The 61,032-nt window shown below is 39.4% G+C and overlaps 7 protein-coding genes across 7 annotated transcripts in view; 3 read left to right on the forward strand and 4 right to left on the reverse strand.

Annotated features, from left to right (window-relative positions):
- LOC140921230 (ubiquitin-protein ligase E3C-like) overlaps positions 1–19,732 on the reverse strand; it is a 25,855-nt gene extending 6,123 nt beyond the window's left edge. Inside the window, exons 1-20 of the mRNA XM_073371209.1 lie at positions 19,581–19,732; positions 16,409–16,462; positions 15,611–15,685; positions 15,062–15,202; positions 13,747–13,859; positions 13,279–13,433; positions 12,567–12,741; positions 11,945–12,183; positions 10,328–10,405; positions 9,634–9,698; positions 8,850–8,935; positions 8,389–8,487; positions 6,894–6,980; positions 6,352–6,503; positions 5,260–5,480; positions 4,336–4,440; positions 2,499–2,529; positions 2,154–2,260; positions 1,317–1,458; positions 333–420 (exon numbers count right to left, since the gene is read on the reverse strand). Coding sequence (XP_073227310.1) covers positions 333–420; positions 1,317–1,458; positions 2,154–2,260; positions 2,499–2,529; positions 4,336–4,440; positions 5,260–5,480; positions 6,352–6,503; positions 6,894–6,980; positions 8,389–8,487; positions 8,850–8,935; positions 9,634–9,698; positions 10,328–10,405; positions 11,945–12,183; positions 12,567–12,741; positions 13,279–13,433; positions 13,747–13,859; positions 15,062–15,202; positions 15,611–15,685; positions 16,409–16,462; positions 19,581–19,646 — 2,279 coding nt within the window. The 5' untranslated portion in view covers positions 19,647–19,732. The remainder of the gene's footprint in view (positions 1–332; positions 421–1,316; positions 1,459–2,153; positions 2,261–2,498; positions 2,530–4,335; positions 4,441–5,259; positions 5,481–6,351; positions 6,504–6,893; positions 6,981–8,388; positions 8,488–8,849; positions 8,936–9,633; positions 9,699–10,327; positions 10,406–11,944; positions 12,184–12,566; positions 12,742–13,278; positions 13,434–13,746; positions 13,860–15,061; positions 15,203–15,610; positions 15,686–16,408; positions 16,463–19,580) is intronic.
- A 104-nt stretch (positions 19,733–19,836) lies between these two features.
- LOC140921167 (glutathione S-transferase-like) lies at positions 19,837–24,746 on the forward strand. The gene is made up of 4 exons (XM_073371137.1): positions 19,837–20,156; positions 21,166–21,213; positions 23,240–23,326; positions 23,802–24,746. The coding sequence occupies exons 1-4, from the start codon at positions 19,844–19,846 to the stop codon at positions 24,173–24,175; spliced, it is 822 nt and encodes a 273-aa protein (XP_073227238.1). The 5' UTR covers positions 19,837–19,843; the 3' UTR covers positions 24,176–24,746.
- A 2,244-nt stretch (positions 24,747–26,990) lies between these two features.
- LOC140921766 (alpha-1A adrenergic receptor-like) lies at positions 26,991–27,905 on the forward strand. Its single transcript, XM_073371768.1, has 2 exons — positions 26,991–27,767; positions 27,807–27,905. The coding sequence occupies exons 1-2, from the start codon at positions 26,991–26,993 to the stop codon at positions 27,903–27,905; spliced, it is 876 nt and encodes a 291-aa protein (XP_073227869.1).
- Positions 27,906–29,807: 1,902 nt separating this feature from the next.
- On the reverse strand, positions 29,808–32,647 carry LOC140953999 (uncharacterized). The gene is made up of 3 exons (XM_073403386.1): positions 32,387–32,647; positions 30,521–30,661; positions 29,808–30,078 (listed from the first exon to the last, which is right to left on the reverse strand). The coding sequence occupies exons 1-3, from the start codon at positions 32,597–32,599 to the stop codon at positions 29,965–29,967; spliced, it is 468 nt and encodes a 155-aa protein (XP_073259487.1). The 5' UTR covers positions 32,600–32,647; the 3' UTR covers positions 29,808–29,964.
- A 5,733-nt stretch (positions 32,648–38,380) lies between these two features.
- On the reverse strand, positions 38,381–40,259 carry LOC140954000 (uncharacterized). The gene is made up of 3 exons (XM_073403387.1): positions 40,005–40,259; positions 39,210–39,350; positions 38,381–38,728 (listed from the first exon to the last, which is right to left on the reverse strand). The coding sequence occupies exons 1-3, from the start codon at positions 40,209–40,211 to the stop codon at positions 38,618–38,620; spliced, it is 459 nt and encodes a 152-aa protein (XP_073259488.1). The 5' UTR covers positions 40,212–40,259; the 3' UTR covers positions 38,381–38,617.
- A 3,879-nt stretch (positions 40,260–44,138) lies between these two features.
- LOC140921408 (uncharacterized) lies at positions 44,139–46,335 on the forward strand. The gene is made up of 3 exons (XM_073371404.1): positions 44,139–44,407; positions 45,324–45,461; positions 46,046–46,335. Exons 1-3 carry the CDS (start codon positions 44,186–44,188, stop codon positions 46,160–46,162), a joined length of 477 nt encoding a protein of 158 aa, XP_073227505.1. The 5' UTR covers positions 44,139–44,185; the 3' UTR covers positions 46,163–46,335.
- A 2,868-nt stretch (positions 46,336–49,203) lies between these two features.
- On the reverse strand, positions 49,204–58,636 carry LOC140922056 (uncharacterized). The gene is made up of 9 exons (XM_073372082.1): positions 55,318–58,636; positions 54,575–54,913; positions 53,768–54,030; positions 53,008–53,277; positions 52,768–52,813; positions 51,870–52,211; positions 50,943–51,649; positions 50,028–50,082; positions 49,204–49,316 (listed from the first exon to the last, which is right to left on the reverse strand). Exons 1-9 carry the CDS (start codon positions 58,561–58,563, stop codon positions 49,257–49,259), a joined length of 5,328 nt encoding a protein of 1,775 aa, XP_073228183.1. The 5' UTR covers positions 58,564–58,636; the 3' UTR covers positions 49,204–49,256.
- Positions 58,637–61,032: the final 2,396 nt, after the last annotated feature.

The raw sequence follows: 61,032 nt of genomic DNA on the forward strand, positions 1-61,032 counted from the left end.
GTTCTCTTCTTGATAACAAGTAGATGTTAAGCGAACGCCAACGAGGCGGGAGGGATTGGCAGAGCTCGCCGGTCAATTCGCCTCTTCCGAGTTTCAAAAAAAAAAGCTTGTCTATAATCTCCTACACAGCCGTTTTTAGTGTCGTCACGCAACGCTCCTCCCCAGAAACGTAGTTTTGACGACACTTAAAACGGCTGCGTAGCATACTAGCTTGTTTAGGGCTATAAAATGTGGTAATTTCATTCCTGTTTTAATGAGCAGTTCATAAACGTTTGAAAGTTCCCAGTACAATGACCTTCCGTAGTCATCATCATCCTAACGAGGCTGCCTACCTAAAAATCCCGCCACCGTCCACACCGGCCTCCTCCAGACCCTGGGCATTGATCATTCGCACTCGCAACTTTTGTCTTAGGTTAGGAGCTGAAGAGAAACATTACAACATAAAATGAAAGGCGCATACAATGCAGCAAAGGCCCCCGTTCGTATGGAGAAAACTTGACCCGGGTGAAGGGGTCACTCGAGTACCAGAGCCACTTACTTTTAATTCCTTGCCAAATTTGGCGAACCGTTTACGTTTACAAGTTGGCTCAGCTAGAAGGGTGACCCACCAGCCCGGGTTACCCTTTATAGATGGCAGGGCCATCCTCCTAGACGGGCCAGCATTTCTCCATATAAAAACTGGCTCGCCAGGCCGGGTTAACTCGGTCAAGGCGAGACAATTAGAGCATGCGCTACCGTTGTTGTCAGCTCTTGGTTCTGGCAAACTAGCCAACTTTTCTCGTTCGCTCAAGTGGTATCTTTCCTTCCAGGACAACTTATGTTCATGTAAAAGGGTCGTCGCCTACTTTAGATAGCACCAAGTGGCATCAAGGTTTAAAGGTGAAGAAAAAGACAAAGGATTGAAAACAAGCCTTTAGCCTTACAGTAAGCCCAGTGGCACGGTGCTCACCAAAAGCAACACCACAACTGGGATGAAAGAGATTGAAATAACTTAACTCTTACGCAGAAACAGTATTTCAAAACGCATTGCCACTATCAACATCGTTCACGTGAAAACAAATAGACAAACAGTGAAAAGAAAAAACACACAACATAAACAACAACAGACAAACAAATAAACAAAGAAAAAAAAAGGAATGCAAATAAATCAACATCAAGTATTAAAAAACAATTACTAAGGCTCAACAAGAAGCAGTAATGGTATCAAAAGGAAACAAAACATAACGAAACAAATAAAAAACAAAAAGACAAACATTGTTAACGGCTGAAATGAAGCAGAACACTTATTGTATTTAACAACGCGGAGTTCTTCTCACCCTTGTCTTCCGTTAGTTGATCGAACGCGTCCTGGTAAATGTAGTTCCTGTTTACAGTTACATCAATAGCTGGGCCCATCATAAAGTTATGAAGATCCCCCTGAGTGGCTGTGCGATTCTTTGCAATTATCCTCTGGAGTAACTATAGAAGAAATTTTGGGGTGATATAGTCAGCGGTATAAATTTATACTCTAACAAATGAGTTTCTGGGACATTTTAAAAGGGACAATGTCATGACACTTACACTGTAGGGCGCCTTCCAAAAGTCAGAACTGGCTGGCTGGATCATGGCTGGACCGGTCAGTTTGAAAATGAAGAGTTTTGAAGAGTAATTTTTAGGGAGTTATTATAACTCCAGAAAAGGAGTAAAAATTTTAGGTACAGGATAACCCCTGGACTAAAACTTTAACTCCTTATTTAACTCCACATATGGGGTCATTCTTACTCCTGAAAAAGAGTTCTTTTAACTCCCAGTCTGGAGTTAAAGTAACTCCAAAAATGGGGTTACTTTTTCCCCTTGCATGGGTTGTTTTTACTCTTTTTGGAGTTACTTTAACTCTGAAAGTGGAGTAAAAATTTTAGGTACAGGATAACTCCTTTTTGGTAGTTATTTTAACTCCTGAAAAAGAGTTCTTTAAAGTCCTTGTTGGAGTTAAAATCACTCCCCCAAAAAATAACTCCACTGTAAGGAGTTAAATTAACCCCACGGCACTAGAGGAGTTATTAGAACTCCTTGAAAATTACTGTGTGCTATTTAGGATTTGAAGCCCTGATCTGGCTGGATAGCTCCGGAGAGCTTCTATTCGCAGTTGGGGCGTAACAAAACGTTCACCTTACCTTGACTCTGTCTTTGAAAGGAACAACAAAAGGGATATGGTGCAAGATGGCCATATTACGAGCTGTTGCCGAAGACATCCCTGGTTTCGGGGCACCTTCCACTTCGCCTAAATATAAACAAACAAAACAGCAGCCTAAATATAAGAATAGAAAGCGTCAGCAGAAACGAGGCAGTACGAAGCTCTCATAAGAACTCGCAGGTAGCTGAGAGAATAAAAAGCAAACAACAGCAGCAACGGACCTATCCCTCAAACAATAGAGCTGCGTACTATGAAAGATTCGATCAAAATAGAGATTCTATTAAATATGGCACTGATTTCTCGGTAAATAAATGATTGCACGTACCTTCCTCGTTTAAAAATCCATCAATCTGCATCTGTTAGAAGTAGACGAAGAAAGAGTTGACCAAATAGACAACTGAATTAACCAATTTACACACTTACAGTAGCAAGCTCAGAGGCACCTTTGCCTCCGAAGCTCGACAACAAATTGGGCGATTTCTCACTTATTAACTCCCGCTGACACTCTTTTTTTTTTTTTTTTAAGGATAACAGACACCCCCGAGTCCATAGCCTGTTTACAGACCTTCTATTTTCCCTTCAGAGATCGTCGTGAGGAAGTATAAAAATAAAACCCGCGGGTGGCGCTCTCAAAATCCTCGGACAAAAAAAAGAAAGAAAAAGAAATTATATCCTGCACAACTCCTGTGAAGAGTAGCAAAAGTTTTTTAGAATTAAATAAGGCCCCATGATTATAAAGAGATGTGTGAAAGGGATAGCTAGTCTACCCTGTGTCCCAAAGGTTTTTCGGGCGCGCAGCGGGATGTTTCGGGATAGCCCTCAGGCAGATACATCTAGCGCTTCACACAGGTCACCATAGAGACTTGACCGAAACTCGAAACAAGGCATGGAAAGACTCTGGTACCAAGGGTAAAGCAGGTCTGACTGGTAGGTAATCGCAGCATGTTATCCAGACAGTTTGGATTCTGGATTTCACGCTGTGGATTCCGTAGCCTGCGTGCAAGCTCTCCGGGCGCTTTGGCGGCGGGGTTGGAAAAGGAAGGAGAGCTTGTAACTGCGTCATTGGAATTTGAATTCCACCTCCAATTCCGCTACGGCTCCCCTTCGACTGACCTGTCAGATTTCCGCCAATCAGCGCGAAGCGGACACGAGCGCAAATGTAAACAAATATTGAAAAACATGTGCTAAGGGCAATGACATCATTACTATTGTCATCTCCGCCAATCAGCATTTCGCTTCGACTTTTTCGATGCAGATATTCATCCGTATTCAGGTACCTTGATTCCGGATCATTTTTAAGTGGAACTCGGATTCCGGATTCCTAGAGCCGAATTTCGGATTCCAATGCCCAGGGTTCAGAATTCCTCAAGCAAAAATTCCCCGGATTCCGGAGACCGGAATTACAGTTGAACCCCGCTATTTCGAAGTCCAAAGGGAAATGGAAAAAAAAAAGTTCGAAATAGCGGGGTTTCGAAATAACCGGGGAAGCGTAAAATTCGTAACAATGAATCATTTTTTAATCAAAGGACGTTTTTAATCACCAAAGAAAATTCAGAACATTACTTAACAATGTCGAATAATCAAAATAGAGACAGCAGAGTTCATACATGAGTATTTCAGCCGGAAGAACAATTCACTTCGGGCCTGTTTACATGGAGTGGGGGACCCCGATCTAGTGGGGTTGGTTTCTTTTGTTTTCACGCTCTGGCAAAAGAAAATCCTACCCCACTAGACCGGGGTCCCCCACTCCATGTAAACAGGGTCTAACAGTGCGTTTGGTTTGTATTTGAATAGCAGAGCTGGAATTTCTTAACGGGACACTGTAAGTGGGTCAAGCATTGTTAAGTCATTAACTACGCAACACGAGTTCAAATAAAATGCAATATGTTTCCAGCTGTGCTCTTATGTACGTACTCTTTTGTTGACAAGTTCGAAATAACGGGGTTGATTTAAGGTGTAGGGAAAGAACGATGAGTTCGAAATAGCGAGGAATTCGAAATAACCGAGTTCCAAATAGCTGATGGTAAATGACTGAAAACATAAGGGTAAATCCAAGGGAATTCGATCTTCCTTCGAAATAGCGAGGACTTCGAATTAACCGACTTCGAAATAGCGGGGTTCGACTGTACTTTTAATGGGGCGGAGTTTATAAGTGGGTTTACCTGCGTTGGATCTATATGGATTTTACGTGACAGCCAGTGACCTTCAGCGCAGAACTGTCTTCTGGAGTCTCGCGAATGGAGCTGACGAACAAGACTTGTAACATCCTAGAAACATGAAAAAAAAAACCGGTTCTGGGTTGGAGGTAAAAATGGACGCTGACCCTTTAAATTTTACAGGTATATTCTCTACACAGTCCTTCATTTGCTTTTTATGGTAACGATGAAGGGAATGAATTTTGTTAATGATCGCGACAATTTCACTTGGTGATCGCTTCCTTTATTCTGACAATCGGTCTTAAATCACCGTAAATACTGTCTTCAGCCCATCGAGGAGCTTATTTATTTCAAGCAAGTTTGAGGCGATCAGTTCACCTGAAGTGTTACATTCGTGATTAATCAATACAGTCTATCTTTAAAGAATAACGGGGAGGGGAAGGGAGGGGGCTTACTAACTTTCTTGCCCTAATAAAGGCGGGGGCTTGTAAGAGAGGGGTGGGGGGAAGGCTTATCAGAAGATTTTTGGTGAGAGAAGATATTAAAAGAAGAAATAAGGTGATTGTCTTATAAGATAGAAGATAAACATAGTGGCTTACAAAGAGCGCAAGATCACCAGTATATAATTAACGGCTTGGTTTGCACTTAACTAGGACGAAATTTTCTGAATTCGTTTTGATGTGACGGTTTGGTCGCGTGCCAGAAATGTAATATATCCAAACCAAATGTAAAACATCTCGAAATATTCATAAATCCGTTAAAAATTCCGATAGCGCTAACCTTGTCCAAGAAGTCTTCTTTGGAATCGAGAGCACGCTACAACGCTATACCCCTGAAGAAATAAGGGAGGCTCCTATGAACCAACTCCTTCCAACGCTAATGGGCTTTGGTCTGAGTAATTTCTGTACATTGGAAAGGGAAGTAACTCACCTTTAAAAGCTTAATCCATTTTTGTTTGGGAAAAAATTCGTCACTTTTCAGGAGCGCAGATTTGGCTCCTACGCTTTTCATGGCAGCGAGATATTGCCCGGTAAACGTTGGACTGGTCTCTGGGAAAATAATCTCGATGATTCCTGTCGCCACACTGCAGAGTATGGAGGACATGCTCTCCATTTCCTTGAGAGAAAATGGCATGAATGAACTTCTCTGACCTGGAAAACACAGGAAAAAGAATTGTTGGCTTTCACTGTCATGCAATCGAAATTAAAAGCCTTTGAATAAAAGTAACTTATATGTAAAAAGACGGTTGATTTATTGATATCATAGGTGAAAATTTACTCCTTAATTTTGGCGCGAAAGTTCAGCCTTAATTTATCACTGTGAAAATACAAAATTGCTATGGCAACGTTCCGTACGTCTCAGTGCCAAGATGGCGTTAACGTTTAAAATGTTATGAATGAAGATGTCAGGGCATTAAAAGACGCTTTAAAAAACACAAGAAAGAGAGCACATCAAGAACGAATCTATCACTACAGGTATTTTGTCTAAAAATTCTGAAAAAAATATAAACTTAACTGAGCCAAAATTTAAACTCTAAACTTTTCAGTGCGTTTCAAAAACCCACGATTTCGAGCCATATTTGTCACCCATGATTATGCTAAATTTTAGTATGCAAAGAAAGTCGTGTCGGATAGCCCGGGGCTAGTGGATTTTGCTATCGGGCTAGTGATCTTCGTTCCTTGCCCTACGGGCAAGTGCTGTTTTTTGGGGAAATTCAAATTACAGAAGGATTGTAATCAATCCTGCTAATGAAAAAGGTTATTGGGGCTAACTGAAATGACTTGTGGGCTAGTATATGCTAGCTACAGCTTGCTCGAATGGCAGGCTGTAAAACTGACTTTCTTTGCACCCTGTAAAAGGAAATCATAGGTAATAGTCATCACATACAAACAGATTCGCAAATATTAATCGGTTAGGTTTTTCATGTCCTACATAATTCGTGTCCTTCGGATCGCGTGCAATATTATAACACATCTCTCCCCAAAAAGAAACAAACAAACAAAATGATAACCGCCATCTTACCGTCTTCTCCATAAAACTCGTTATCGTGAACAGAAAAGAGAGCATTGCTCAACAAAGACGACAACAGAGACAGCAATGGGGTAATGGCGCCAGCCTCTTGCATCGAAAGATTTGTTCCACGTGATAGCAGCTCTAACAAAGAAACTTCTTTTCTGAAATGCAACAGTATTTGTTTAATTCAGTTAAATACCTCTATGACGTTAAAATAAAGTACGGCAAAAGGAACAGAATAAGCTAGAATAGGTATGTCCCATGACTTGGGCGCGATAACAGCTCTAACAAAGAACCTCTTTTCTGAAATGAAACGGTAGTAGTTTACGTCAGGCAAAGACCTCGATAATGATACAACAAAGCATAGGAAAAGAACACAAAAGGTATGCCCATGACTTGAGCACGCTCGTAAAATAAAATAAAAAAAAATCACCTTCAGTATAAATCTATAAAGCACGAGCGTGATGAAGCGCAAGTGAAGTACAGCTTAATACACTGAACGCGCACTGTGCGCGCACTATATAACAGTTTTGTCACAAGAAAAAACTCACCCAGTACTTGTAAATACAGTTGCAGACTGTACATTGCGCCAGAGTTCTCTTACGAAGACGGGGTTTAACGCCAGTGTATAGAGAAGCCTAAAGAGAGACAAAAGTAGGTCAGACTACTTGGATCTGCAAAAGACGAATCTACGAGACAATAATGGCCAGGGGCACGATTCTCGAAAGTCCGGATGATTAGCAGGCCTGGAAAACCGTTGCTGTTTACATTCAAGGTAGAAGTTTCAATAGTTTTGCAGATAATATGATAAAAATATCAGTTCACAAAACAGATTGGACTGACTTGTTACCTTGGACACGTCAGTGCTGTTATTCTTTCGATTTTGATTTGAACATTTGACTTCGGGCCTGAAAAGTTACTAGAACCATCAAGAAACGGGCCCCAGAACATACACTAGGAAGGATTCAATATATACTGTGTGCACTAAATGGAAAACACTGAAACTCTGAAACATTTAGTTCCCAGTTTATCACGCACAGATTCAAAGCCAATGAATGTCAGCTTAAATTGTATTTTCAGCATGTTGGCCGGTATTATTTCCTGGGCTTAATAACCTACGATGCAATATATTGGGACTAAAAATCGCAGACTGTTTAGCGAGTGTACTGAAGCATTCGCCACCACGATCCTTGACGACCCAGTTGTCCAGGGGAAAAAATAATTCTTCTTGAGTGAATTTTTTAGACCAAAATGACCCGACCACAGTTGCAGAGCTGCAAATAATATAATATTTCTTGAAAGAACATATTTCCGGCTCAGTCGCCGTTTTGTCGGACAAAACAAAAATGTGGTCAGACTCAATCACGGGCGCATTATTTGTGTTTCACGAAAATTATGCATGGTGCCGTAGGCGCAATCGTAGGTGTGGGATTCCTAGGTTGACTGTTGCCTAGTCCCTAGGCTTCATTATTCCGCGCGGCTAAAGCGTTCCGGGCCACGTGGTCCAAGCGAAGAAGTGAATTGACCGAGAGGGACTGGGAAAACGCCGGACATGCACTAGGCAAGGTTGACTGATTACTGCCAACCATTCACTACAGAAAGTTTTATTTTTATTTTTATATTTATTATTATTATTATTATTACTATTATTATTATTATTATTAATTTTTTTTTTTTTTTTTTTTTTTTTTTTACGACCATTCATATGACCTCAAGTTATAGTATCAATCTTTTGCGAAATGATACTTTTTGGTATTCATTCCGTCCGAACATCGTGTCCGACCACAGTTAGACATCGTCGGGCATGGGCCAATTTTAATTGGGCATTGTTCGTTGGTCGACTCTAGTTCGCAACTCTGCAGTTGACTATCGTGTGTACGTAGATAAGTAACCACGTCACCAGTCAATCTTATCGTTCCAGACATGGACAAGCAGTAACTAAACGAAACGTCGCAATTTAATTTTAACAACTCAGATAACTACATCGCGAGAGAGACAAAAATTTTCTTTAGTGCGGTCACTCTGAGAAATGGGGTTACTACCAACCTTGTCTTATGGATGGGTAGCCTGTTCTCTGACATCAAGAAATGACATATGTTACAAAGTGCAGTTATGACTTCTGATTCATGTACCACTCCTGTGTGCCTAGAAATGATTTTAAAAATTACGTCAACTGCTTTACTCCTAGAGTGAGTTATACAGTCAACTCTCTCTTAACGGACACCTCTATAAGACGGACACCTCTGTAAAACTGACACCTAGAGTTGGTCCCTGCTTTTCTTTACTCCCCTTATTTGACTCTCTATAAGAAGGACATCTCTCTAAGATGGACACATAGTACCGGTCCCAAAGGTGTCAGTCTTACGGGGAGTTGACTGTAGTCAGATGGTTTGCCATTATATATTTCTTTTGCATTCGACCTTTTGCATCTCTATGGTGTTACCATTCAAATAAAACCTGGTAAAACGTTCGTCTACTGTTAAGTCAGTATACTAGTTGGTATGTACCTGGTCACAAGAGATTCCAAGGCCTTGACATGCTCCTTTGAATCAAGAACATCCAAACATTTTTCTCGAAGGATTTCAAGTGCAGGCTGTAGGCAAAGAAACGACAACAGTCGTTACCACATGCATCAATATAGGTAACGATATACCACAAGATATATGCAAGGATATCATTTATGATCATAACACATTTCTAAAGGGCAAATTATATCATTGCCAAGTACGATCATTGCAAAATATATGTGAAGGAGATTAACACCAAGAACGCGTTTAGGAGGTTCCAGTATTCTGATTTCAAATGTTGAAATGTTGAAGCTGCTCTCTTGTTTTAAAGCCGACACTAATGCATGAGCCTGCCAGAAAACTGCAGGATGGCAAAGAACTACCGACACCTTACGGTCTGGGCCTTGGCTTCCGTCATGTCTCAAGGAATTGACTCTCTAAATAATAAAACTTTCTTGGGTGAGCGAACAATTCTTCAGACCAGTTGGACTCCCTCCCCATTCCTCCCTTCATAATGTATGCCTTTGCAGTGTCTAAAGATCAAACGTTTGTTTGCTTTTGCAATAAAATCTTCATAAAACGATAAGCCGCTCGCTTCACAGAAAATATGGCAGGAAAAACGTGGGACTACATTGACGGTGGAGTCCGAACCAACTCAGAAGTTTCAATCCCTCCTTAAAGTACGTGTGATATTAGGGAGAAACTCTAGTTTACGGTAGCTCTTAAAGGTTTGACTTGTTTTGCAAGATTTGCCTACAGATAAGCTTTGCAATGATGCCCATACCTGAAGAGGATCAACAGCCATTTCTGATTCACTGTCGCTGTCCTCATCATCAGAACTGGCCGTTGCTGGTACAGAAAATTAAAGCAGATTAACAACACAGGATAGTAAGTTGTTTGTCTTGAGTGTTTGAGGCTGTTTTTATGATAAAGAAGGCATGGGAATCGCACATAAAAATTCAAGCACAACTTAAAGTAAGGAAATATGGGCAGCAAAAACGTGCAAATTGTTTTGCGACACTGCTGCTAAACGAGATGAAAAGCGATGTTGCGAATTTTACCACCCTAGAACCAAACTTGCAAAAAATAAGGTTGTTGTAGGTAGCGAAAAGTTGTTTTAGAAAACAGAGTAGTTCTAATTTTTGCAACAAACTCTGCACATGTCGCACGTTTTACTGGCTAAAGGCAAACTTGTTTTGCAGCAAGTGATGTAACTCCTGTGTATGGCGTGACTCCCGCGTAATTTTATCCAATCAGAAAAGTCAGTATTAACGCTACTTGCGGTGAACTAATTTGCTGCACGAGAGGTTTGAGCGTTGGTGGCAAAAAGCGTATTTTTTTAGTTTAAAAAACAAATTGCACGTTTTCGCTGCCTGTTTTACTGTAGAAATATGTAATTTCTTCCTTCCTTTTCCTTTCTGATGAGTTAGATGCTTTTTAATTATTGATATAACGACAAAAGCAGCAACAATACTTACCTGGACGAGGAAGTTGGACTAACAAGATTTGCAGCACTTGAATATATCTTTTAACCATAACAAGATCAGGAGACGATCCTGAAGCAAATACAATAAACAATACTGTTGGCCAGAACCTCTTTAGAACCTCTAATTTGATAGATTCTTGTTGGCCCAAAGCTCTATTGTTTCAGAGTTGGGGTTCATTGTTAGTTTTGTTTGGGTTAGGGCTATCTATTGTTTTCTAAACCAATCCTGCGTGAGCCGTTCTTACAGCTTCCGACCCACCCAAATAATACATGTATCATCACAATACGTCGATTCAGTAGTAGATTCAGAGTTGGGGTTCATTGTTAGTTTTGTTTGGGTTTGGGCCATCTATTGTTTTCTAAACCAATCCTGTGAGCTGTTCTTACAGCTTCCGGCCCACCCAAATAATACATGTATCATCACAATACGTCGATTCAGTAAGTGTTGTGAATACTTAAGTACATCATAAAGACTTGCTACCGGTAAATGATACTAGAGACCTTGAGATTCTAAGACGAGTACGACTACCAGAACGAGATTTGCTCAAAACTCAGTAGTGCGCGCGCGTGAACCAGCGTCTTTTTGGCGGGAAAACAACATTGCCGTCGTCATTCCACTACGAGTTTTAACAAGAATGTCGTGGTAACGGAAACAATTTATAAAGTACAGCGCGCAAAGAAAGTAGCGTCCGATAGCCCGGGGCTAGTGGATTTTGCTATCGGGCTAGTAAATTCTGTTTTTGCAGGGATATGACTTTAGCTCCTTCACTAAAGATAACAGTGTTAATTTTTTGGGTGAAAAAGAAGTGCAATGAAGCTTTCGGGGTGTCTATAATTTGAGAATACGCGAAAAAACGTTAAGTCAAATCTCGAACTCGTAGTCGTTCTCGTCCTAGAATGTAAAGGTCTCTAATGCAGCATGGGCACCCAACGACGGTTCCCTCTTACATACATTAAAAACTTTTTTGACTACAGTGTATGAGTATCCAGAGTAGTTTTAGATCTCCAGAAATACATTCTTAGCGGCGCTATAAAACTTGTATCTGTATTTTCGTTGGTTGAAGCAAATTTCCAACCAATCAGAATTCAAGCACTACCCAGATCTGGGTAGTGACGCGTCATCAGTATGGAATCTCTGCTGTCGTGACAGATGGTCAAAACAAGCGTGATCAGATTTTTACGAGTGATAGAAGGTCCAAACGCGCGTGATCAAATTGCGTTTTATGCATTCCCTTCATTCTTAGTAGAAGTCCAAACGAATGCCGGCTACATACAATTTCGGACCTGCGCACAAGCTACCCGGTATAGTACGAACGTAGTCTAAAACAGCAACCGTAGCAATAGAATCCAGCCTTGTTTGTGATTGGGCGAAAAGGGCCGGTATAGTACGAACATAGTCTAACATAGCAACCGCAGCAATAGAATCCAGCATTGTTTGTCATTGGGCGAAAAGGGCAACTATGGTACGAACAGAGTCTAACATAGCAACCGTAGCAACAGAATCCAGCCTTGTTCGTCATCGGGCGAACAGGGGCGAATAGACGTACGACCTGGCGAAACGGCGTCGGACGGATCGATTTTCGGACAAAACAAGCACACTAATTCGTACCTAACTGTTTCTCCACAAATGCTAATAGTCCAAACAGCAGCCACGGAGTAGGGTTCACTCCTCTGTTACTTTTTCCTGAATTGTCTGTTTTGGACAGCATCGTTAGAAGCGTCTCTAGCAAGCTGTTAAAGGGGAACTGTGCAGACGGATCAGCTAAAGAGGGCAGCAGGAAACATGTTATCTGTTCTGACATCTCAGGACATAGTATATCACTCACAAGGGCTGAAAATACTTCATGTCTGAAAATAAATTCAAAGTGAAGAACCCAATGAATTAGGTGCTAGTGCCTCAAATTTATCTGTTGTTGTTGTTGTTGTTGTTGTTGTTGTCGTTTTTTTACGATTGGGTGTGAACTTCTTTTTATCCCAAACCCAAACGCCTCATTTCTGAATTGCATCTTTTTACAAAAAATTAGACAGATTAGCCCGGGACACAAAGTATGGACTGACAAAAATGGCATAAAAAGCAAAATCGATAGAAAATGGACGCTGTCCAAACCGACAGAATTAGTGTGGAAATTTTTCTTCATATAAGCGTTTTTGATGGCTCAGTATCGACGTGAGTCCAAAGTGGCGCTGATAAAGTCATCGAGCCTTTAATACATATAAGCTTGATAAATTACCTATCGCTGGCAGTAAACTCAGTTTCCTTCTGATTACTTGTTTGTTGACTGAGGCGAAGAGGACCCACCACCAGATCCTTTATGGCTGCCGCCAGTGGAGTCGGAGGAACAACAGATGGCTCTAAGCTGGAAGGTACTCTAGCATTCAACAGAGCTCGGAGGTACCGAAAATATCCTGGGAAGACCATAAAAGCCAAATCATAGTGTGTTGAAACAAAAAGCTGTAAGGTTAACGCCTTTCTACCCTGTAAGAAAGCTCTCCATTTTGGAGAGTCGCGAGAAGTAACGCGAGTTCGCACGCGAATACGCCGCTCGCTCGCGCGTTAACCAGGCTCGTTTTGCTCGCCACTCGCCCCCCCCCCCCCCCCACCCCGCCTCCCCTTTTTTAATTTTATGAGAATATCGCGGCTGAAATTTGCGAAATTTTAACAATATTTTAAGAATAAAGCCCAAGCTGAGATTTTCAAAGGATGATAATTTTGTGTGTTGAAAATTGTAAATACAATACAATTACATATTATAAAACTTATTCCTTTCTCTAAACGGCAAAACAAGCCAACAAAACGAAAAAACCTGCAATAACTACAATCGATACCCGAATATATTCTAGAACGGAAATGTCATAAGCTATAATTCAAGAATAACACACAGAATATTTTCAGCCTAAAATCGGCAGAAAAAAGGAATGTTTTAAGGAAAAAAAAATGCTCACCATTTCTGACAAGATAAACAGTTACCATGGCTGCATCCTTTCTGCTTCCAGCAGGATCAGATGCATTATGGAATGAATCATAAGAGGTAAACACTTCTAACATACGCAGTTGAATGGCCACCGGTTTGGACTCGTTCAGCGATGACTCTAGTGAACTGTAATAATAAATCGAAATCAAAAAATCAAAAAATCGATCAGTGATCCGAGTTCACTCAGATCATGGTAGATCAAATGAACCGAAGAATCCTTGTCCAGTACAGTGGATTCATCGGTTCATTTGATCTACCATGATCCGAGTGATCTTGGATCACTGATCCTGATCCGGATCATCCCAAAGGAACGCACCCTAAGATTCAATTAAAATAATTAGATCATCTCTTATTTTAAGATGAACGTTCTACAATACATTGTAGTACTTCTTACTTATACATTATTTTACAATATGCAGTTTACACACATACACTGTACCTGCTACAAGTCAATAGAAGGCATTTGATTTGATGTAACCAACTGGAATGATCTTCAGATTGTAATTGATTAACAATGTTACGATTCTTCAGAAGAAACTGGCACATCCAAATCTAGACAAAAAAGTTCAAATATTATAACAAAAATATAAAGTGAGGTCATTATTAAGCTAGACCTTGACTAGACTTACTACAAGTCGACCTCTTGGCGAGCGGAGCAAGCCTTGCTTGGCCACGAAGAGGCTGACCGCGAGCGACGAAGTCGCGAGAGGTCCCGCGCCATATGAAATCCGACAAAGGACTTTTTTGAAAGTCTAGCCCTTGACCAGTCTCATATTTATTTCATAGTCCAAGAAATGAAGGTGAAATCACAAGAAGGAAGAAAAATAAGGTAACTGTATGTGTCCTACACTCATTGTGAAATGTGAATATGAACTTGAAGGATCTAATGAGAAAAAGTGGACTGCAAGCGGCCTATTATTAAGCTCAAAATAAGATTTAAGAAATGCAAAATAATGATTTTTTGTCCTTGCAAGGTCATATGTCTAGCCTGGGACCAGGTTCCACTGTGAGGGGGAAAGGCAGAAATGTCTACATGTAAGTAACCATTTTGGTCGGAAAGAAAAAATGTGGTTGGACTCAATCCATTGTGTACGGTACATTTGTAGGTGTGGGATTCACAAGTAAATTGATTATTAATTTTGCTATTATTTCTTGCAATAACGTAACTACAATTCACACACAGCAGACTCACAATTTTATATATCTGCAAAATGATGGTCTCTGGTATAACTTTGTCCGTTAATCATGAATTAATGTCCCTTTGATCATACTTTTTTTGTTTTGTTAAATTGTTTATTTTTTTAACTGGATTTTATAGGTCATCAAGGGCTAATTTTGTCTGAGATCACATTGTCTGATGACTTCAGGACTGGAAATACACGTAGCTCCTGTCCACTAGTATGGGACAAGTAGATTTTCTTGCTGGGCAAGTACATGTAACTCTCGACACTTACTTGCCAAAGGGGTTTCTGGACAAGTTATCCTCTCACTATGAATGTAAATGTAAATCTAGACAAGTTATCCTCTTGAGCACTATGAGTGTAAATCATCAACTAACATGAGGAAGAAGTGGCCCTGGGCAAGCAAAGTGTGGGAGCTGTTGGCGTAAAGGATGTGCTGGAATTCAAGGTGGTCTTTTTAGCCTTCGACCAATCATTACCTGCAGCTCTACATTACTGTTTACGGTGTACATGTACACATTAATTAGTGATAAAAAACATTGCCTGGCACAGTAAATAATGATACACCCTTACCAATCGCTGACTGTCTTTTGAGTGACAGTAAAAGAACAGAAGCCTTTGTAAAAGAATTTTAACAGCAGGTGCAGCTGGGATGACTTTGGATTTTTCCACTGAATTCATTGTCTCATCAAAAGCACTTCTATGAAACTCATACTGAAAAAAGAGTAAAACACGGTAACATAATGATCATACAAATTTTTTTCCCTATTAAATCCTTGCCGAATGTCCAGAGAAAACAGCCAAAATTTCTCTGGCTACACAACCACTGGTTTTCCCACAAAATGACATCTAAACCAAATACATAAATTCCAAACTGTTGATCCATCAGTGCCCAAAACTTAGACATACTGCATCTGCAATAATGCTTCCCTATCAACAATGCACAAATACTGCCTGTACAAAGATATCCAGGAGTATTAACAGAGAAGCAAAACGTTCTCACACATAATGCAGCTCAGTATTTTTTCCGGATATATAAAAATAAAAATAACACGTTACACAGTCAGAACTCTTGAAGAAACTTATCTGACAGCATTGTTATTTCACAACTGAGAAAAATACCTGTTGGTGCCGTATCCATTCTCCACGCAGAAAAGACTGAATTTTGAGAGCACTAGCATTTTGCCTGCGCAATTCCTACGTTAAGAAAAAAGAAGGGAAGGTAATACTGAAGAAATTCATGTACTGCACACATGTACAAATGACAGTACATCTTCCACAACGATCAGGGTCAGGTGTCTTCTTCAGGTGTGCACTGTGATAATGGCAGATTGGGATTGTAAAAGAAAGTACAGCACATTGTAGGGGTGGGGTGGGGCGGGGGGGCAACAAAGTATCTTGGCATCTTGGCCCTGAAGGCATTGGTTTAAATGCATGGAACAGGCTGACCGCAACCTCCGGGACGTTCCTAAATAACACGGTACCCAGGTATGAGTCTCCCAGATACAGCACACTTCATATAGTGTCTTGTTAAAATTTGGGGACAGGGTCATGGGGGTGCTGCAAAAGAAACACGTCTTGGCATCTCTGTCAAACAGCACTAGGTCTGCTATTGAGCCCCAACAGTCTAATTCTACAAAGCTCAAGCTCAGACCATGTGACGCACATCTACAGTAGATTATCTGATTTACTACAGACTACTGAATCACCAGATGCATTACATAACAGCCTTTCTACGATTCAGTGCTCCTGGGTGGATTTGAGGGTTGGCCAAGGTGACCGCACCCTCCACCCCCCTCCCCACTGCTGCTCCATGACAATATGAAATACAACACATGCACAAGAAAAAAAAGTATATGTGGCATTTACTCTTTAATTCCTTTACCGGTAATTACAAATTATAAAAATAATCAAAATTACCTCTCTTTTTTGCCTTTCTGCCTGAGTTCTTTGAATCAAGGATGTCCGCTGTTCCTATCGGGATTTACAAGGATAATAATGAATAATACTGAAGGGGTGCAAGGATAAACTTCCCCTGAGCATCTCTTGTTCTTATATCACTATTTTTCCCTCATCTCACAACAAGGTTCGTACACTTCTTTTGCTGTAAAATTCAAGGACTTTCAAGGACCACATCTTTAAATTTCAAGGACCTTATTTATTACTTTTAACTGAGGTTCCAAATAAACTAGAAAAATATTCTTTAAATAATGGACATTTTTTTCTTAATGGCAAACATTTTTATGAAAATTCGTTTGTGAATGCTTATCAAAGAATTACCAGCTTTCGTGTTGAACAAGACAAAAATAGTAACACTGACGATACTTCTTATCAGATGTTCTTCAATTAAAATTCAAGGACTTTCAAGGACCAAAATGAATGAAAGAGAATTTCAAGGACTTTGAAGGCCTTGAAAAACGACTTTTAAAATTCAAGGGTTTTCAAGACGCACACGAACCCTGTCACAAGGAAACACTGGGCAGTGTAAAGAGAATCTAGAAGTCTAATTTATTAGTTTTCCAAATACTTCTCCCTTATCATACAGCAACTGTAAGTATAATTATGTACGTCATAGATTTAAGGATTAGCACAGTTTGTTAGTATGTAGCCTTCTGTAATATGAGAGGCCCTGGGTCTGATTTCCAGGAGTGACCTCAAATCCTTGTTTTCCCTTCTTTTTTGTCTACCAAGCTTTAGCTCTAAATGCCCGTAAAACAAATGGGCGCAACTAGATTGTGTTCTACTACACAGTTCGGAATATCCCTAAATTTAAGGACAGGGCCAACTGGTCACGCGACACTTTTCAACCAATGAGAAGGCGCGTTTGTGTTTATCAACAAACAAATCAAAACATCGCCCCAGTGATCAAAAATTTTCAAAACAACGGACGGAGTCGGACAGAATCAGTCATTGTTTCGAGGTTCTCAGGCATATTTTTAAGACTTTTCATGAGGCATACACAATTTTTTTAAGTGGACAGCGTATCGGAAGCCATATTGGAAGTGTCTCGTGAAATATTCAGCACATTTTGTGGCTTATTCTTCTTTTATCTTTTAAACAACGCGATGTATAGGAGAGATTTTGGTCGGCTTTCAAGGTAGGTGAACAACTTGTATCTATTATTTTTTCGATTCACAGATTTTTTACGAAATTCTAGATATTTTTCCTCGATTGTCATATCGATTAACTTTTATCATGTTGAATGTGGGGGTGGTAGACAACCTAGAATTTTGGTAAACAATTTTTGAATTCCGAGGTCCAAAACACGTAGGTTTTCCACTCCCGGGTTTCTCACAAAAGCCGTGTTATTACTTTTTTTCGCATAAGTACGAGCCTTTGCCTTTTTTCTTTTCAAGGCCAAAACAACTTTATTAGTGTTATGGATATTCACGTCCAACATCTCGCCTCACTTTGCCGAATTTGCGGGGATGAAATTGAAGATCACAAGCGCAAGGTAGATACTAACCGCTTTGTTTCTGAAATTCACTAATCTGGAAAGATTTAATGTTGTTGGATTCTCCAAATGTTCATCCGCCGTTAAAAAAACAATCAAAGAAACAAGGCAAATCTCAATTGTAAATGCTGTATTTCGCTACTCATTGAACATGCACTGATTATCTGGGATAAAATTAAAACGTTGCAGGTACTACAGCAAGCAAAGAAAGCACCAGATGCGTGAAGTCAACACGAAACAACACAAAAAAAAAACAAGAAAAATTAATAAATTTCAACTACTTTCAATTCTGGTTATGATGACTGGTTCTTTGATTCTTGTCCTGTAGAAGTTAATAGGTAGTACCAATGCTTTTTTGTACGATCTCAACAAATTTTCACACTCTCTCTAAGGCTATTTTTACACGGGACGAGTTTGCTTCTATCAAAAATCTTGCAAGCCATGCCAGTGAAGCCACAACCTCTGCGATCGGTCCGGAATCAGTTCGAACACCCCAATGATTCCTTGCAATGATTAATGCTCTATATTCTCTTACATGACATGTTTTCTTTGAAATATTAAATGTGCAACCTAGACGAGTACTGTAAGCTCATCTTTAATTCTGTCCGACTCCGTCCGTTGTTTTGAAAATTTTTTATCACTGGGGCGATGTTTTGATTTGTTTGTTGATAAACACAAGCGCGCCATCTCATTGGTTAAAAAGTGGCGCGTGACCAGTCGGCCCTGTCCTTAAATTTAGGGATATTCCGGACTGCTACACACTCTATTCTTAGTGGAAATCCAAGGAAATGCAGCCATGACTACAGATTTTGTTGATCTATGCACTCCATTCTTAGTGGAAGTCCAAACTAATGCTAGCGACTTTTGTGCTGCTTGTGCATAATGGCAACATGGAGATTTGGATTGCAGGCTCCCCTGATTGCTTGCAATAAGAAGAACACCTCTTATTATTCAAAGCAAATTTTTCTTTCATTTCATTGGCTGAGAGCCCACCACGTGACCTGGAAATAATTGCCTACAAATACATTGTGTAATGTTCTGCTCAGGCGCAATGTCGTCCAACTGAGTTTGGCTGCAAAATAATATTCTGCTCTTGGGCAAAAGAAACCACGCTTTTCTCCTTCTTGCGATCACTTTTGCAAAAAAAATGGCAGATTGCTTTGCTTCCCAAGGATATTCATTAAAAAACAACTTGGTTATCAAATGATAAAACAGTAAGAATATTATTCAGTATTATTGAACTCAGTTATCACATGTTATTACTTGCCGAAGCCAAAGGCTTTGGTATTCGGCTTTGGCAAATAATTTATCTGCTTGCCACTGACAAATCACAATATTTTGCTCAACCTCGTCCAATAATTGTTAAATATTACACCCCTAATGGCTGGTCCCTCAGCATATGCAGCGCTACAGTATTTACCACGAGTGTCTGTCTCAATAAAACAAAAGGATTAGTCATAGAGTATAACAGTAAATGTTTAGTAAATGTTTAGTCACAAGGGCGTACTATCCGAATGCCAAAATACCGTATATGAAGAAAGAAAGTATACCACGAAAAGATTACCAGTCTGAAAGTTTAGAATGTCCTTAGAATAGTATTAACTTTCTGTGGTAGAATACAAATCAAGACAAACTCACCTTCTTACTTGCTCCACCCAGGGAAACAACTCTTCTACTTTTAAACTGTCCATCAAACGAAAACATCGCTATCCAAAAACGAGAACAGAGATCGATCTAGTACAATTTTTAGGCAACAAAACCCAACTTTTCTACAGCTTGCATAAGAAAATGTTGTCGTTATCATAACTTCGCAACCTCGCAATCACTCTGACACTGCAATTAAGAAAAATTGGAAACCAGGCTACCAAAAATGTGTCACCAGGCCTTCTCAGCCATTCAACATGGCGGAAAGGTTGAGCTTGCAGCTTGCATTCGCGTTAATCGCGCTGATTGCTGCTATATTCTACAGCGGCAAAGCGCAGTTCGTTTTAAACAAGATTAATCAGATTATCCATGGGAAAAGAGGCTGCTCTCCGATCGTCAGTATTGGACAAGTCACGCTTCATTACTTTGGATTTCGAGGAAGGGCTGAGGGGATTCGACTTATGCTTGAAGACTTCGAGATTCCTTACGCGGAAACAAACTATTCTGCCAACGATTGGCCTCGAATAAAAGAGAAAGGAATAGAAACGGGAATGTTTACTTTTGGCCAAGGTATGCAAGGAAGGCAATCCAAAATTCGATTATAAACAGGCTAGAAACATCGTACACTTAATATGCTAAGCAAATTTTCAAAGCGTATTTTTTTTCTTTTGTATTCTTTATAAAATTTTCATTCAAGTCTTCAAGTTTTCAGTTTAAATGCTTTTTTTTTTTCAGATAACTTTTCTTTCTTTATCTATTGAGGTTCATCTTTTTTTTCGAGTTCTAATGCAGTATTTTCGACATTAATTTGCAAATCTTTGGTTAGAGAGCTCAAAGAAAGCGTCAATACAGGCCAATCATTCAGTGCCATGACATTAAACCGAAGGGTTTAACTCATAAAATATTAATACTGGGTAATATGTTTGTATACAGGGAAACCAAGCGAAACTTTTTTCTTAAAATGAGAGTTCCTATTAGTTATTAAAGATGAATACTTAACATATTCATTAATTTTTAAATGAGTCTGTTAAAAGTATCCTAATCTTATGCTAAGGATGAGTCTGAGATAGACGATGGGGAGCTAAGTGTCTAGAGCTAAATTAAATGAAAGAGTGGCTTAATGACCAGTAACTAAAAACACATTTATAATGCCCTATCCCTTTACCCCAATATCTACATGAAAATTCTCCTGACCCGGCATTGTCCACCATGTTCTAACCACAATGAAGATTACATCTAACATAGACCAATTTAGTTAGGCTGATTTCGCTCAGCCAGAGTAAAGATTTAAGTGATGAGTGATGACCATGATTTGGTCATCATGTAACCTTCCTTACTTGTATCTCTGAAATTAATGATAAAGATACAAATTTATTATAATAATAATAAAAATCAAAAAATATTTTTCCAAATATCAGCTTTTTTGTGTGTCATTTTTATTATTCCTGTCATTTTAATTTAATGACTGGAATAAAGGTTGAAATTTACCACTATGATTCACCTGTGTGGTATTTTTTTGTATTTTATTTAATACTTACAGTTGTGTATATTAATTATTATCATGATTTCTGTTTTTCAGTTCCAGCCATTACAACTTCTACTGGATTACAGCTTGTTCAAAGCAAAGGTTTGTTAATCAAATCCATAACAATATTTCATCAAACTTTTCAATGATGTCTACAGATTAGTGGCAGATCCAGACAAGGGAAGGAGGTGTGTGTGTGTGTTAGGTGGGGGTAGGGGGGGGGGGGGATCATCCAGACCCTGAGAGGGGGGCCTGGTCTCCACCAAAAGTTTTTGTGGCCCATCAGGTCTCAGTTTGGCATAAAAATTGGTGGGGGTGAAGGGGGACGGGGGACGGCCTCCCGGGCCCCTCCCCTGGATCCGCCACTGCAGATCATCATCATCATCATCATCATCTTTATTTAAAAACACGGTAAATACATCAGGCATTAACAATTTAATATAAAGCTACAACTTAAATACGAAACTATGTATACAGATTAATATTCTATAATTTAAAATATTGCTAACTATTAAGGAAAAGTAAACTAAATTAAAGCCTGTTTTACATGAATCCCGTGTCGGAATTAATTAAGAATCAGAATCAGTCAGAGATGTTGCTTGCCTAGCAGCTGAGGGTAGACTGTTCCAGAGGACTGCACCACTATAGGCAAAGCTATTTTTGTAATGGTTAGTACACGGCAATGGTATTGCAAGCTTATTATCAGAATCGCGCAAATTGTAAGAAGTAATCACATCACTCCGTTGAATGAATTTCGAGGACAAATAATTCGGTGCGAGGCCGTTTAAGGACTTGTAGACCATCTCAGCCTTTAGTTTTTGACATCGAGCTTCTAAATTGTCCCAGCCTAATTCTTTAAGCAGTTGGTTGGCGTCAGCATCATAACTAGAATGGGTAAGGACGCGGACAGCATGATTTTGAAGTCTCTGTAATTTGTCAGATAATGTTTTGGCACAGTTACCCCAAACAACACTACAATAGTCGAAGTGTGACTGAACTAACCCATGATAGATATTATGTAGAGTAGCAGGAGGAACACAGCGACTTATTCGTTTAATAGATCCAATACCAGAAGAGATTTTTTTAGATATAGCGTTGATATGATTACTCCATGTTAGATTTTCATCAATTAATACACCAAGAGACTTGGTAAAATCGACTCTGTTTAATTGTGTGCCATTAATTTCTAGATGGTCTATCCCACGGATGTAAGTGACATTATTTTGGGATATATTTTACAGTGTTTGATACAATTGCTAGTCCACTAGCCTGGGGCTAGTGAAACTTTAGGCTGGGCTAGTAAAAATATGCCTCTACTAGTTAGTCCCTAGACCAGTTTAATAGTTTAGTTGACAAAATTGCTTTTCTAAAACTCTTCAACTTGGGAAGTTCTTTTACTAAAATGCTATATCTATTTAGTAGTTTGCCATAAGCATTTAACGTAAACAAAGGACTTGCTATCTATATCATAGTCTGCTCCCTTGAAATCAATTTTTGACTCGTCCCAATTCTCTGGTAGCATTAACTTCCAAGATGGCGGGATGGTATTATTCCCCCCCCGCCCCCCCCAAAAAAAATCCTCGATGGCGCTGCAAACTATGCCTGCTTTGCAGGCTATCAACATTGTGGTAGTATTGTACGACTGACTCACAAAAAGGAAGCCATGTAGGAAGTAGAATAGAGAAGACTGGTTCCTAACCCCCTGATATTTTTTCTGGGCCTTTTTTTGGACCAGTGGCTTGCCCTCATGGGCTAGTCATGTATTTCACTTACTAGCCCATTGCCTGGTTTCCAAAAAAGTCAGTGCATGTCAAGGACTGTTTTGTGGCCATTATTTTTTTCACAGTGCAAAATGTCATGTCTCTCACAGTGGAAAACTGGTTAGGTCCAGTTTGAAGGACAAGCAAAGGATGGAACCTTGCATTGGACATAATCTATTACTTGCAAATGCGTATAACTAAAGAGACAAAAGAAAATATTACTGACTAAAGAACTACATAATGTCTTCGAAAACCCAATAAAAAATCTTTAACACTACCAAATTTGTTTGTTTGCTTTGTTTTCTTCTGCCTTTTGTCTCGTTTTGTTTTGTTAATTTGTTTTGATTTTTTTGTTTTTGTTTCTTCAGTCATAATGCATCATATTGGTCGGTCTGTGGGACTAGACTGCGACTGTTCAGATATTCATACCTGTGAAATGCTGGTTTTTGGTGCAGGTAAAACAGCTTAGTTTAAAAATAGTCCTTATGCTTTAAGGCAAATTAGAGAGAACATACATGTAAAGTGTATTAAAATAATATCACCTTTACAATATCATTGTCCTTTAAGCACTCATTCTCCCCAGTGTCTCAAGAAAGTGCAACAGAATAGGTTTCCCCTAAACTCAACCTGCAAACTTCTCAGTGCAAAGTCATATTTAATAATAAATAAAACAGTGGAAAACTTAAGGAAAAGAGAAAATTTTAGAGAGTCCAACATCAGAAATACAAAACACATATATTTGTAGAATAAAGTTATGTGCTTCATCAAACTTCATAAATAACAGTCATGAATGTTCATTTGAAAAAAAAAAAAGAAAAACAAATACCTCTGATCCTTTGTTGTGGGAATCTTGTTTGTCTTGTTCTTCTCTCCAAGCTGAAGTTATGGTGTGCATTATTTATTTTATTATTTATTTACTTTTTTTCACAGAGGACTTAAGAGGAAAGCTTGGCCCAGTTCTTTACAGTACAAACTTCTCTGTAAAGAAGAGAGATGAGCACCTTCAGTCTACAGTCTTCACCTGGCTGTCATACTTTGAGAAGCTTGCTCCCGTTAATTCTACCGATGAGGGCATCGACGGCTTGTACTTTGCAAGTGAACGGCTCACCTGGGTTGACTATGTTCTATTTGATCTGTTAGACACCTATGTTGAATTCGGAAAATTAGCCTTTGATGGCCAAGCAGAAGTGATAGATGTATTGGCTAATTTCCCAAGGCTTAAAGCGTTTTATGAGAATTTTGCAAGCCGGCCAAGGATTGCTAAGTACTTAAGAGCAGAAAGAAGAGTTCCGTTTAGACTCTAAGATCAGAAGAGTGGTTTATCCGTTGAGAAGTGATCTCCTTCACTTTTGTCCTTGCCTCAGTTGTTCAAAGGGTAGATAAAGCGACCCTCTGCATGGATAAATTTCTATCCAATGGGTAATGCAATACTTGTCCGCTGGATAGTGATTTATCCGGATTCTATCCGGTACATAGCGCTATCCAGCATTTGAACAACTCACTGGGGCCAGGTTCTTGCTGTAAATTAATCAAGTGTAAATAGTTTTAGCATGATTTAACTTATTTAATGGACTTGAGAAGCAGTCTCAATGGACTCAAAGAGTCAGGATAAGATTAAAAATGTCACTATCATAAAAAAAAAATTAAATCTGAGTACATTTTTCGGAATGTAACCATAGCAACTTTTTCGCAATCATAAATAATTTATTACCCACATTCATTACTGAGAGATCACCATTCACTGTCTTAAAAAGTTTTAAAGTTTAGTCATTGTCACTAGCTAAAGGACATCTATCTTTTAAGGCTTTTTAAAGATTACATTTTGCATTAGTGTGAAGCGGTAGAAAATAAATCACCCTTTCAGAGTACACTGTACACAGTAGTCATTACATTTCAACGCTTAGTGTTATAAATGCCATCATTCTTAAAACAACTAGAGCAATTTTCGTATGACCTTGAAAAATGGTTTCGGTAAGTGTTCTTCACTTGTTTTATCAGCCAGTGGATGAAAAGATCAAAACATAGCCTCTTCGTTTTCCCGTCAAAAAAAAACCCTAGCATGTGAGTACACATGTAACATAAGTCGTTCTTAAAGCGATGAGTCAAAACAAGCACGGTATTCACGTACTTAACTTGTTCTTTCCTTCGAGTAAGCAAACTTTTCCGCGCTTAGTTTTGGCCACCTTTGTAAACGAGAATTGGAATCACACTAAAAAGACAGAAAAATGGAAAACCATTTCCTTTTAGTGTAATTGGTCTTGAGCAGATCTTTAGATACAAAAGACGGAAAAGCGGTGCTTTGAACTTTTAATAAGGCTAGTCAGCCAAAGTGGCGGAATAACAGTTTAAAAATAATTAACATACAATTGACAAAAGCTTATCACGGCAACATACTTGCTAAAAAGTTACTAATGAATTGATCTCTAATGGGAAAAATTGCCGACGGAATTGAAAAACATTATCTGAAGTGGATAAAGAAAAGCATTTGTCAGTGTAAAGCTACTATTTGGTCTTAAGTAAAAATTTGTCTAATGGAGAAAAATTATCAAGCATGAATGAAAATTAAGATAGGAATTATGTCTTATCATAGCCTGATCAGTTATCGTCATGATGTCAAACGTTGAAGTTTAAACTTGACCAGCAAGGACGTGTTGGTGACATTGGCGGGTGAAAAACAGACCGCACCCTTGAACCAAACCAAACATTTTGCTAGCTTGTCTAGAAGTCACAGACCCCATTGGTGGTCTAATGTCGCAACCAGCCTTCACCGTCGGCTCGACACATAAGCTCTTTAAATAAACCAATTTCTTTCATTTTTCACCTCTCTTCAAAACGACACAACGCGTGTCATGTTTGTTTGTTCAGCGCACCACCTAATATTGATGACTTAGGAGAGACTACCGTCTGCCTTCTTCGAATTTTTTTTCTAGTGATCAAATTTACCGTGCTTGCACAACCCTTACATTGTCACAAATAACACATTAAGGTGGCAGTGATTGAATTTTGGATCGGTTCTCCATCATCTAAACGTGTAATTCCAACCGATTCAATCATGAAACGCCTTATAACAAGTTTTTTTTTTTAATATCATGTGTTCATTTTCAACTTCACTTTCTTACGTGATGCGACAGCATGAAAATATGATCAAAGCCGGACATCTTCCGCAAGAAGAAAAGAGAGATTTAAACGTAGTTTAAGTTCCCATTCTGTTTTACAATTATTTCTGGACTTTGATGATTGGCCGCTTAATAGGAAGCCGCTTAATGGAGGCGCAACTTTACTTTTTACCGCTAGTGTAAGAAAATATACCAAAGAGCTTTCTCTGCGCTAGGAAACCTTTTCTTCTTATTCTTTTTTTAATGGCATCATTTTCTTTGATCTAACAACCACTTAGTTTTACGAGCTACCTTGTTACTATCAAATCTATTTCTTAAATGTAATTTGATTTATTTGCCACAGCTGCTTGTTATTAATAATTATTACTATTATCAGGTGATTATCTATGGCTTCTTATTAATTTTAAAGATGTTAGTGAGATTTTCACTTTCCTTTTTTTTCCATTCCTTGTAAATTTACGTGCATGTTTTCGCCAGTTATTTACATGTTGCAAAGACCAACTGGAACGCCTTTACCTACTTAACTTTGGTCACCGCGCACATTTACCGCATTTGATATAGTAATATAGTAATATATTGTAAATCTTCATCTGCTAATAGTGCAAAACAATAAAAATAGTAGTTTTAAGTACATATTCAGATGCTAAAGAAAGAGCGGTGCTTTGAGCGAAGCCAATAAGTTGACTCAGGTTTGGAGGCCGAAGTGACGGAAAAGCAGTTAGGGAATAATTTATAAAGAGCGAAAAAATTGACGATAAGTTAGCAAGTAACACTCTAGTATGAAAGTAATTAAAGACTTTCTCTCCTGGAAAATCATGATTTGCTTAATGGGCTACAATTATCTGAAGTGGGTAAAGAAATGTGTTTGTTTAAAACTACTAATTGACCGTCGGTAAAAACTTGCCTAATGGAGCAAAATCGTCAGTTAAGGATAACAATCAAGGTAGGAATATACATAAGCCATAACTGAAAATTTAGTTGTCTTATAACACCCTTAGTCCTCATGGCCAACGTTTCAAGTTCAAATTTGACCAGCAAGTTTTCAAACACTATTGTGGACCAAGAGTTATCTTCCCTAGCTAAGGCTAGTTATATCATTAGCATCATCTTCAACAGCATCACTTGTCCTTTCACGGTTTTGCTTAACGTGTTGGTGATTTTGGCGGTGAAAAGCAGACCACGCCTTCAGAGTAAACCCAATATCTTGTTGGCTTGTTTAGCAGTCACGGACGCCATGAATGGTCTCTCAGCACAGCCGGCCTTTATCTTGGCAACGACACTGAAACTACTACGTATGACCAGCTACCTCCGCATTTCAGTCTATTACCAGAACTTCGCCTCGCGCGTCCTGTACGTTTGTTCCGCGCTGCACCTGATGTTGGTGACTTTGGAGAGACTTGTAGCGATCAAATTTACAATGCGATACCCGTACGTTGTCACAAACAGAAACATCAAGGTGGCGGTGATCGCATTTTGGATCGTTTGTCTTTGCTTTGAACAAGCAGCACTTATTACGGACCAAACAATATTTACAAACGCTTTTACAGGTCTTGTTTTAACTTCATGTGTTCTTTTCATTTTGGTTTCTTACGTGATTTTGTATAGAGAAACGCGACGGCATGAAAATAAGATCAAAACCGGACAACTTCCGCAAGAAGAAAAAGAGAGATTTCTCAGAGACAGAAAAGCGCTCAAGACAACTGTCTATGTAGTAGGAGCTGTTCTGTTATGTCTGACCCCCGCCGCTGCATGGCTATTAGTAAGTAGTTTTTTGAGAGTTGTAGCGGAAGAACTTTGGGCGCAAATGACTCATGATCAGTTGCGTAAAACAATTGGGCCGACGGTTCGCACGTTTGTCTACTTAAACTCGCTTATTAATCCTCTGATTTACTGCTGGCGACAAAAAGAAATGAGATAGTATGTATTCAATAAATTCTGTAAAAGCCAAGATGTGCATCCGGTTAACTAAATGCAAAGGAAATAAAAACAAAATGCACTGAAATCATCATAAAAACTGGTTTTTAGACTTTTAAATCTTTTTAACATTTAGGGAGCTTTCGATTGACCATGTTCTGGTACAGAACCACATAATCCCCAACTTCAAGTGCTTGAGGTTTTCCACCTTGAGTTCTTGTTTTTTATGAAGACTTCATACCACTTACTTAAAGTCGGGATCTGGGGCCCGTTTCTCGAAAGTCCCGGTAACTTTTCGGGCGCGAAATCAAATATTCAAATCGAAATATAAAGAATAAGAGCGCGGGTCCTGGCTAGCAAACTACTCCACTTTGTTTCACTAACTGATAGTTTTATCATGCTAGATACAAAACTATTGGAACCTCGATCTTTAATGTAAACGGAGACCGCTTACCTGGCCCGTTAATTATCGGGACTTTCGAGAAACGGCCCCCTGAATCGCAAGTGCTACTGCAACTTTGTTTTACGTTTTTTCTACTAAAAATGTTTCATTTCCACACACTTCCCAGGGTCACTTTCACCTTTCTGGCTTTAACAGTAAACAACAGGAAAACGGAGCAATCCAAACGGATATGGCATTGAACATAAAACGCAGACTGAAAAAACTGCCGACAGTTCCCAGTTTATTAGAACTAATAATAATGAAGGTAATGCATTAGGGAGGGGATTGAACTTGGGGGCCCCCGGATTACAATTCCAGCGCTTTAACCTCTCGTTCACGCTGCCTTCGTATGAGGGGTAGGTGGGCAGTTTCCCAGAAGCCTAAATTGATCCAAACCTTTGTTAGGCTGGCATTATAATTCTCTCTGCTTGTTGTTCTTTATCTCATGAGGATCTACCATCCGTGCATGTCATGTAGTGCGAAACGCAGAGCATGCAGGGCATCATAGGAAAGATACCAAAAGAGAAAACACATCCTTTCCATTGGGCCGGTTAGTGACAATCTCGTTCCCAGAGCCTTCATTACCCTTTTCCAGCTAACAGAGCGGAAAAGGCTCGCAGCCTGTGGGGATGAGATTGATGTAGGGGGAAAGAAGGACAATTGGGATCGAAAAGAAGCTGTTAGCGGGGAATGAAGCGGTTGCGAGCACGGTTAGTTTTTCAGTTTTTGGTGCTGATGATGAGGTAAGGATGACCGTCAACAATTCACGGTTCGACTGAAAATGATCGTCTCGGCTGCGAATTGCAAGTAATGCAAGTAATTCTTTTTCGAAGTCTTGCAACACGATCTTCTGGACGCCACAGTTTTGTTCAGTTTCAATATAACCGAGGAAGTTTTCAAGTGTGAACACTTCAAAACTCAGCCGTGTTGATTACCCTAATAAATTAGAACTTTCAGAATTTTCCGACTTACATCTTATTGATCTCTTTGATTAAGAGACTACAGTGGGTATTTAAAATTTTCGTTCAGGATGCAGCACTGCACTTATGTGTATCTTAAAACGTAAGGCCTCAGTATCTTAGTGGACATACTTTGACCTGGATGGAAGCTTGTATAACACTAGGCTATTGGCGCAAAAGCACGTATGCTTAATAGAAGTTCCAACAAGTTGTCGGGGGATCAGACCAGAAAGAATAAACCCACATTTATTAACTGTTATTTTTTTTTTCTGCTCCTCGTCCCCCTTCGCGCCTGTCGGGAGCTCCTCGCTGACCTCGCGCTTCCCTTGCTCGCCTGGAAAACGGGAAAAAATGACGCCTGTTTTACAGGCTATTTCTTTCCTACTTTCAATGTATTGTTCTCTGTGCCACGATTTTCTATCAACTATCTGCGCAGTGCGTTTGCTTTGATCCTGCTTTATATTACACCATGAAATTTTGTTTAACAAGAAAAATACTCTGTTCATTATGTCATGCTTAGATATCTTTATTCTCTTAATAATGTCTGCACAAGTAAATAAAATAAAATATCAATGGAATAACGAGCCTGATTGTATGTCATCTTAAACGATATCAACTATTTGTTGTCATGGTAACAGTGTAACATTTCATCCGCGTGGACCTCATCCACCTTTAACGGCTTGGAAGCATCTTTTGATGCGAACGAAGCAGCATAATTCACCAGCACATGTTGGACTGTGCTTTCTGCACAGATACAGAAGAGCCACACAACCTTTCTGCAAGTTGAGAAAGTGAAAAAATACAGATTTTTAATAATTATAATAATAATAATAATAATAATAATAATAGCAATAATAATAATAATAATAATAACAATAATAATAATAATAATAATAATAATAATAATAATAAGAAGAAGAAGAAGAAGAGTAATTTATGTCCACACCGGTGTACACCGTTTTTACGGAAATAAGTCGGATTTTTCACAAGAGGTTTATTTTAATAATAATTATATATTAGCATGAAGTAATAATAATAAAGATAACAATAATTACTACTACTACTACTACTACTACTACTACTACTACTACTACTACTACTACTAATAATAATAATAATGATAATAATAATAACAAATAGTAGCAAAATATATTGCATGATAATTGGAATAACAGCTGCATTATAGGAACGCGCATTTTTGTTCAGTTTATATCATACCTGAAGTGGTGCAAGTGTTGGAAGAGGTGTGGGGTGTCTTTTGATAACGCATTTGAAGAAATTATCGATACAGGCCAGTTTTTTGCAAGCGTTGTTTCCAGCCAAGTGCCAACATAGCTTTCCTCGGTAAATGCAAGGTCTCTGTAGTAATGGAGTTAACCAACATGTTAGTTAGTGCAAAAAACATTATACAATTCAGTGGCGGATTTAGTCTCCCTCGCAGCCGTTTTTAGTATCGTCACGCAACGGGAGGAGCGTTGCGTGACGATACTAAAAACGGCTGCGAGGGAGACTATGGCGGATTCAGATCTTCAGATAAGGGGGGCGGGGAGGGGGGGGGAGGGGGCGGGGAGGCGGTCTCCAAAAGAAAAAAAAATGTTCGGTCCTCACCTCAGTTTGGTCTAAAAATAAGGGGGGAGGATCCGGGCCCCCCTGGCCCCTCCCCTGGATCCGCCACTGCAGCTGAACCCCTCACGCCGGGCTACCCTTGGGGTACCGACAAATGGCCGCTCAATAGAGGTTCCTCAAGTATTTTAAGGCCTGGGATTAAGGGGTTTTGCCGTTGAAAATGAATGATTGACTATAACTTTGGCATAGATGATGTCGCTGAATCAAAATTTGGTATACATAAACAGCCCATCGTCCTTAACAGTTTAAAGTATAAATGTTGTATTAGTAGGTCACGTGATATGTCACGTGACCATTTTGTTAAAAATGGTAAATTATTGACCAATTGGTGGCCGGTTTAAGCAAAAAAATCGAGCAATAACATTTTTCTAATACATATTGAATATTTCTAACACTTCACGTTTGGAATGACAGTCCATTGCAATTCGAAAAAAAACTATGCTGTAAAACATCATTTTAAATGCCCAGATTTAATCTTGAATTATTTAAGCCTTTAATTTTAAACTTTGAGTACATTCATTCCAAACGTAGAAAGTTAGGTATGTTTAAAATCCTCTTTCGGAAATGCCAAATTTGTTTATCAAAACTAAGTAAATTCGCCACCAATTCGCCAAATTCCTTCATTTTCAATTTTTGGTTACGTGACATGTCACGTGACCATAATGAAACGTTAACGCACAAGAAAACGTGAAGATTTACTCTCGGAGGAAAATTCATTTTGTTCTGTCTCCTAGCGATAGATATTGCCAACCATTCATATGCTCAGAACACCCCTTTGTTACAGGCCTTAAACCCCTTGAGTCGTCATAAATCAGCAGAAACGTCACTTTATTTTGAAACAAAAGTGCGACGAAAGAGGCATTTACTGGTCCAAAATGCAAGCGGTTGTCACTTTCTATCTCGGACTGTTTTTTCCCTTCATCATATTCTTGAATTGGAGCCAAACTTTGCGAGGATCTGTGAATCAAGCGCTTGAATATTGGCCGAATTGGGAACAATGGGCGAACTCTCGTTGGGACGACCGCAGCCAAATTCTTTTCTTCAGTTATTTCGGGACTTTGATTACTGGCCTCTTAATGGAGTTTCGACCGTAACTACAAAAATGAATACGCTTCTGCCAAAAAGACAATTTTAAAACAACAACAGAAGCATAAAAAACAACAACAACAAAAATGATAATAGCAAGGTATTACTATGGTTTATCTCTCAATCCCACCCCCACCCCTGAGATTATTGGATCTAAATGCGCTCTGCTTACTGAGCTTACCCCCCTCCCCCCGAGATTGCTGGAGATAATGGTGCTCTAAAGACTAAGCAACCCCACCCCCACCCTCTAAATGCTCTCTACTGACTGAGCCCTCTCCGTTCTTATCCTCATCAACTCATTAAAAAAAAAAAGAAAGAAAGAAAGAAAGAAAAGAAAAGAAAAAGAAAAGGTTAAAAAATGGTTGTACGAACAATCCAATAAGGTGGTCTTTTTTTGTTGTAGTCATCGTCGTCCTGGGTGGCCGGCAAAGTGTCCTCAGGGAGTCCGTTGTCTCGCAGGACCTGTGCCATTCTTTCATCGTGACGCTCATCCAAAAACTGAAACACAGCTTCGTGAAAAGCCTCTTCAGCGACGGCATAAGCCACGCAGGCGGTCAGGAGGAGAACAGCTATGAACGTCTTCATTGTGTCTTCAAGATCAGTGGAACCAACGACACTGTTCTTTTAGAGGAATAAGAGCCCCTTATGTAGCTACACTGACTTGGTTGATGTCACTTTGCGGTTGCGCAGTCTCTCACAACTACTATGATTAATTAGGGTTACAATAAAAGTGTTTGAACAAGTGAGTTTTGTGCTCAAACCAGCTTTGTTTGACTATCATTGGGTTAAACTAACTTTAGAACTGTTATCAAGCTAAGCAAAAGGAAATGGCACGAAAGACTAAGACAAAAGAATAATAATTGCCAAAAATTCTCCAGTTGTTCATTAATTATCCCCCCCCCCCCCCCCCTCTACCTCTTTTTAAACAATTACTTATTCTTGGTGAGTAGGTAACTCCTTGCAATTATATTAATTGTACTTATTTTTACATAGTCCAGAGGGGCTCCTCTTAGTAATTTCCAATTCTAAACGCGTCGCCACTGTGTTTAACTAACATTGCCTGACTATCAATAAAATTTCGTGATAAGTGTTTTCTAAACTTGAGAGCGCTTAATGATATTTGCACAAAATGGATGGTCGTGCCATAACAGAAAGCAAATCACCTTTTTGTTTAGCAAGCTTCGATTAGCTATCCTAAGCTTAAAGAAACATTTCACTAAATGTTGCAGAAAGGTGGGATAATTATATTTCCCTAGAAGATCAATAAGTGTCCTTACCGTGTCAAAGTAGAACAAAGTATTTATTAAACAAATTTTAACGATATTTGCACAGGAGTAAGATAACATTTGTTGTCATGTCAACTACATCGCCAGCTATATAACTAACGTTAACTAACAAAGTTGTTTATTTTCCACCTAATCCTTGTTTTCTTGATATTCTTCTTGTCTTAAGAGAGCCATACTCACTTTTGGTAGCTGAAAATAGTAAAAATTAGGCCCTTGACTAAGAACTTTTTAGTAAAATAGCTACAACGGACGAAAAAAAAAATAAATAAAAAAGATGAGATTCACATGCATCTGACACAGTTGGTACTTTTCTTAGTGGACTTGTTGCCAAACAATTCAAATATTTAAGATCACGAGAGGTAATGAGGGTCAGCAGTGCTAATAAATACAACACTTTGCTTTTATTTTCGTTAAGACCGGCCGGCCTTTATCAAAATGCAACATCTTTCCTGCCTTTTTCCTAAGACAGAACCCGACTGGCTTTCTTTCTTAATCTTTGCAGTAGTGAATCTTATAAGTAACGACCTCCCTGTTGTCGAGTCAGACATCTTCTGATAGCCATGCCGGGGTGGATTCTTGTCGGCATACGTTGTACTGCCGCCGAATTTGTTCCCTTGAATGTTTTCATTTTTCACATTCACCATTTTTAAAATTAAAACAATTTCCAACGGGCAGTTATACGAAGACTATACGCGTATGTTGCCAATAAATCGATCCACAATACATTAAACGAGCAAGAAAAAAAAAATAGAAAAAGCGTTACTAAAGATTCTTTAATAAATTTCGCTGTATACCACTGTCGCTGAAAATTCTTGTTTATTTGCTAACAACATTGAAACTAAACTTAGAGCACAAAATTTTCAGCTGGGCGAGATAATAATAACTTTAACTGAAGCAAGGAAATAAACATAGTGACTGCAAATGTTGGACTGGTGGGTGACTTAAAAAGCTTAATTAAGAGTTTCTTTATCAGCCCAATTCGAAATAATTTTGCCACAAATTTAAAAGTTAACATTAGGTAAATAAAAAATAAATGTATAAAAGATGAAGATGAAATCTTCTGTCAATATCTCAGTTTATAATTGCACGTCCAAATTCCGTTAACTTGCAGTGATTATATATTTCAACAAGGGGACACAAAAACTAGAAAATTAGTTTTTTCTCGTTTCAAAGCTGTTCAAATAAACCTTTAAGTGGCTTGCACACGCGAACTTACATGTAACACGAGCGCAAAAACTAATTAATAAGCATGCACAAAGAGGTCCTAAAGGAGAGACCTTTAGATTCTCTAAAGACGAGGACGACCACGACCACGAGATTTGTGTTTATACGCGTGACCCATCGTAATTTTGTCGGGAAAACGTGATAGTCGTCGTCATTCTACCACGAGGTTTTGCATGAACGTCGTGGTGGCGGAAACAAGTTATCAAATGTTCGAGGATTTGTCACTTTGCGACCGGGAGAGAGCATAACCTCCATCAGTAAAGATAACACTCATTGCTAGCTTTTCTGGTGAAAAAAGGACAATAAACTTTTCCGGAATGTCTATTTTTTGAGGATACGTAAGAAATCTTTAAGTCAAATCTCGCACTAGTAGTCGTTCTCGTCCTCGAATCTTGAGGTCTTTAAGTGTCACGTGGTCCAAACTATTAGTACAGAAGCTTACTTGCACATCGCCGTTTAAAAGGGGATGGAAAGAATCCAGCAACATTTAACCCTGAACGGATCGAACCCGTCACCAGAAAAAAAAAAAAAAAAAAAAAAAATATATATATATATATATGATCCTGCCATAAAACAGATTATAGTGAGAGAGGATGACAACTCAACATTCACTTCTTTGCCTTTATTAGTTAGAAAGAGGAGCTAATATATCTATATATCTAACCAATTCTTTGAAAACCAAGCTAACGAAATTTACAGTCATTCGAGTGATGTACAGTACCGCAAATGATCCCCAACCGCAAATGATCCTGAGACCGCAAATGATCCCCAAAATGGACCGCAAATGATCCTCGACCGCAAGTGATCCCTAAAGTCGACCGCAAATGATCCCGTGAAAACTTGAGGAATGGAATGGATTTTATGGGACTGATTACAAAAAAGGACTGATTATAAAAAAGAAACCCTCTCTCTCTCTCCTTTTAAAGAAAAAGGGAAGGAGGACGCTAAGTCTAAGGTCAATTTATACAAGGCGAAAAATTAAAAAAAATGGAATAAATCTGAAAAGGTATGATATTAACCGTATACTTCTTCCTTTGTCGATTGCTTCAATTTTCTTTCAAGAATGTTTCGTCTTTTGAAAAATTTAAGACAGGCAGGACGTTACGCAGAAAAATTGTTTTAACGCCTAGAAGCTCAACCTTTCTATTGAGGAATACAAAGCCGGGCACCCTCTACCTAACAAGAGCTTTATTGACTTTACTGATCTTTTTGAAAGCGTGAAATTAATCAGCCAGAATATTTCATTTTGATTTTTCTCTGAAGTGTTAATTTTACGTGATAAACAGCAAGACATTTGTTCGTAACTTAGGTGCCCGTTACGAAACAAGACATGATTTAACATAAACACAAGTCAAAATGCCCCCGAACTTATCCATGTCCACAGGTTTCGGTTTATTTCGAAATAGCAACTTTCTTACATCTCATGAACGTGTTGTGAATAGTTATATGAGCGTTTTTAAGTATATTCATTTGTTGTGCTTTGCTGAAGACAGTTACCAGAAATGTAAACCTGGTAATGAGAAACGCAAAGCGAGGTACGCAGTAGTTATCGCGTAACAAAACATCGTAAGAAACCGTCACATTCCCCGGGGAGGGGGGTACTCCCATACATAAGCTATACGGGTATGTGCCGCCCAACGGGGTCGTGATTTTAAAGCTCCTGGTTTAGAAAGGGGTATCCATTTCAGAGGCGTTTTCTAGAACGGGGTATAATATTTCGAACGCATGAAAGCTCCAGTTTTGTTAGCAGCCATTTGAAATTATTCAAGGACAGATTGCTTTTAAAAATACGGCTCAATGCGTTACTGAAGCAAACTGTTATACTCTTGTTGCACCCTAGAACGGAGTATGAAAAATTGGCCCATTTCTAGAACGGGGTATCAGTTTTAGGGCGAATTCTAGAACGGGGTATAAAAAATTGGCCTATTTCTAGAACGGGGTATCAATTTTAGGGGAATTTTTTTTTAGAACGGGGTGCCAATTTGGAGGCCAAAAAATACCCGAGTGCCCCCCCCGGGTCACATTCACGGACTAAAAGAAAATCGCTTATGATTATTCGGATCCAGGAGGCACTTTAAAGAAAATTAAACAACCTAAAACCCTTATTTAGCGGCAATGAAGAGCGCTGCATTTCAAAAGAGGTAAAAGGAAATGCTCTTGCATTAAAGGGCAAATCATGCCGACCAGACACAACAACAACCGCAGAAAATGCGTGTCATGACCTTTCACTATGAAATAAGCAGAAAAATCACATTTGCTCAGTCAAAACGTTTTCCTCAGAGGTATAATCTACCCGCCAGAGAAAAAATTCATTGGAACAAGCAGCATTTTAGCATGAGGTAAAAGTCGTGTGTTGCCTACCTACTTCGTTTTTACTCTTGAATGATTTTTTTCATTTAGTTTTTATTCATATATTTATTTGAGAAGTAAAATTTAGCTTTTAACCTGACTTATTGTAATAATAATAAAATCGACACGATGATCCGCTAACTTGAGTCCAAGCCATTCCTATTTTTCTTTCGGGATCATTTGCGGTCGACTTTCGGGATCACTTGCGGTCGAGGGTCATTTGCGGTCCATTTTGGGGATCATTTGCGGTCTCGGGATCATTTGCGGTTGGGGATCATTTGCGGTACTGTACAATGAAAAGGCGTCAAAAGGCAGGTTTCGTAGCCCGAGAAGCTCCAAAATCACGGTAACGAGGGAAAAGAAAAGTAGAAAGGGAAAGAGCGAGGAGAGGGAAAGGAGGAGAAGAGAAAAAGCAATGGTTGTGCTCTTAGTTTTTATAATGGAGATAGTTTTTTTGGCCGGAAAAAACTGTTGGACTCAAAAAGCCCATTTGGCAGTAACGTTATCAAAACTCCTGCTAGATATACTAATTGACTAAGATTTACATTCATTAAAAAGGAGGTTATAAAAGCGAAATGCTCGTAAGTTTACATGATTAAAGCTTAATAAGTAAGTGGTTATGTTGCTCCTCCCCTTCCCCACACCCCCTAGTTTAATTTGTCTCTTCTAACTCCTCGAGACATATAATTATTTAGAATTCAACGTGTTGGTTACGAGAGCAGAATCATTCCAGCATTTGCAAAGCAGGATAAAAATCTTGGACAACAAATCGAATTGGTTCTTAAAATAATAGTGACAGAAGGAAAACAGAAGGGTAACAGAGTATTGAAACATGATCCAGCATAAGAAAACGACTGTTTTTTCGTTTTAAGTGTATTTTTCTTGACTCTGGTTTAACTTTTTGACAAATTGTCTTTTTGTGGGGTCGGCCAAAATAAAATGTTCCTGCATCGTGAAAAAATAGGTCTGTCTTTTTCTGGTTTGTATAGAAGTCCGTATAGATGGCCATTCGGCATACGGATTATTTAAAATGCTCAGGTTTATAAGTTCTAGATGAGGAAGCATTTTTCGGAGAGAGGGGGCCGGGGAAGCCAGCTGACGGTTCTATTCTCGGAAGAGAATGGACTAGACGCCAAATAAGGGCTAAATTCTTCCTGGCTCAGGCAGCACCTTTCTTACTCAAAGAAACTGTGCTTTAACCCATTCATTTGCTAAGTTAATCTCAAGGCTACGCACTTACGCTCTAAGGGGTTTAGGCTACAATCGTCAGGGGACAAAAACGCCTGGCAAGGCTAGGAGTTGAACTCGTTTCTGTAACACTTTACCGTCTTCTTCTGTACACAAATAGCGAATCTTCTCCGTTCTATACAATCCTTTGTATTCCAAGGTTGACTATCACCTATCTTTTGTGCTTCCTTTTTATCAAAATAATATTTGATCGTTTTATTCGTTTTTTAAACTACTTGTACAACAATAAAACATTTTAAATAAAATTCTCACGAAAAAACCTTGAAATTTGTCGTCTTTGATTTGTCAACTAGCTACAAAAAGACAAAAATATATTAAACCAAATGGACACATTGCCATCCTTTTTATTGATATTTTTATTCCCTTTAAGTTAACAATGTCTGCACAAGTTAATAAAAGAGTATATTAACTGAAAAACGAGCCTGATTGCACATTATCTTGAACGATATCAACTATTCGTTGCCATTGTGACAGTGTAACATTTCTTTGCGGGTGCTTAGTGCCCAGACGCTTTAAAGCATCTTTTGATGCGAACGAAGCAGCACAATTCACCAGCACAAGATGGACTGTGCTTTCTGCACAGATACAGAAGAGCCAAACAACCTTTCTGCAAAGGAAAAACGAAAACGGAGGACAGTTATACATACATAAAACTTTAAATAAGCGACCCAGTTTTGTTAACAACCTCCATGTATTTTAGTAGTTGAATCTGTGATTTTCAGTGTCCGGCACCCCTGATCTTCCAAATTATGACTGTGGCAATACTTCAAAAGAAGCTAAGGTGCCGCAAGACTCGTCTCAATAAAAATGAACTCTAAACTCGGGTTTGTCTTTTCATTCTTCCTGACATGTTCTGCAGATCAACGCCAACCAAGATCAGTCCCGACTTTCGCACAAATTTATTTTGTTTGTAAAAAGAACCGATTTTAACCTTCTAGCCGTGGACCTGTATAATCTCAGTAGGGACCCTCTCCAAGGTCTGAACAGTACAACAGAAATTGGGCTTCTGGCTCAGCGTCCATGTTACTGACAAAAACGCCGATTTCTTTTTTGCTTTGTTTCGCTCTGTTTTGTTTTAGTTCATTTACCTGGCGTATTGTTAGTTTTGGAAGAGGGGTAGGATGGTTAGCAACAGCACAACGGAGGAAGCAATCGATGCACTCCAATTTTTTACACGGATCACGTCCGGCCAATTTCCAACATAGCTTTCCTGTCGTGATACAAGGTGCCTGCAATTAAACAAATGACTATCATGAAACATGATGGATGCAAGTCTTGATGATTTCCTGCCTACCAGACGGACCACTTACTGAGAACACGAGTCTTTGGGTCTCCCCATGTGAACAATGACTGGGAGCTTTCAACAAGAAGTTGGTCAAGGAATCGAAGGAATCCTATTACATTGTATTACAAAATAATGCTATTACAAATCCCATACTCAATTTCAAGTAGAATTGACTATTCTTGCCCTATTGAATGCCCTGTTTCATGGGCTCAACTGGTTGAGAACCCAAATGTGAAGCAATTAAGGGCACGAGGGATTCCCCAAGACTTTCACAGAATTAAACGCCTAACAAAAATCGATCTTTTCGTGTATCTTAAGCCTAACCGGAAAACTTCCCCATTTCGGGCGGACCCTTCAGTATAAAACAATATTGAAAGTCCCACCATCCAAAATTAAAGCAGTAAATTAGCCCTAAATTAGAAATTTCGTCACTCACTTCCAAGCCTTTGAATTAAAGTTGCAACTCTCACTTACAACTCTTTGAACCTAATCTCACATCGGCCTTACTTATGCTTCTCCTGCAGCCTGCATGTTCTGTTTTCTGTGTTTCTTAGCATATCCATTTTTGATCAAATAAACTCGCTCTACGCATGCTTACCAAAAAGGCCGGTGAATCCGCCCGCTCGTCGGCTGCTGGTAGAGTATCCTCTGGGAGTCCGTTGTCTCTCAAGACCTGTGCCATTCTCTCATCGTGACGCTCGTCCAGGAACTGAAATACGGCTTTGTTGAAAGGCATCTGGAGCTCTTCAGCGAAGGCATAAGTCGCGCAGGCGCCCAGGAGGAGAACAGCTATGAACGTCTTCATTGTGTCTTCAAGATGTGTGCAATGAACATTGTACGTTGCAGGCAACTACAGCTCTTTATGTAGCTACGGTGAAATTGGCATGGCTTATTTTGGCGGCGCAGTAACAGGCATCTCTTAAGTTACAGAAAAACAAAGGTTTCTAGACAAATGATATTTGTATTCAAACAGCTTTGTTTGACTATCATAAAATTCGGCTAATATAAATATATCCGAAAGGTGGGGAGATTGCAGAGAATATTAAAAATTATAACCATTACAATAACTTGCCACAACTTTCACCGAGTAGGCTTCATTAATCAAGGAGCCGTATAATGAAATGTAGTTAAATTAAGACGGTGAGAACTTGCCACTAACTTGGTCGAAAAATAAAAATAACCAAGTTGAACGAGGTTCAAATAACATGGATATATAACAAATAATGAAGGTACGGAGATACAACACTGGAAGAGATCAGTTAATAAAGGCGTTGTGCAATGTTTATTTTTTTTTTCGAGAAAACTTGTTAGCGTAACAGTCTTTCTTTGTAATTTCATTCTCATTTGTTCACAAAACCTTAAACAGAATACTTGGAATGCACTAAAGTTTATTAAGAATCTGTGGTTAACCCTTGGTATGTGGTTTTCTTCCTTACTATCAACTTAGATATACTAAACTTTATCGCGAGGGGCTCATTTTGCTGGTGGCCCTTCCTAACTGGGCCTTAATAGATTAGCGTGATAAGTGTTTACCACTTGTTTAATGATATTTGCGCGGAAGGTGGATGGGTAGCAGTGAAAGTCTCCCACCCAACACAAATATAATTATAAAGGGAGGCGCGTTGCCTTCTTCGTGTTTAGCCAGCTTTTCTTAGTTATCCTTAGATTATTTAAACATGTTAATTGTCATAGACTGACGAGTTATCGGTCCATAAGAGGCTCCATAAGTGACCGGGTGAACACATCTTAATGATATTAACTCAGAAGGACAACACTGTGCAAGCATTTGCCTTTGTGGACATGTCAGCCAATGTTGCCAACTAATCTAGCTCAACCTCAAACATAACATTAAGAAAGCACCTTAAACTGCCTTTGTGTTATACCAGCTTTGTGTACCGGTCCTTGACTAAAGAAAAGCATTATCAGTGTTAGGTGAAGACTGGGTAATTTTATTTGTCCAGATCAGGTCAATAAGTGACCGCCAGTCAAAAGAAAAAGTTTTCCACAGTTTGATATTGTTTGCGGACTTTGCAGACATTTGCTCTCGTGCTCAATAAGACACTATGTAAACTAACTTAAACTTTCTAATTTTAAATAAAGTTATTTTGCTTATTTACTGTCTACCACTAGGTCACTTTCTTGTCAAGAAAGGCATTAACTTTCCTTGTTAGTTAAATTAGCCTCATAACTAGAGAACTCGATCTCCACCAAGATAGCATGTGCTCATCCACACTTAACACTTTAATCTCATAAATCCAAAAAAAAAAAAAAAAAAAAGAAAAAGAAAAAAGAAAAGGAAAGAAAAAGGAAAAGACATGAACGCGCAAAATACTCCTCCGTTGTTCGCCTTCGCTTCCTTTGCTACGTTCTCTCCAATTAGGAAGAGGCAAAGTTGAAACTCCCCCCTACACTTTAGTCTTTTCTAATGGCTCGTCCCTTAGGGAGGCTGCAAACAGTCTTAAAGACTGGGTTGACGTAGGTCGACACAAGTGAAATCAGGTTTAAAGAGATGGTAAGCCTGTGCTATTACACTGTTAAATCTTTGCCCATTTAATCAGGAAGACCATCCAGTTAAGTTATGTAGGGTAATGGATCAGAAGCCCAAAATGAACCCTGAACATCTTTGCAAAAGATCCTTGAACTCTTCAGTCTTAAATTAATAAATTAGGCCTGAAGAAATTTTTGATAAAGTCAAAGTAGACAAGTTAGTAGCACTTAGCTTATAGTGTTTGAGGAAGACTGAAGAGTTTTGATAACATATTTACGTTTTTTGAAAATGGCACCAGACGGAGGGTTTTTTACACTATCGGGTGCAAATCTGCCTCCTAACTGACCATGTAAAAAATGATTAGGAGTCAAAGGGGTCAGGTCAGTTGGGCTGCTTGATTGGTAAGTTAGTGGCCTGGAGTTGATTAACCCTTCTGCTCCTACAACTGCACTTAAAAGTTCCTCATCGGTGATGTCTGCAGAGCTAAGGATGGCATAAGTAGCTTTCTTCGCAGCTTTGATCATAACTTCATGTACACCACTGAAGTGTGGGGCAAGAGGGGGGTTAAAATGCCACTTGACTCCATAGCTTGTCGTGGCATCCTGAATCTTCTTGTGGTCCAAGGCTTCCAATTCTTTTAGCTCGTTACTTCCACCAACGAAATTAGTGCCGTTGTCACATACAACGTCTTTGGGCTGGCCACGTCGGGACACCATACGGAAGAATGCATTTAGAAATGAGTCGGTGTCCAGGCTAAAAGCTACTTCAAGATAAACAGCTCGTGTTGCAAGACAGGTGAATAGGCAAAGGTATCTCTTCTGACGCGCCTTTCCTCTTCCTTGCTTAGTAATGAATGGACCACCAAAGTCGACAGAAGTTTGGCTGAAAGCTCGCAACGACATCCGGGTTCTCAGTTCTGGTAACGGAGCCATAATCTGTTTGGCTGGGCTAGCCTTTCTTCTTCTACACTGCATGCATAACCGTTATTGATTTTCAATGCAAATATTATAAACGAGCTCTTTGTGGAAAACAAAGGATGGTAATTTATCAGTAGGAGATATCCAAAGCTGTCATTTTTCTACCATGTTCGAAGTAATAATCTTAGCATGCTAATTTGTATTAAGTAATTAAGTAAGCATCTAACTTAGTGTACATTATAACAGGACTACCATTAGTTAGTTAATATTAGTTTCCTCTCAGAAGCGAAGCCCATATAAAAAAGGCCGACTAAAAAAGCTGTGGAAATAAGAGATGAGATTATTTTTTGTTCCAGTTTCTTTTCTTTTTTTTTTGGTTGAACGGGGGGAGGGAGGGGTGGGGTGGGGGGGAGTAAAGTGATCAGCAGTTGCTAAAAAAGGCATTTTTTTCAGGTTTCCTTTTATTTGAAGCTTATAAAGTTATAATCTGCATTAAGGATTCATACAACGTCGGATAATAGTTTAATTAATGGATTTTTAAGAAGCAGCTTGCAGAGCGAACTGGAAGACGGGGTAGTTAAGACCGATATTAAACAAAATGTATCAATTTCAAATTAGTTATAGACGGAGAGATCTGTTGTTTCAAATGACTTTTTCCCATGCCGAAAATTTTATCCCAGTATACTTACGAGGCTTGCGTGGCTTCTTTTTTTTCTTTTCTTTTATGTCTGTTTTGAAATTAATAGAGCTAAGAGACAGTGAATAAAAAAATAGTCATAAAAACAATAAAAATACGGCCAATAAACCGGAAAAACGTCGCTCCGAAAACTACGGTTGCCATCCGGAGGCTTAGAAGTACCGCTTAACACTTAGGCGCCGTAAAAGAAGCCGTACACTTTTGTGATGGATAAACTAGTTAAATATAACGAGCAGCTAATTTCCAACTGGATGCTAGAAGACACATTTCAATTTTAAAAACCTGGGAAATAAAGGAATTGTTTAATTGGCCCAGCTCAAGATAATTTTCCCCACAAAAGAAAAGTTTATGATGTGTAAATAAAAGCACAAAAGGTGATGGTGGAATCTACCGGTTATATCATGTTGTGATCTAAGTGTAAAATTCTCAACTTTCAAAAACCTTAAACCTGACAGTGCTAATATATTTAAACAAGGTGGCACAAAAGCTGGAAAATTAGTTTATCCTAGTTCCAAAGCTGTCTAAACAAATTTTAAGTGGTGCACACACTATAACTTAATACAAAAATCAATTAAGCGTGGCATGCGCGATAGGGTCTCAAGGTGATCTATATAATCAGGTACGCAAGCCTTCTTGCACATCAGTGTCTTCAAGATCACCAGAGAGTATCCAGCACTATGAACGTCAAGATATCTTTGCTGTTCTTCGTCGCGGTGGCTGTATATGCCAAGGCCGAGTTAGAGCAACAGTACCACCCACAAGCCGTGCTACACTATCTCGAAATGGAAGATAAGAAAATGGCAGAGAAGGTTCGAAGCATCGTCAAGCTACCAGATGAAGACCCTGCTAGGCCATCGTTTAGGCCCAGCGGCTTCCCAACAAGAATACCACCAAAAGTCGTAAGTGGTACCTTTACAACTGCATAATGAAAAATAGCGAAGCTCCAACAAACAATGTTTTTAGCTATGCGTCGGCAAATTAGAGAGATCAGAGACCCTTATAAGCCTCGAGGTTTCGCCATTTTACTGCAAACGACAAACTGCGGTTTGCGGTTAACGGTTTGACGTTACCCCGTCTGCCCATATTTGGGACTTAAGATTCGCGGGTGGTAGCTCGCGACTTCCATGTTTGTTTTCATTCATCCACTTACTTCTATTTTAACTGAGAAATTGTCTTCAAAATTATGTTTTTTTGAAATAGAATTTGCTGATCAATAAGAATAAGGGTTCTAAAAAGTTGTAGTTCTTCTCAAACCGTGGGATTGTGATGTTTTAGGGTGCAAAAAACCTTGTGGTAAATCACTTACCCCTAGACCGTTTAGCCGTACAAACGTAAACCTCAAACCGCAAACCTGACTGCAAGGCCCTGATCACGTGACTTCTCGACGTTCGCCGTTCGCGGCAAAAGCCGAAAAACCTTAATCTTGAGGACTCTATTAAAAGTCATTTTTACACCAATCTCAAAAGGTGAAAAAGGTAGTTTCAAGCCAGTTTCATCCATAAAAATTGTTCTGTACAAGTTTCATTTGTTTATTCTCTATTCTGAGAAATACTATACTTGAATCTGACGTTTGCCGTTTGTCGTAGACTCCTAATTTAGCCGTGGACAAGACGGGGCTAAATCTTTGTACCGTGGTAATATGATATTATTGCCGTTTGCCGTTAACGTGATTCTTTGCCCCTCTATTTCCTCTGTTGCTGTTAGTAACAAACATTTAATGGGCAAAACAACAACACAGCTACAAAAATCAATTTTAATTTTGTGAGTGACAATCTCTTAGAATTCAGAACACCGTGTTTGAAAATTTTCTTTCAGAAAGTTTGCATCGTTGCAGCTGTGATATGCCACAAAAAAGCTGGCGATGACGCCTGTGCCCATCTGCAATGCATAAAGAGGACTGGCTTGTGTCTGAAAAGAGCGGGCGTTGGAATAAAAGACTTGCCTCCAAATGTGGTAAGCTGGTTAGCCTGCGCAACTGCTGGGAATTGCGTGGTCGGGAATGCGGACTCGTCATTTACGGGATTCACAGAATTAAGCATTCTCAAAGGCTTATCCCCTCCCGTCGAAAGGCAGACTGACCGTTTACGAAAGAAAGAGTGTGGGAAAAGTTGATTTTAATTTTAGCTTATTTATAATCGATATTACTGACAGCGGCTCTCTTTATCTTTTCTAAGAGAAGTTTCAATCGAAAATGACATTCAGGTGTGTGTTTATATAACCAAAACTAAGAAAGACAATTTATCTTTAATCGCTTTATAAATGGTCCATGCTCACTTGCTTGACACTTTGACTGTTAAATGTTCTAATATTACCCGCAAAACGGAAAAGCTTCCACCCAAAGTAAACCCAATTGGATAGGGCGTTTATGATATCCATATCAGAGTGTTAAAAGCTTTTGCAAAGTCGTTCAGGTACGCAGAACACTGCAAGTTGAACATAACTTGTGTTTAGGGTCATGCCACGTAATATAAAGCTTTTTATTGTTGTTTGATTATTTAGATATTTATTATTTTCATTTCCATTCCCTCCCATTCAAGAGAAAATGTCTGCCGATAATCCCGTGTTGCCTGCTGGTTAGCGAGAGCTGTGAAGAGAAGCTGTGCTGTTTTGTGAGATTTGGAGAGTGCGCGAAAAAGCTTGGCGACAAGTCCTGAGGACTAAAGCAGATTAACAATTGGCCCGACTTCGACAGGAAATATTACAATATCGGCCCATGGAAACGGAAAATAAAGGGAAAATATGTCTGCACAAAATGTAGTTTTATATCGATATCAGTTGTCATAAGTGAACATGTGTAACAATAAAAGAGCCTGGTTGTGATAAAAAATGTGGTCTAGTTTTTCGCTGTTGTTGTTTTTAGCCGCCGCCAGGTCAGCTCAGTTGGGAGAGCGACAGTCTGCTGAGCGGGAGGTCGGAAGTTTAAACCCCGGCCGGACCAACACTCAGGGTCTTAAAATGAGAAGAAAGTGCTGCGTACGTGCGCACGTAAATTTTACGCGCATAAATATTTATGGCTTTGCGGCCACGCTTAAATTAACAAGAACGTTGAACCTGGCTGAACGTTTGCCTTATAAGCAGCAAAATACACCGTAACACTTAAATTTATTAAATTGCAAAAGTTTTTACGGGTCTTTTACAGGTTATCATTGTCAGTAAAACATTTTTTTTTTCTGTTTTGAAACTATTGCATTAAAGCAATAAAGCAAAAAAAGTTTCACCCATGTCGACTTGCAGCAAGAGAGGATATGCTCTCTTGCTTGCAGCCAGAAACATACTACAAACCTCATTACCCCCTAAAGTGTTTTCTCTTTCCTAACATTTTTCTTTTCAATGTTTAAAGGTGAGTTTGCTATTGTTGTCGTTGTCGATGTTTCTTTTTTTGGACATTTATAGCAGGAATTGATGATAACATGGTCTGTTTTTTGACCCAGTCACTACATTTTTTTTTTGCCTTACGCTTTTTAAATACTTGGCAATGACAAACGCGCATTAAATAATCTACCTAGATATCTTACCCTTTGTTCGAGAAAATATTGGCAATTGCTTATGAAAAGGAAAAAAATGAAGTTGCTCTTATTGTTTTACACCAATAATACTGAAAACAAGCACAAGGAATGAAAACAGAGGAAAAAACCTTCGCAAGATAAAAAAGATGAAGAACCATGCCCAATTCACAGGAATCCGATTGTTGTTATTGTTTTTTGAACCATTTTTTTTTTTAACACGAATTGGCCTTCCACCCACACGAAACCAGTGAATCCGCTCACCGAAAGTGCATCTGTGTTGAAACCGATGTCCAGAGTGATTTAAGGCTAGCCTGAATTTCATACGATTGCTTCGAGGTCGTTTCTCCTCTCAGTTCTTGAGGGAGTAAAAATGACTCGAAGTAAACGACTAAAACTCAGGCTAATTTAAGGCACTATCGTTACAAATCCGGGTAAAACATATGCGGTTTCAATAATGACCGGATCGTGTTGACAGGGCCTCAATATTCGTTTGCATGCAATAGTCTTTAGACTCTGAGACGAGAACGACTGCAAGTATGAGAATTTGAGAATTCCTCAATGCTAAGTACAGTGAGTACGCGTGAACCAGCGTCATTTTGGCGGGAAAACGTGATAGCCCTAAGCTGTCGTCATTCTACTACGAGTTTTGGCTTGAATGTCGTAGCGGCGGAGAGAAGTCATAACATAAAAGACGTTTTATCATTTTGCTATCAAACGAGCGCTTAAATCCACCAATAAAGATAACAGTGCGCACTTTTCTGGTTAATTAAAAGTACATTGACGCTTTCCGGGGTGTCTATTTTATTTAGAATACGCATAAACACTTTCAGTGAAATTTCGTTCTCGTTTCGTACTTGCAGTTGTTCTCGTCCTCGAATCTAAAGGTCTCTTACAATACCGGCAACCGACTGACCGACATGAAATTAAATTCAATTAAATTCAACAATGAAGGTTCCCCTTTCACTAAAAACCTACAAACTGTGATAGTCGTATCATAATTTTTTTGGAGGAAGTACGAAAACTAAAAGAGTGATATGGATTAATAAGCTTCATTCTTCATTCCATTACGAAAAACCATTAACTACTAAGACAGTCTTTTCCTGTTGCTGCTTGATTAGTATCCATTAAACGTAAACAAAACCACGAATTTTCTCTATAAATCCAAGGAAAGTCGACTCAATAACAGTGTTGAAATAAATTATAATGAAAATAGAAATACACTATTAGAGTGCGCCCACTCAAACCCAGACACTTGCAAGAAGGTTGTCCAATCACAACGTTTTCAATTCTGCAAACGGATCAATAACATTTATAAATTTGAGAGTTGTTTCTTGAGAGGCTAGGTAATATAATTAAGTTCAAACGGTTTTAAAGTTTTGAACGCTTGCATATTAGATGAATACTTGGATTTTAACGCTCAGTTTGCAAAAACTTACGAATCTTTTGTTTTCAGAAAACGTTGTGATTGAACAAATAATTCATCCAAATGTCCCGGTTTGTGTGTCCCCACTGTAATGGGCTCAATACCCCCTTCACGGCTTTGAGGGCATGCTGGGTAATCAGGACAAGACGGAAAGGAAGTCAAACGTCTGTATGGGAATTCAAAGTCAACTAATTCTTCCTAATTGAAAATCTCGTAACTTGCACGTTGCAAACTTTAACTAATGAAATTAAAGAAACTATGCACTAAGTGTGGAGAGCACAGCAGTCCTTTGTCGCTTTTGAGAAAATTTTCCTTCTTCCATACATTATGTGTAATTTTTGTGTTGTCGGATTACAGAAAATGTATGGAAGAACTCAGGTTTTCTAATAAAAAGGACCAAAGGACTACCATGCACTCCAGATTTAGTATGTAGTTTCTTTAAGTTCATTAGTTACATTTTTCAAAGGGAAAGTGACAAATATATTCAGTTAGCAAGAATTAGTTGACTTTGTATTCCCATACAAACTTTTGATTTTTCCACCATCTTTTCCTGATTACCCATCATACCGTTAAAACCTTGAAGGGGTCTATTATTAGACCTTTTCTTAATGATCATAGAGCTTCTTCTCCATCTCCTCTATCATTCCACCTCATCCCATCTTTTACTAGCACATGCAGTCTGAAGCAAAGGCTTGCACGGTTATAAGGAAATACAAAAGCTACAATATTATAACTTATACACAAATGGAGGACTTAACAGCCAAGGACGAAAACGAAAATCGATACCTAAACAGCGACGCGATTTGTTTTTTTTTTTTCTCAAAACTCTGGAGCACCTTCTTCAACTGCCCAAGACATTGTCCGGCCGTTCAACCGTTCCTGAAGTTAAAAGAGAGATATTGAATATGACACTTTGCACAGTTTGACTTCTTGCTAACGTTAAAGAAAAATAAAACAGTATTTTGATGGTGGGTACAACTCCGGTCATAAGCATATTTCGGTTGTGTTTAGTAAGATATTTATATCTGAATAAACGGTTTGAGGCGTGGGGAAATGTTTGAATAGTCTTTGCTGGGTGGGCCATTTGACGCTTTTGGAAGGACTAGTCATTGGGGTAATTTACCATCTAAGGGTCTGTTTACATGGAGGTGGGGGAACCCAGGTAGGTGAGGTAACCCGCCTAAGTGAGGTAACCCGCCTGTCCATATAATCTCTCATATGGTCACCCCACCAATCATGTAAACTTGATCAAATTAAAACGAGAGATTACATGGACTGGCGGTTTACCTCACCTAAGCGGGTCACCTCACCTACTTGGGCCACCCCACCTCCATGTAGACAGGCTCTAAACTGACAACATACTGGGGAATTTGTCCCGGGGGGAGGCACAGGCACTTTTGGAATTGACTGGTACATTATCTACCGTTTGAACAAACATCTTAAATTTTGGAACCATTTTGACCTTTTGTTGATCTAAAAGCTAACCTAGTGAGACATAACGGATTGTGCAGTCCACGTAACATAAATGAAATTCTCGAGATAAACCCGTTTATCTTCGAGAAATTAAGACCTTTTAATCAAAACACTCACCTGTTGCTTATAGTTTGAAGGTGGACCAAATTTGTATCGTCTGTTACCCCATCGTCTGCAAAAAAAGTAAGTAATCAACATGAACACGATGATCACCGTGCCACAACAAAGGGGGCTCTCGCATTCGGGACAAGATTAATATATAAAAAGGATTAATTATTTTACCGATGCACGGACTTTCATTTCTTTGGTGGACAATTTGAATTTTGCGGTTAGCTGGAGCGAAGCCTGGAGCCGAGAAATATTAGGGGTCTTGGAACCAGTTTGGGACAGTCAGAAAACTCTCGGAAAATGCCTTCGATTGCCGAGCAGTATAAAGTCAGCGGAGCGGCTCCGAAGATTTCTAGACTCCAGACCTCGCTCCAGTTGACAGCAAAATTCATAATGGCCACGCAAATTCCACTTATCAATATATGTTCGAAGTAATCTTTATCCAGTATAATCTAACCGAATGCCTGAGCCCCCTGTGCAAATGCAACCATGAACTTTTAAATCGTGCTTTTTACATACGTGTAAATCGTCAACAGAGAACTTAAGCAACAACGAAGACGATAGCGACGAAAACGTTACCTTTGAAAAATGAATTCGCGCTTATTCTACCTCGTTAAATTTATTGAATGCATTTATTTTTTTCTGGAGATGAATTCGAAAGGACTGTATCGAGGTTGAGAAAAAGAAAAAGAAAGTTGTTGTCTTGGGTTCACGCGCGTCCTCCAAAAAAGTGAAATTAGGCACTTTTACGTCGCATTTGTGCAGTGACGGGAAAGAAATGTACCAAAACCAAAATGCGTGATGCACGTCCAAGTCGCTGTTTCGCTTTTTCAAACCCATTGCTTCTCCGTTCTCGTTGCCGTCACCGTCGTATTGCTATCAGAAATAACATTGCCTCAGACCTACTAACATTTTGCAACTGACCTGTCATTTATGATATCGCTTCCTCTGCGTGCCCCATTAACGTATTGTACTCTGGAAACGTTCCCATAATCCTTTAGATTAAACCTCTCGCCATAAGACGTGCGGGCATTTAACCGTCCATCTGAAACAGATTTCCTGGAGCTACGTTCAGGGATAAAACTTGACGGATCAGCTACAATGTCGATGCGCCTCCCTGTACCGCTACTTGGTTGAACATCACCTTCATAAGGAACAATTATAGGAGTAGTGGACAATTTAGTGGTCGCGTGAAAACGACTGGTGTCAGTTGACCCAGAGGACCTGCGTCGGTATGAATCGGATGGATCAGTGACGATATATGAAGTGCCCTCTCCACCTGAGATAGTGTGTACAGTGTACCCATCGGGATTGGTTGTTCCTCTAGAAAGTGTACTTACGCCAAAATTCGGTGTGATAGCTAGGGCGCCCCGTGGAGCTCTGGCAATGCCGTGATCGGAATTTGATGTAAGCATTCCAGAAGACTGGAACAAGGCCTTTCCAGGTTTTTGCAAGCTTAGCCTTGGTGGTCGAGCGGGCACGGCGTTTACTGTTATGACCATGTTACCTCCTTCGTCCTGATACGAAGAAGCCTGCCTGGTAGTTCTGTACCCTTCGTGCATTCTCTGGATTGTGTGCATTGGGACAGTGTAGGGCTGATTGCGTCTAACAACAATTTCATTTCCAGCAACCTTAAAAATGCAAATAAAACAAGAAGAAAATAGGTTCAATCTTACCTAAAAGTTTGAAGTTGTTATGTTTTTAATGTGGCGAAAATCGGTTGGGTAGTCGCTTAGGAGTGGTTAGGTCTACCTCAATTTTTTTAACGACTCAAGCACGACCATACATTTTGGGAACGACTTGGCATTTTACCGTAATGTGAATACAGCTCATAGATAACTGCAAACTAACCTTTGAGCTGCCTCGTAGCGCTCTCAAAACTGTGCGCTGTTGTTGTCCGCGTGACCCATACCCAAGGACAGTGGACATCAGCTTGTTACCATGGTAATACCGTGCGCCCACAATGTAAGCTCTACTCCCCGCAGCCCTTCCTCCCCGCTTCATACTGCCATGCCTTTTTATCTCCTTGGTGACGTGAAGCGCCTTAGTGTTGTACCTGTTGTCTTCTTGTATCTTGAACCTGATGGGTACTCGCACAACGCCATCTTGGTCCTGTTCTTCGTAATAGTTTGTGTAGTAGACGCCGTCTTCGTATTCATCGCGGTTGATTGGAATAGTTACCGTGCCATCCGACTAAAAAATAAGAAATACTTATTGGATAGCCAACGCTTGGTTCATTCATAAGTAGGAGGAATATATGATTCTTTGGGTGAATGTACTCCTGAATAGGACAGTTGTTGACAGTGACTGAGTTTTCGACAACCCGTGCGGTAGTCATCTCTACAGATCACGCCAGCGAATTTAGTCGCGATGTTATTGGTCATCTGTCACTCCAGCCGTGATGTTATTAGCTATGAAAACGCTAAAAATGATGGTGTGTTTTGATCCGTCTTTTGTCACTTTGTCACAGTTATAACGGTCTTCCAGTCAAGATTCAGTGGCGTTTGTTCTATGTTAGATTCTTTGTTCAGAAGATCAGTCACCTTTCTATGGCTTTCATTTAGGAAAAGGTACGCTGAGAGATGATCGGATTTACCCACAATGGCGACTAGACACCAGAGTCAAGGTACTTCGTTTATTGTTACTGAGTAATAGTGAGCTAGGGTATTTGTTATATGAGATAAATTAATTGACAGTGAGTATAGTTTACAAGAAGTGAAAAAATTAGGCCAATACTAAACAAACTTACCTCCACTATTCGGTCTTTCTTTTGCAGAATCCTTGCCCACGCTTTCCTGCAAAAAACGAAAATACAATATTACAGTTTCTATAAGACAGTGCGAAGTTTAATATAAGTGGAATGTTTCTGATGTCTTTAATTTTTAAACCGTCTTGTATTAAAACACACAATATTCACTCTACGAAACCTTCTGGGAAAAGGGTAAATGAAGAATGAAGAGTTACGACGCAAAGCCAGATTTATTCTCACCTTCCCCGAGTAGTTAAATCCCCAACTTTGATTTTCACCACGCCATTTTCGACCCTGACAGCATCAGCACCATAAACGTCGTCGACCTTTATCTTCCTTATATGTGGATCAGCATTCTCCTTTGTGTCTCGTAGCACTATGGCCTTTTCTTCTGGAGCAGCTTGTGCAATGATGTACCGGGGACGTCTTCGTTTTTCTTGCTTTGCGCGAACTCTCACATGGACGTCCACGATATCATCTTTAGATCGACGAGAGTGTCGTCTGAGCGAACTGTGGTATAACAAAAAAAAGGAAAAGAAAAGAACAACATAATAAGATTTCTGGATTCCCCGCTAACGTCTACAACATACTTTTAAGGGTAAAAATTTATTAACCACTGCAACATACCCTGGAATCTTCCTTGGAAATCAAACAAAGAAACAACAACACAAACAACGACAACAAACAGCAAACAGCAAACTTTGTATGGAGAGCGACGTGTGGATGTAAATGTTGGATTAAAATCCACTATTAAAACGTAAGTACAAGTTACAATGGTACAGCTGCAAGGGATTTCAATCAAGTTGTCTATTCAAAAATTCGCTACTTCTGTGCGATGATTTTTTTTCTCTTCCTCCGTGGACAAAATAACATGCATCTAAAACCCCAAACCCAAAAGGATTGAAAATCTTGAATCTAAGAAATTGCGAACGCGACAGCGCGACCGCGCGACCGCGCGACCGCGCGATGCTTTCAAAAAGTATCAACCAACTATTACAACCTTCTGTCATAAGATCCTCGACGGAAGCTCCGCCTTCTCACTGGTCCTAAATGTAGCAATTTATCCATATCCTCCGCAGTATAAGCGTTAGTGTAACCGTTGAAATTGGTTCGGCTCTCAATCTGAAGTAACCGATCGACGTCCTCAGCTGTGAAAGCATCCCACCATGTCTGTTTATCCACCTGGGGTGATAAGGGCTGCTGCTGTGAATCTATGTGGATTATAGCTGTGCCAATGTTCGTCGTACCGCTTCCATCCTCAACCTGTACAAGTTAGTAGTTTTATTATATGAAGAAAGCAGTGGCTGTAATAACGAGGTGACCGTGTTACCGGATGGCCGTAAGGCGGGGTTCCTCTGTATGTATCACTCGAATTACTAGAAGCTATAAGAATTTATATTTACAGCCTGAGAAAACAGCCGAAATTTCGCGACCTCCCCCCATCCCCTCTTGTTTCCACGCGAAATGACGTCTTCTATACCGATGACGTGTCACTACCCAGATCTGGGTAGTGCTTCTGATCGGTTGAAGCAAATATACCTCGCGGTATGATTAATCAGAAGCACTACCCAAATCTGGGTAGCGACACGTCATCAGTGTGGAATTTCTACAGGCGTTCGACTCTCTTCAGTCCAATTGGCATTCTACAAATTACAACAATAACGAATCTGCAGACAGTTTTTTTTTATTTCCTGGGACACCAAATGCACAATAAGGGAACGCAAAATGCGGCCTTTATTTACTTAATTCCTATTTATTTATTTATTTTCATTTATTTATTTCTCTTTTGAACAAAATGGTTTGGTACCTGTGGAATATCAGGTAATGACGCACTGTGATCAAAAGGAACGCCTCTTAATTCGTCAATCTGGTCGGGCTCCTCAGCAATATCTGTAGTAGAGGAATCCAGTCGTCGGATTTTGTCCAGCCCAACTTGCTCTTGAATGTCTGGAGCAGTCATTGTCTCTGCGTCACGCAATGCAGGCTTTTCCTCCGTTTGACCATCATCTTCTCTGCTAACTACACCTGGGATAATCATGGTTGTTAAATCCTCCTCACGTATGCTAGTCATTCGTTGCATGGTACTTGCCACGCTTGCTTGCCTACTGATTTGGCGGCTGATTGTTTCCGACGTATCGTCGATGCTCTGTAGAAAAACAGTTTATTAATAACATTACAAAAGTCACTAACGGCTGTATATTCTAGGGTAAGGGTACAGAGAGGATGACCTCTAATGTCAATATATCACTACCTTTCACAGTTTGCTGTTATAAAGGGACTCACTCTTGATAAAAAAATGGCTTCTTTTGGATAAAAATGGCTTCTGTAGATTATCCTGTGTTTCATTGAATGGCATTCAGTGAGAGGATCACGATCAGAGTTTGTTAAAACAGTTGTCACAAAGCATTTTTTTACCGGACACATTTCTTTATCAAAGACTATGTTCGTATAGAAGCCGTTAGGGCAATGAGAATTCTACGTAGATATTTTGAGGTAGGAAAGTCTTCTTTTAGTATCTCGCCACTAGAGACTGTTATCATTCATACTTACAGCACCGGTGGAATATGCTTCTGTAGGATCAGGTTTATAATCTCTCTCTGGTAAGCGTGCAGATCGAGGCTGATATCTAGGAATATGGACTGGGTCCTTGACTTCAACACCCGGCTTCTTTTCGGAGTGTTGATGAACATACTTTTCCAGCTTGCTTCGAGATTTTGAGTCATCCAGTTTATCAACCTTCTTTTTGAGTTCCTCAATTTTCTTCCTAAGTGCGACCATAGCTGACGGTTTACTTTCCTTGTACACTTCTACTATTTCGACGACCTCCTCTCGAGAAGGAATCTTGCGGTCATCGTGTGTTAAAATTTCTTTCCTTATGCTTGTGCGTCTAGGCGAGACATTTTTGCCAGGCAATCGTCTTAGGGTTTCCAACCTAGAAATGGCTGGGTCGCTGTCAGCTGCACCACCTTCGGGAGAAATTATGGAATCTTTATTCAATATTTTTCTCGTCACAAATTCGCGACTTGTCTGACGGTGGTCGGAGAGTACATCTACCTCTTTGTTCTCTACCTCTTTCCAGGTACTAAAATCACTACACTTCTTTAAAGGTAAATTGAAATCTTTTCGTTTTCTAGAAACAGAATCGTGATCTGGAGGAGGCAAAGGTATGGCTTCTCCTGGTCGCACTGTTCTTTTTGGTGGACTGTCAAGTCTGATGGATTCAGTTTTTCTGGTACCTTCTGGCTGTTCTGCTTGGGGAAGATACAGTGCAGAGGGCTTATATTCCCTAGTTGGCTCTGGCGGTATCGAAGAATCTGACGCTCGAGGCTCTGTTGTTCCAAAAACTTCTGTTGGTCTGAAAGTTTCACGTCGCTTAAATGGCTCTCTGAAGTCACCAACATCTTCATCTCCTATCCCCTTAGAGTAAAAAGCAGATTGATCTTCTTCAGCAACACTACCATGGAAAAATCCTGTGACAGAGCTCGGACCATCACCATTCTTTGTGGACTTCATGGATACAGTTGAATCAGCCTTAAAAACACGTTTTGTTGCAAATCCTTGAGTGGCTCCAGATCTTGTTTCCTTGTCACCTTGCGTAGCGTCACCCCACGAGTTTCTAGGGGAGATCCAAGACACTCCCCTCTGGTTAAGACTTCTCTCTTCTCTTGGTGGCCAGTCATAATCTGCTGCTCTTGGAAAATACCCTGTTGGACTCTTTTCACTAAAACGCCGCAAGGAAGAGACATTGTCATCGTTGGTTGCTCCGTAGTGCTTATCTAAAGATTTGGGAGAAGAACAATCTTTAGGGTTTCTCTCAGCTTCGGTGCGCCCATCGGGTCTATATGACCCGTCGGTAGTACTTAAGTCACGATCTATGTGAGTACTGGAACCGTATTTACGATCTATGGGATCGTCGTATCGCTGCGTTTCGTTACGTTCCGACTCGTCCTTAAAAAATTTCCCATCTTTTTTCGACAACTGAAAATGCCTCAGTTCACTGCGATGAACGTTTCTCTCCTCATCATTCTTATCCCAACGATGTGCCAAAGTATCTGAAGCTCTTCTGGAGGAAGACGGGAAATCTCTTGTTTTAGCTCTTAGCTTGGCGATGTCATCCTTTAACTTGTCATGGATGGAAGGCTCACGACTTTTCCACCTTGATGAAACATCCTTGGCCTCTACTCTTGAAGATGGTGGCGGAATGTAAGGCTTGATGTGCTCTCGTGTCAGAGTTTCTGTTTTTAGTTTTGCGATGTCTTCTTTAAGCTTTTCCTTAACTGAGGACTCCCTAATATGCGATTTGGGTGTAAATGAGCCATCCTTCTTCATAGGACGAGACTCTGTTTCTGCTTTTAGCCTTGCGATATCCTTTTTCAGCTTCTCATGGGTTGCTGACTCTTTCCTTGGCATATATGCCCGCGCATTTGATGAACTAAAATCAATTGCGTTTTTTACATCACCTGTACGAAATGGATCACGTTCAGTGCTTCTACGGCGATGAAGAGAATGAGATCGTGACCGATTGTGGTTTTTCGCACCATCAACTTCATTATCGAAAGAGCTCAGATGACCCGAAGACTTGCTTCGCACCCTGAAAAGCAAATCACGTTTTTCAGCTTCCCTTTCGTCCATATAATCTTGCATCCTGCGCTCATCCCTATCTAAAGATCTACTGCCCCTTCTTTTTTGCAGCACTTCGTCGTCGTGGAATCTTTTCTTTGCAGTGTAGGAAAGAAACTCCTTTCGTCCTGGCAATTCTCGGTAGATTCCCAGTCGGCCCCTTCCTTTGTTGTCAAGGGCTTCTGAAGATAAAGAACGTCTTGCTGGGCTCCTTGATAATTGTACAGCATCATCATTGTATCTGGTGTTGGAACTATCCTCAGTTAGAGCTGATGGCGCTGAGTCTTTGTCTTTCCATTTGTTGGATAGAAGTAAATATGCACTTGAGGTATATTTTGAGGGATCACTGCGCTCATCTTCGGAGATTCTTTTTGACAGTTTTTCCCTTTCAAAGGAGTTAGAAGCTTGCTTTCTTTCTAGAGCCCTTCTCAAAATATTTACATCCTCCAGACCGATCGTTTGGAAATCTTCATAGTCACTGTCACAAGGCTCATCGCCTTTACTGCGGTGCCTCTCCAAAGAACGTCTACGGCTGAGAGGATCAGACCAATCTTCCTTACCAGAAACCGAACTGTCTTCTCTCTTTTTCAGTTCCAGTTCAGATGTCCATTCTGTGTATTTAGAGGCACCTGCCGAAACTCTGTCTTTTTCCTCTGATCGTTTTTGGTGGTCAGATGTTTGTTCGCCACCATCGGATCGATAGAAAGAAGATATAACGTTTTCGCCATCCATGGCTGGTGTATTGGCAGCTGCAGCTTTGCTGAGGTCTTCATCCCTTGAGTAAGAAGAGTAAAACGAACTGATAGGACTGTCCTTTGAATTTTCATGAGCATCACGAGCTCCTGTTGAATCAAACTTTGAGGCACCTTTGAATGTATTTCTAATACCTTTCAAACCTCGTGTCTTAATTGCTTTGATGTCTTCTCGTGTTGTATAGGACGAACTTGACCTCCTGTCGATGACATTTCTAGTGACAACCGACTTTGTAACATTCTCCGATATACTCCTTGTATCTTCCTTCATGATGTGGTTCTCTCTATCAATTTTACCTTCAACAGGTTCGTACGGGCTTTTTGTGAATGTAGCTTGGCTTGAGCCACGGGTGGAGTGAGGATTACCATGTTGTTCAGTTCGAGAGTTTCGAGGATCGAAGGAATAAAACTTCTTTGAATACATCTTTCACTTTAAAACGCCCAACAGTGGTTTCTAAGTCGAAAGCCAGAAGTAAAATATGATATCAGGGGATTCTCCTAAAGAGAGAAGACACTAGAAAAAGTCTCTAAGTGAAAAAAAAAAAAGTGGCAATCTGTTTTGTTAATAATAATAACAAAAAAAAAAAAAAATATATATATATATATATAGGTATGTAGGTTATTCATGAGAAATACATAGTCCCTTAAAAGCATAAAACTTTTATTTCTTTTTCATTATGCCGTCGATTTTGCAGTAGTTACCAAGGAGAAGCCTCGCGGATTTATGATTTCTCGAGGATTCTAAGTTCGCTTAGGGACGGACAATTAGAAAACTTATGGGGGGCTGGCGAAGTACAAAAAAATATTCGCCGAAGGGAAAATTAAATGAAAAAAATTCATGCATGCCAATTAACCCCAAAAACATTCATGCTACGGCCTAAAAAAAAAATTCATACAAGGAATTTGATAAAGAAAAAAATTCCTGCGGCTCGAAAATTTCCCACCTCCCCTCCTCCCCCACCCCCCGATAACTTTTTTAATGGTCCGTCCCTTATAACACCACTTAATTTTACGCAAAATGACCTGTGCACAACTTCGGACAAAAACACGAACTTATATATGTACAAAAAATAGGCTATGTAAAGTCGGAATTTCAAGTTCTTTATGCAGTAGAACAGTTTAGTTCACTACTTTCAAGGTAATTTTCGCTTACGCAAGGAATTGAGGTCAAACTATTTTTCGTGAATTATGTAAAGTCGGGATTTCAAGTTCTTTATGCAGTAGAACAGTTTAGTTCACTACTTTCAAGGTAATTTTCCCTTATGCAATGGAATTGAGGTCAAACTATTTTTCGTGAATTACCGTAATTCATGACATTTCTAAACAAATTGAACAGCGCGCGCGTCGTAGGTAAAATAAAAATCTTTGCTCTTTGGCACTTAACGATAACTACAATGATGATCAAATTCAATTCAGTGAGTTAAAGCAAAGGTAAACGTGGGAAAATATTGTTTGGTGGCTCCTATTTTCTCATAATCCACGTGAACAGGGACCATTGCAATACAGATAGTAACCAAATCATTTCTAGCTCATGATAAACTTAACTAGGCCCGTAAAGTTGACGTTTCTCACCCTTTCAATTAAAATCAAAAGTTTAAACCTTTTTTTAGTACAGTGGAACCTCGATATAATTGCGCCTTTTTCCGAATTTTTAATATTAAACCTTTCTATTTCTTTCTTCCTTTTTTTTATAACCTTTAAATCTGAGGAAAAAACTGTTCGTAAATTCTCGTTTGAACGTGTCCTGACTAGTTCACAATTTCTTTCATAATCAGTAATGAATTTTCTGAAAGTACTTATAGCTACTTATCGTAAAGGCAAATTAGAATATTCAAATATGTAAGTTTTAATAAGAATAATTATTGTTATAACGGTGTTTAAGGTAATTTTGAAGTAGTTTAATCAGTGAGGGAGGTACCAACTTTAAAAAATCTTTTATTTGTAACTGAGTGGAATTTTGTGATTTGAAATAAAGAATCGTGAAGGGAAACCTTGTCTTGTACGACTAATTCAACAATGAGATATCACGGTATCTAGGGAAGCGAAGAAACAATAATCATAAAAACAAAACATCAATGACTGAAGATTAAAAAAAGCACACCTGTCTTACGTCACTCGCTCATAGCATGGTTTATGGTTTTTCAAAAGTCTAGTAAGTGAGTCTTTGTTCCTTATTTAAGTCCAATACCGCTTCTTTAATTAACTAAAACAAGCGATGGCAACCGATTTGGATTTGCTATTTATAAGTCTATATTGGATGAATGTGAAAGTTATGGTTCTTCATGACGTACGTCAATGGAAGCTTTTGGTATTTTTTCGGAGGCCGTCTGAGGAAACTATTGAGACTTCAGATCCCTGTTTTGAGTGATTTAAATTTTTCACACAGTTCGTAGGTACATTTTCGATACATCTCTTGTAATATTACAAGATTGCCATTGTTTGAAACCTCTTTAAAAGGGAGCAATAATATTGGCATCATCCACTAATGGATTGCTAATTAATTAACAACCTACTTTTTAAATGGACAAAAATGAAAAACATCATCTTTATATCACGATGTGCAAACTGGTCTAAAATTACGTTAAAATTAAGGCGAACGAAATTTTAAAGGTAGTAAGATTCTAATGATAATGAGACAGATTTGTATGACACTAGTTAAAAGTTAAGTAAAAGCATTGGGCACGGGGACTATGCTCGGATTAACACTTACTAATGACGTTACTCTTCGAACAAAAATTGTTAGTCCGCGATCATGCAACTTATTTAACCCTTTTCTACTGATGGTCGTCCAAATAAAGATATAAGTGCAAGTTAAATTTCTGGTTTTGTGATTTACACAGTCACGCAGAGTTAATTATCCGATCTCTGTAATCACACTTAGGAGTTTTAGCAA

The sequence above is a fragment of the Porites lutea genome, chromosome 12 (assembly GCF_958299795.1).
Source record: "Porites lutea chromosome 12, jaPorLute2.1, whole genome shotgun sequence".
Lineage (NCBI taxonomy): Eukaryota > Metazoa > Cnidaria > Anthozoa > Scleractinia > Poritidae > Porites > Porites lutea.

Excerpts from the sequence above, each read along its gene's own strand:
- LOC140954000 (XM_073403387.1), bottom strand. The coding sequence starts at position 40,211 with ATGAAGACGTTCATAGCTGTTCTCCTCCTGGGCGCCTGCGCGACTTAT. Across the intron at positions 39,351-40,004 it reads CGGATTCACCGGCCTTTTTG|GCACCTTGTATCACGACAGG; the intron begins GTAAGCATGCGT and ends GTTTAATTGCAG. Across the intron at positions 38,729-39,209 it reads CAAAACTAACAATACGCCAG|AAAGGTTGTTTGGCTCTTCT; the intron begins GTAAATGAACTA and ends TTTCCTTTGCAG.
- LOC140922056 (XM_073372082.1), bottom strand. The coding sequence starts at position 58,563 with ATGTATTCAAAGAAGTTTTATTCCTTCGATCCTCGAAACTCTCGAACT. Across the intron at positions 54,031-54,574 it reads CATTACCTGATATTCCACAG|GTTGAGGATGGAAGCGGTAC; the intron begins GTACCAAACCAT and ends TAACTTGTACAG. Across the intron at positions 53,278-53,767 it reads CGAGGATCTTATGACAGAAG|TTCGCTCAGACGACACTCTC; the intron begins GTTGTAATAGTT and ends GTTATACCACAG.
- LOC140921766 (XM_073371768.1), top strand. The coding sequence starts at position 26,991 with ATGGCCAACGTTTCAAGTTCAAATTTGACCAGCAAGTTTTCAAACACT. Across the intron at positions 27,768-27,806 it reads TAAGTAGTTTTTTGAGAGTT|TTGCGTAAAACAATTGGGCC; the intron begins GTAGCGGAAGAA and ends ACTCATGATCAG.
- LOC140921167 (XM_073371137.1), top strand. The coding sequence starts at position 19,844 with ATGGCGGAAAGGTTGAGCTTGCAGCTTGCATTCGCGTTAATCGCGCTG. Across the intron at positions 21,214-23,239 it reads ACAGCTTGTTCAAAGCAAAG|TCATAATGCATCATATTGGT; the intron begins GTTTGTTAATCA and ends TTGTTTCTTCAG. Across the intron at positions 23,327-23,801 it reads AATGCTGGTTTTTGGTGCAG|AGGACTTAAGAGGAAAGCTT; the intron begins GTAAAACAGCTT and ends TTTTTTTCACAG.
- LOC140953999 (XM_073403386.1), bottom strand. The coding sequence starts at position 32,599 with ATGAAGACGTTCATAGCTGTTCTCCTCCTGACCGCCTGCGTGGCTTAT. Across the intron at positions 30,662-32,386 it reads AAAGACCACCTTATTGGATT|AGACCTTGCATTTACCGAGG; the intron begins GTTCGTACAACC and ends CCATTACTACAG. Across the intron at positions 30,079-30,520 it reads CAACACTTGCACCACTTCAG|AAAGGTTGTGTGGCTCTTCT; the intron begins GTATGATATAAA and ends CTCAACTTGCAG.
- LOC140921408 (XM_073371404.1), top strand. The coding sequence starts at position 44,186 with ATGAACGTCAAGATATCTTTGCTGTTCTTCGTCGCGGTGGCTGTATAT. Across the intron at positions 44,408-45,323 it reads CAAGAATACCACCAAAAGTC|AAAGTTTGCATCGTTGCAGC; the intron begins GTAAGTGGTACC and ends ATTTTCTTTCAG. Across the intron at positions 45,462-46,045 it reads AAGACTTGCCTCCAAATGTG|AGAAAATGTCTGCCGATAAT; the intron begins GTAAGCTGGTTA and ends CTCCCATTCAAG.